This window comes from Dermacentor albipictus, chromosome 7 (assembly GCF_038994185.2).
Source record: "Dermacentor albipictus isolate Rhodes 1998 colony chromosome 7, USDA_Dalb.pri_finalv2, whole genome shotgun sequence".
NCBI classification, from domain to species: domain Eukaryota; kingdom Metazoa; phylum Arthropoda; class Arachnida; order Ixodida; family Ixodidae; genus Dermacentor; species Dermacentor albipictus.
The window spans coordinates 96,077,902-96,149,990 of record NC_091827.1 but is presented as its reverse complement, the minus strand read 5'-3'; the positions used below and the strand labels follow the sequence as shown (position 1 = coordinate 96,149,990).

The following is a 72,089-nucleotide window of genomic DNA, read 5'->3' as shown; positions in this document are numbered from 1 at the left end:
GTTCTCACAAGTTTCAGTGGTGTGTTCTGTGGCACTGCATTTAGCACAAGTTTGGCGGCCGCGGCAGCTCTGCGAGCTGTGGCCGAAGCGCTGACATTTGAAACAACGGAGTGGATTGGGCACGTAAGGCCTGACACGAAGCCTTATGTAGCCGGCCTCGATGGATTCGGGCAGGACACTTGAATTGAATGTGAGAATTAGGTGTTTGGTCGCAATTTCCTTACCATCCCGCCTCATCTTTATTCTTCTGACGTTGATCACATTTTGTTCGCTGAAGCCCTCCAGGAGTTCCGCTTCAGTCAGCTCTAGTAAATCATCATCTGACACAACACCACGGGTGGTGTTCATTGTACGGTGTGGGGTTACTGTTATGGGGGTCTCGTCAAATGAAACTAGTTGCGGTAGTTTCTCGTATTGTTTTACATCGCGGAGCTCCAAGAGGAGGTCGCCGCTTGCCATCCTCGACACCTTGTAACCTGGACCAAAAGCATCAGTCAGGGATTTTGAAACAAGGAATGGTGAAACGTTTCGGAGTACTTTGTTTGGCTTTTCAGAATGAATAACGTGAAAGCGGGGAAAATTCTGGGTTTGACGTCCAAAAAACTTGAAAACATCTTCGGTGCGCCCTCGTTTCTGAGGGCGATCAGCAAGGGAGGGGAAAGAAGTTTCCATGAAAAATTGTATATGTTCGGCAACAGCGCCGACCGCCCACCACGGAGCCCAACGAGGGGACGCGGCAGAGCTTGCATACAAGTCTGCACGACGCCAGTCGTACGCCGTCACTATAACCGAATATGGTGTACCCAAGGTTGGATAGCCACACAGGGTTAACCCTTGCCGCCAGGAGAAAGGAAGTAAAAAGAAGAGAGAAGGAGACAGGAAAGGTAAAAAAGTGAGAGATAAAGACGAAGATTTGAGGAGGGAGAGACAGGAAAAGGCGACTGCCGATGTCCTCCAGGTGGGTCAGTCTGGAGGTGCCGTCTATGTGAAGCAGAGGCCAAAGGGGTGTGTTGCCTCCGCCGGGGGGCCTTAAAGGTCCAAGCACCCAGCATCGGCTCAACCCCCAGGATCCCCCTTTCCCCAGACACGGCTAAGCCGCGCACGGCTACACGCGGGAGGGTCCAACCCTCGTGTGCTCGGGTACGTGGTGGCGCAACACACCAAACGCCTGCTTACGCAGACGCCCCTGCGGGGTACGCGCGGGAGGGTCCAACCCTCGTGTGCTCGGGTACGTGGTGTCGCAACACACCAAACGCCTGCTGACGCAGACGCCCCTGCGGGGTGAGCCCTATTATATCCCATTTAGTGCCCTCTAATTCCTCCAATAGCACTGCTAGACTCGCCTCACTAGATAACGTTCTAGCGTTAAACGTTGCCAGGTTCATATTGCTAGGTTCATTGCCAGGTGTTTCAGTTATTCACCGTGAATTGTTTTCGCGACTTCGAAAAGTTACGACCCCCTATGATGGACCTACATTACTCGCTGCTCAAGGGGCCGCCATTTGACCTACCGCTATGTGCACTGCTCGTATTTCCATTGATAGACTTCTTCATTACGTACAATTTGCAGTGCTAAGTTCGTGTGCCCAGCAGCTCATATTGGGATGGGATTTTCTTTCTACGGCCTCCGCCTCCATCTGCTGCGGGCAACACGTTCTCCACACGACCAACACGGTCTATTCACTTCATGCAGATGATGCTCCACTTCACTTGCTTGCTGCAGCAGATACCGCACTACCTCCTCGCCATCAAAGCATTGTTACTATTGCGTCTGATGTCATTGACTGCGGCGACGTGCTCGTATTACCATCTGCAAGCGGTCTCGCAAGAGGGATAGCCTTCGGTTTTGTCATGGCTCTGCACTTCTCTACGCTACAAACATGACAACCAAAAAGATTCTCATCCCTAAAGGCACTACATTGGCTTGCGCCACTGAATCGAAGTCTATCTCTGTTGTTTCCTTTAACAGTTTTTTACTGCAGATTTAGCTGCCACATGTATGCGACTAAAGTGGGAATGCACTGAAGGGTAATGTTTTAAATGATTTAAATGTAGATGAAAAATAAGTGGTTAATTACATGGGCATGGTAGCTTTCTGCCTAAAAAGCACACATAAATTTATATGTGCATGCTTGTCTTTTTGAGCTAATGTGCTAAACCACTTATAGAAACATAAAAGTTATTCTGGTTTAAACAGTGGTGGATTAACTGCAGAGTGCATCAAGCATTCATTTAACCCTCTTATTTACATCGCTGATCATTTTCCCACTGTACTGCCAAAAGCACCATTGCTGCAATGCTCTGTGCTGCCACCAGTAGTAGTGGTATCATATCATAGCTGTTTAGGTGGCATGCTCTGCATGCTTTACCGATTTTAATAGCTGCAATCAGCATATTTTATCTGGTTTAGTTATGCTATATGGACAAAGGCCGATTGCTGAGCCACCTTTTTTGCAGGAATACTTCTCAGTGTATGTGAGGAGACTTACTAAATCTGAATGCTGATACTGCCATATGATGCAATTCATAGCTTATTCTGATGCGTTCAGGAGATGACCTTTGCATTTGTGCGCTTATATTTGCAGGAACACTGAAGTACTTGTGCCATGCGGAGCCAGCCCCAGAAAGAACGCATGAAGGTGTTTTCAAGGCGATGCTTCAAGCTGTACACCAGAGAACTACAGTCGCCGGTATTAAGGGGCCATCTCCCTTGATGAAGCTAAAAAGTCTAGACCTTGTGTGGGGCTTGCCCCCAGACTATATGCATTGTGTTTTAGAAGGTGTAACAAAACAGCTGACTGAGTTCTGGCTTTCATCTGTAGGATCTGCCTACTACATTGGCAGAGAGCTGAAACTGCTGGATGGGAGGTTGTGTAGCATCAAGCCACCAATAACATTCGGTCGAACACCACGACCACTCTCGGAGCGTTCTTTTTGAAAGGCTGCTGAATGGCGTCATTGGCTTTTATTTTACAGTATTCCATGCCTTTCAGGTGTGCTTGCACAAAGTTTCCTGGCCCATTTTTCTCTGCTTTCGAAAGCGGTTTTTTTATTGCTTAAAGATATTGTTACTGCGAGCGGCATAAATGAGGCAGAAGAGCTGTTGCTGAGATTTGTTGCTCATATGTCAAGACTTTATGGAGAATCTTCAATGACATTTAATGTCCACCAACTGCTACACTTGCCGAAGTCAACACGCATGTTTGGTCCACTTTGGGCAACATCGACATTTCCCTTTGAAGATGGCAATGGCTTTGTATTGCCTCTTATTTCTGCGGCAAAGTTTGTGCCAATGCAGGTAGCTGAGAGGTGCATTATGCGAGAGATGTATCGTAACTTGGCAAGAACAGTGACTATGTCTGCTCGCATAGCATCCGCGAAAGCGAAGATGGAAATTCAATACAAGGCATGCTTTCAGACATGCGTTCTTGGTGTGCCCCAGCCATTTTCAGGGATGTCAGAAACTCTGCAGGAATTGTTTATTTCTAAATTTGAGAGAGTGCCTAAAGTTTCAAGGTACTTCCGAGCACAGGTTGGCACAGTAGTCGTACATGCTGCAGACTATTTAGTTCCGCGAAAAACCTCTTCATATTATGTCAGTATGAAGGATGGGAAGTACGTGTATGTCTTGGGAATTTATGCGGACACAAGCTCCATATACTTTCATTGTCAGCACATGCTCATTGGTGCTTGTGCTTTTGATGTACCTCACATTATGCACTGCCAACACCCACCACCCTCAGAAAATAACTGCCTGTACAGCAGTGATGACTTGCAGGCACAGTGTGTATTCTTCACTGTAGGCAGCTCATCCTACATCTGTGATGTTGGGAACTCTGTAGAGAAGTTTTGATTCCACCTGTAGATGTACAAGGCCTACAGGGAGTGACTACTGACGTTCTAAAGGAATCCTTTGTAGTGAAATGGCGAGTTTACGAAATGTGTACAGCTAGCTGAAAGTATTCATGCCTGCAGTAGTTAATCGTATGAACTCTCTTGGTGTGCATCAACACTAGCAATGTTTGAACTGAGAGAGCAGTGGGGACTTCATTCTGCATAATTTACGCCATAGTCTCTTGTATAGTTTCTGTGCCCGCTCGTATTTCAATCCAGGCTTGCAGCGCTCTCTCTGTCGAAGCACCTATGAGTCATGTCGAAGCACCTATGCAGAAAAATCGCAATGGCAGTGTATGCACTTCTGGAAGTCTTAAAATGTGACAAAACCTGTTTGCCTTACTAAAACAGTGCCTTGGGATAAAGGATATAGGAATAAAGCAGTGACTGCTGTCTGTGAAGTAAAGCACGGGCATATCCCTCGCAGTAAAAGTACACATTGGCCTCTCATAGCAAATTTGATGTTTTGCATTCAAGAGCCCCTCACTTTGCTGTAGAATTTAGGTGGCTTGCTTTTATACAAAGAACTTGCTACATTGGCCGAGAGCCGCAGTCGTGTGCCACATGCAAAAAGAAAGAATGAGAAATTTATCAGTTAATGTTCTTGTTTTGCACATTGTCAACAAGTCGCAAGGTTAATGTGCTTGGGTTTCAACATGTAATGGAGTCGCCGTCGACTGTGTACCGGATTTGAAAGCTTAGATTTCTAATTATTCTTGCTGTTAGATGCCATTTTGGTATCAATGCGGCAACATAAGCTTTGGTGTGTGATATTGACAAAAATGTTGCTGAAGTGCTGCGACAGCATTAAGTCTTAATTATTCAGGCCCCAGCGATCACGAGAAGTTGTTCAAGACGACTGTGACTAAGTTTTTACCCTCTATGCTAACCTTGCCCTGGAGGTCGTACACAAGAATGACATTGCCAGAATGTTTGCACAGAAGCTCCTGTCATGAATGGTCTAGAAGCTGTAGATGCAAATGACAGCAATACTTTTGTTTGTGTCGCACTTCATATTGACTTTTTGCTAGGCTAGCTTGTAATACTGCTTTCATGTGAAACTGTATCGAGCGTAATGCACACGGTCGTGGCTACAAGAAGAATGCTTTATTGATAAGAAGGGAACGTATTTATAGCTGCGCTGCTCTCTTCGTTTGCACAGTGTTGTTATCTTGGTTGGCCGTTGCATCCTCCTTTCTTCGAAGAATGGAAACACTGAAACCACGGAAAGCACTCAACATCGAAGAGTAGCAGACAACACTCCTAGGTTGTTTCAGTCTGCCGGAATCCGTGCGTGTAGGCCAGGCGATCTGGTGGTCTTCGCGGTCTGGTAGATCTCCTTAGTAAATCTGGGATGTTAGGTGGGCCGGGTGTGCCTGCTGGTGGTCGATCCGGTGCGGCCTGCGAAGGTTCAGGCGGCTGCTGCGAGGCTGCGCTCGAAGATGCGTCAGGGGTGTCGTCGCAGTCGTCCGCCTGGTAATGGATGGCTTGATGGAACGCTTCTGATGTTTTGCGATGGGGCTGTCTATTTCGACGGAAAACCCGGCCATCCTCTGTGAGAACGGTGTACGACCTTGGGGCCACGAGATCTTGGACTTGCGCCGTGATTTCCCATCTACCATTTCCGAGGATGCGGACGACGTCTCCCTTCTGTAGTGGAGTTAGTGTTCTTCCTGTGGTCCTTGCTTGGATATGTTTTTGGACGGGACCTGATGATGACGCTGAAAAATCTGGAAGTAGCGTTCTGAGCCTTCGTCCCATTAGCAGTTCCGATGGTGATCGGCCATCCTCGAGAGGACACACCCTGTAATTGAGAAGGCCCAAATAGAAGTCCTGTTTCTTGCTCTCAGTCTTGCCAAGCAGCCGCTTGACCACTTGTACGCCCTTCTCGGCGAGTCCATTGGACCTGGGAAAATAGGGACTGAAAATCGTATGCACAAAGTCATAACGAGCCGCAAAATCTTCAAACTCTTTTGACGTGAACTGCGGCCCGCCATCACTGCAAACTTCTAGTGGTAATCCATGCCTTGCAAAGATCTGACGTAGTTTGTGGATGACAGTCGTTGCAGAGGTATCCTTGAGATGCTCGACTTCTGGAAAATTAGAGTAGGCGTCATAGACAACTAAATAATGCTTTCCGGCGTGTTGAAAAAGATCTGTACCAACCCTCACCCATGGCATGTCTGGAACGGTGCGTTGGCACAGGGGCTCGTCAGGCTGTCGATACGCAAACTTCTTGCAAACTTCACACCTGTCAGTGAAGTGGGCAATATCTGTTGACATTCCTGGCCAATACATCAACTTGCGAGCCCTCGATTTGCATTTTCCTAAGCCGAGATGCCCTTGGTGCACTCGTCGCAGCATCTCTGTTCGCATGCTTGCAGGTACGACTACTTTAGTTCCCTTGAGGAGTACTCCGTTGACTACAGAAAGTTCTTGTGCAAAGGACTTTAGCTCACCTTCTACAGGTATTGACGACTACAGGCCGGAAATGACGTCTTGCGCTATTGCATCACTGGCCGTTGCTGCCTGCAGACGAGATAGGGTGGCTGGTCCAACAACGGCAGTCAGAACGCCCACGGCATGAACTTCAACATCCGTTGCGCCTTTTTCTGGTTGTTTCTGCGATGGGATTCGTGACAGGGTGTCGGCAACAACCAATTTGCTGCCTGGAACATACTGCAACTCAAACTCGTACTTCAGCAGTCGAAGAAATAGTCGCTCCAGACGGGGTGGCATGTCGCCTATTTCTTTCTTTGAAATAGCCAATAATGGGTTGTGGTCGGTTTCGATAACGAAATGTCTTCCAATAACATAATTATTAAACTTTTCACAGCCGAATGTTATGCCCAGGGCCTCTTTTTCTGTTTGGGCGTACTTTCGCTCAGTTTCTGTGAGTGCTCGCGATGCGTAGCCTACCGGGCGCCAGTATTTTCCATGTTGTTGGAAAAGCACTGCTCCGAGTGCAAATGCTGACGCATCCGTCGACAGTTTCGTGGAAAGCTCGGGATTAAAGATAGCCAGGACGGGTGCTTCCGTCAGCATCTTTTTGAGCAGCACCCACTCGCGCTCGTGAACATGCGTCCACTCGAAAAGTGTGTCGTTTCTAATCAGGCTGCGCAGGGCCTCAGTGTGGGCTGACAACAGTGGCAAGTATTTCCCGAAATAGTTCACGGTGCCAAGCAAGCGTTGAACGTCTTTCTTGGTCGCTGGCGGAGGGTGGTTTAAAAGGCACCTTATCAGGTCGGGATTCGGCTTAATACCTTCGGAACTAATCTTATCACTCATGAAGCTGATTTCAGTACGTCCAAAAATGCACTTTTCTGCATTCAAAGTTAGGCCCTCTGCCTGTGCCCTTTCCAGCGCTTTGTACAGGCGTCCATCGTGCTCCTTTCGCGTAGAACCCCACACTAGCACATCGTCAATGTACACACGTGTTCCCGGGAGGTCGTCGAATATCTGGCTCATTGTATGCTGGAAAACTTCGGGTGCAGATGCAATAGCGAATGGCAGTCTCAGATACCGATACCGACCAAACGGTGAACTGAATGTGCAGATTTCTGATGTTTTTTTGTCGAGGGGGATTTGATGGAACCCACTGTTTGCATCGAGTCTGCTGAAATACTTTGCATGCGCTAGATCACCTTCGATTTCTTCCCGGCATGGCAACTGGAAGTGCTCTCTCTTCACCGCCTTATTAATTGCCCGCGGGTCCATGCATACTCTTAAGTCTCCATTTTTCTTCCTCACGATAACCAAGGGACTTACCCAGTCTGACGGTTCTTCCACCTTCTCGATGATGTTCGCAGCATTCATCCGGTCAAGTTCTTTCTTAAGCGGCTTCTTGAGGGCGTAAGGCACACGCCGGGTTGGCTGAACCACAGGGACAGCGTCCTTCCGGAGCACCATTTTGTACTCGCGCCGCGTCCTGCCTATGCCCGTAATAGCCTTGGGAATGCCTGCTTTAGGTTTTCGTATGTCTCGCTGCTGTCCACCGAGTTCACTCTGTTGACCAGACCAAGTTGCTCACTTGCCCCGAGGCCCAGAATAGCTTGCTTCTTCTTTACTATGAAGAACTCAAGCAGTACACGCCGTTTGCCTAACTGCACGGCGAGGCAAACTTTTCCACTGTGCGGTATTTCGCCGCCCCCGTAATGGCGCAGGATGCTCCTCGTTGGGTACGGCTGCTGTCTAGTTCCGAGCCTTTTGAACAGCGAACGCGGCAACAAGTTAGCCTGTGCTCCCGTGTCGACTTTAAGCTGCATATCAGTTCCTTCAATGCTCGTTGTTACAATCCAGTCACAACTCTCGGGACCACACTTGCTTTCCGTCGTCCTGATCTCCAGAACGCCGAAGTCATTGTCACTCTCCGCTCCTTCGACCACGTCATCAACGGCTGCTCGCTTGCTCGTACAGCAGGCGGCAAAGTGATTAGGCTTCGTGCACTTGTTGCATGTTTTGTCGTACGCCGGACACTTCCTTGGCGCATGCAAGAAGTTGCAATACCGGCATTTTTGGCGTCCGTGTTTAGCTTGCGTTCGTAATACAGGTTCAATCTTGTTTTCCTCCGTCCACGCCCTATTTTGCGATTCGGCAAGTTCCTCAGCTTTGCAGCATTCCACCGCTGTGGCTAGGGTCAGGTCTTTCTTTCGAAGAAGCTTTTCTCGCAGGGAAGAGCTGCAAATGCCATAGACAATTTGATCCCGCAGCATGGAATTTCTTAAATCCCCGAAGTTGCACATTCTTGCTTTTAGTTGCAGATCCCGAAAGAACTGTTCAAATGGCCCTCCGTGTGCCTGACGACGCGAGCGAAACACATATCGCTGATAAGTTTCATTACACTTAGGCAAGCAGTAGTTTTCAAATGCTTTAACCAAAACGTCGTAGTCTTTAGCTTCCTCTGGTGATAGGTTCAGTGTATTAAACACGTCAATTGCTTCTTGACCCGCAACATGCAAAAAAATTGCAGCTTTCTGCTGCTTACTGCGTGGCTTCGTGGGCTCAGTTGCTATCAGGTACAGCTCGATGCGTTTCTTGAATGTCTGCCAGGACGCTGCAGCGTTGTCGCCCACTCGCAGTGGCTCAGGCGGGCGCAGGTCGGTCATGGTCCCGTGAGCGATCCCACTTCTGACACCATGTATCGAGCGTGGCTACAAGAAGAATGCTTTATTGATAAGAAGGGAACGTATTTATAGCTGCCCTGCTCTCTTCGTTTGCACAGTGTTGCTATCTTGGTTGGCCGTTGCAGAAACTAAAGCACAAGGAACCATCTTATGATAAATGAGGACAATCTCTTACGTTTGTTCCTGCACACATATTTTTTGCTGCAGATGCAATTTTTATTTGTGGCAATCTGTTTGTTCTTGCCCATTGTGGGCATTACAGGCACGTAGATTGAGTGAAGTGAACCTGTGCAAAAAAATAGAACGCAAACTATTAGGCGTCTGCTCTACTCTTAGCTTTTATTGCTGAGTGGTATAATCGAAGCATATATTTGTTTTGGACATGGTGAAAAGGTTAACATCGCGACATATGAAAATTGAAAATTGCCTTTATTTTTCCCTTGTAACAAAAATTGGGAGAGCACCACAGACTAAAAGCTGCAAAAGCGTTTTCAGCTTTTGTTAGGAATGTTTTCCGCTGATGCTGCATGCATGTTGGCCACTTATCTGTCAGGGGTTCTGTTTTCTGTCATTGTGGGTGAATTACAGTTTATTTTGACTGGCAGTGGCAAGCAGGCAGGCTGTCATGGCTATTGGCTAGCGCTATGTGCAATGCTCAGTTGCGCAGTTCCTTTAGCATGGCCAAAGTTTAGCCGCCCTTTCTAGTTCTAAGGAATCTTTTCAATTTCACCGTGCAGCCATGGATTGCTTGAAAACTGTGCCCAGTATACTACTGATGTTGGTGGCTTTAGAGGCAGGCATGTCCTCCTTTTGGCATCTGCACATCCATGTTCTTGTAGGAATCTAACTGCAATGGTTCTGTGCCAAGTCTTTTAGACTGCTGCTGAGAAGTTACGTGCATGTGCTCTGGTCATAAATTTTAGTTTTTCTACCTCATTGATAGCTTTGAATTGGGGCTTGTTGGTCTGGCCGCAAGCTTAAGTAAAGTGAGGGTATAATTAATTTTTCCCCCTTTCTCGATCACTGATGTGGCATTTTTATTTATTTTTATTTTGCATCTCGTCATCAACATGCTGCAAAACTGAACAGTAGTCATGTCTGCTGACATTGTTTGCGAAGCGTCTATAGTTGAACACTTTGCACAAACCGTTGGACTGTTTATTTTAGTATGTATTTTTCACTGTTATTGTGTGCGAGTAATGAGATGTGAAAGCTGTCGTTAGTGAAGTGGGTCTGTCATGGTATGCTTTGTCCAAACTGTTGTAATGCTGTTTTTTCCCAGTGCCTTGCACTGCTGTATTGCTACGTTTCTATGCGGCATTGCATGGTGTGTCCTGAGCTTTTGCAGACTAGCTAGTTTTCTATTGCTGTTTTTTGTTTATTGTATCATTTACTTCTAGTTGTCCTTTTATAAAATGAGAATCGATCAATATGTAATGTATATTAACCGATATTCCACAAGTTGTATTTCTTTTTTGCACCTGTATAAAGAAAGGCTCTTTTCATGCATTGAATTATCTAGATATGTACAGTGCTCATGGATTGAAACACGACACTGTGAGAGTGTGGCCGCCAGTACATGGAGCACTGCTCGTGGAAGCAAGGTGTTGCATTGTGGTATTGCATTGTTTTGAGCGTATGCTTACTGCTTCTGGCTGCCTATAATGGGACTGCGGTTCTCTGCAGTGCCAGAGGGGTGCTGCAAGCTTGGTGTGCTGGAGCGTGCTTGCGTGCCAACGGTTTCACGACATTATTTGCTCACGCACTCTTGTTATACGTGCCCTTCGTATGCGGCACACATGTTGTCCACGTAAGGCACATTTACGTTCATCTGAATAGAAGGAACGTCTGCACAAAGAAATAGCAAACTTTATTCCAGAATGTAACCTTCTAGAAAAAAAAGAAAATAACATTTGCTATTCCTTCGTGCAGACATTCATTTTTTTAAGATGAACATAAATGTGCCTTATGTGCACAGAATATCTGCCGTATTGGAAGGGCATGTGTAACAAGAGCATGCGAGCAGACAGTGTCACGAAATTGGCAGCACACTCTAGCGCGCCAGGCATGCAGCATCAGTGGGGCGCTGCGGGGAACCACAGTCTCATTCATTGGCAGCTGGAAGCAGTAAGCCTATGCACAAAACGCTCTCACCCTCGCGGTATACCACACTGCAACACCCCGCTCCCACGTGTCATTGCATATACCGGCGGCCACACGCTTGCAGTGTTGAGTTTCAACCTGTGAGCACCATACATCATGCTTGCCATGTAATAGGGCGTGCAGACCTCGTCAAGCCTTTCTTGCTTTTTGTCTGTGTCCTCGTCAGCCGACACACGATATGGACGCTGGCGCAATGGTGTTTGTTGGAGCGCGGGAGGAGCAGCCTGGGACGGTCCCGGTTCATCCATTGAAAGAGCTGGTCGTAGCGTCCGACTGCGGAGTTCCAGGATGTCGAAGAGAAACCCAGCAGCTCCGCCAAATACCACAGGGGTGTTTGCCTAGCAGCACTTCTAGGTTGTAGCGGTAGGCTTAAGCAGGTCGGTACTATGGCGAAACGGGGAAGCCAGCAATTCTCGTTGTCTTCACTTTCACAAGCACTATACCCACTGCTCAGTGCCTTCAGTACCATACATCTGTTTTTCCAGTGTGAGGGATCTTGGAATCGGAGCCGAGGTGCACCGGGCAGGTGTATGCTGAGGGCAAGGGTCCAGCAAGGGCTGATATTGAGAACCGTGTCGTCCATTGGTGCTCTGATGGCACTGGCGTAGTACAGCAAAAGCTGCTGTCTGCACGATCAGTCGCAGCTGATTCATGCTATTTCACAAGCTTAGGTGCAGGTACAATGCGAAGGACAGGTGGAGGTGGCTGGTGCGAGAAGCCGTCGGGAGTGGTGTCTTGTGGTAATCTCGGTGTATCTGCAGTATCCATGTCTCGTGAGGGATTCAGATAGCTGTCATTGCCCAATTTATCAAGAGCAGGTTTACTTGCTGCTGATGACATGAATATAGAGATACATAAATTTGGCGGCAGCAGTGATACCAAAAAAGCGGCAGTTGTGTAGGGCTTGCAGCTGCAGCATGGTGGCGTGGTGCCTTACTCGTGCTGAGGTAGAATTGACACTCAAGCTGAATGAATACATGGCAAGGCTACACCTGTGAAACTGTTGCAGTTCAGGCATCTGTGGGGATCAAGAGCACTGCTCTTCAGAAGACAGTCTACTTGCTACTGCTTGCTAGGAGAATTCCTATGTCAACAAAGTTTGGGCGATGGTGGTGGTTGCTCAAAGTGGTCCTTGCACTATCGTGTAGAGAAAGTGTGCCTAGTAGGGCGAGTAAGCCTCTGAAATGGTTGTGAGAGGTCACCAGATACGACAGGTTGGGATGAGAGCCCGTGGCAGTGTGTAAGGAAGAACTTGTGGTTGGCTCAGTTTCCTTTTGTGGGAACATCAGGTGTGCAGACTTATCTGAGCTGGTGTGACAACTCATGGGATGAAGAGAGGTTCGAGGTCTGGACTGGCATGTGATAACAACCAGCATGGGTGAACATGGGCAAGCATTGTGAAGATATTCAATGAGGCCACTGGTCATGGGGTGAAAGTGGTCATGACAGCGTGCTGGGAGGAAGACGAAGTGTAGTAGCCGATTATGCTGTGCCGCAGGTCCTTACAGATGTTTGGCACAGGAGGTGCCAGTCACAGTTCCACAATCTGGCCCTCTGAAAGCTCCCGTAATGCATGGTGGTAGTGCAGCAGTAAGTCAGTCACATTGTTAGTGAAATGGCTGTCCAGCTGGCTAAACCAGAGGGCTCGTTAGGTGATGCAGAACACCTGGAGGCCGTGGAGCTGTGGGAAGTCGGCTGGTACAGAAAGACTGCCGTCACGCTCACTGTGACTGAGTGGCTATACTTGTGCTTGCATGGTTGGCTCGGTTGCCTGAAGTCGCCATTCCATGAAGGTGGTTTAGGAGAGGTAGCATTCAGGTGCAACTGTTCATTGAATTGACCAGCCATGGCACCAATAGTTTGTGAGAGTGGTTGATAAACTCTGCTGCCTAGGCTGAATGTGCTAAGGTGTTCTATTCATGTGCAAATCTGCATGTGGCATTCTCCTTCCTCAGTAGGGCTGTAGCCCATTGCTGCACCACTGTGATCCAAACCCAAGCTTGTGCATTTATTTGGTTTCGTGAAGTGCCTAATAAAATGAATGCCCTTCAACATGCTCAGCAGCAACTTTTGTACATTGAGGCATCCATAATTATAGGCACAGGCACTTGAGAACCATGAGTGACACTTGTGATTTTGATGTAAAAAAGTGCTTACTTAGAGACAAGCATGGTGAGAAAATTTAACAATGATATGACTACATGCACATTATCTGACAAAGGCTAAGTGACATTTACCTACACATTGGTGCATTTTTTGTAGGCTTAACTGTTGGATCGCACAGTTATGCAAGTTTGTTTATTCACGTTACCCCTAAAGACCCTCCAGGAGAAGGTATTACATAGGGGGGAGGGCTACCCTTGCAAATACTCTTGTATCCTCATTTATGACAATGTACCACTGAGTGCTAGCTTACATGTTGTATTATCTGCGGTGTTTGTTTGCATAGTGCTTGGTCAGACTGATGTGCATTTTAAATAGGCTATGTTGCTCATTTTTTAGATATTCTTAAGAAAATTGCTTTGTCACCTCTAAGCAACTATTTTATCAATGTATCTTGTCACCTCATGGCCATTGTTTAGCCCATGCTTTGTTGATGTACATCTGTGTATAATTTTTATTCACCAATAAAAAGTACAATTGTCTGAACATATTGTCTTTTTTTAAATGACGCGTGTGAGACACGGACAAATGAGGAATGAAACAGTGCTGTGTCTTCATTTGTCTCTGTCTCTTGTGGTGTTCTTATTTTGAACATGTACTACCAACATGCCCAAGTCGACCCTTGATATTTTCTTTTAGCTCTCTGTAAGCCTGTAGGATAGTTGTAGACATGTAGAGACGAGAGGAACGGTACGACCTTCGGCTGGGCAGGCAACGAACGAAGTGCCTGGTGCTGTTTATTGACACAATATATACACAAATGCCCAGAACCACTATAGTGGTGCATTCTATTAGATGGGTAAGCCGCTTTAGTGTTGTCAGTGGTGCTCGTGGCACCCCGTGGATTAAATGCAATGATGCACTAGATCTTACTTTCCGTGATCGGATTTGTAAGTTCAGTCTCTTCGGTGGCACCACGCACTTTCCGGACCTTGTAACCTTTTCGGGAATGCCACCCAATACAGATGGAATATTTGATTTAAGCTGATTCTAACTTGGAGGTGCAAGTTGGAATTAGCTAGCCCAAGACAGGTATTTGGATATAGCAGGGAGAGGCCTTCTTCCTGCAGTGGACATCAAAATAGGCTGATGATGACAAGAATGAACATATATGCAAAGAATCCACTGTAAGAGTCCAGTGTACTTCCTGTAAAATATATCACGTAAAATGTTTAGCAAACTATACAGTTAGAGGATATTTCTTGTAGGCCATTGGGAATTAGCGGACTATTGGGATAAGCTTCATGTAAGATCAACAGATGATGATGATGTGTGGTGTTTTTTGGCGCAAGGGCCAGGTTTGGCCAAAGAGCGCCATGACAAGTGGTAGTGTTAACGATGTATTATGGAGGATGTGACTTGGCTGTAAAGTGGCCTAAAAATAGTCGCTATAAAGTGCGTAAAATCCATGTACTATAAAATTATGGCGATGACGAATGACTAATACTGTGAAGATTAAAATCCATCGTAAAAGGATGATGCAAAATAAAAATATATAGGATGGTAAAATTACTTGGAGCACTGCTGCCTCGCCAGAGCCCTTGAAACACAAGGGCCTAGAGGCATGTGCTACACTAAGGAGCTATCGCAGCGGCATCCTCTGACGAGAGGACCCGCTACGAACATGTAGGGCTAAAAACATGCAAGACAACATCTTTCAGAAAACTTAGGACTGCGCTGGTGTCAAATAAAGGTTCTGGGCCAAGTAACATAACAGGATGAAGGGGGATGCGCTGCCGGTATGCTAAGGGAAAATGTTTCTTTCTTTCATATTCGGCTTCCCGACACTCCAGGAGGACGTGGAGGACGGTCAGCCTCTCCCCGCATCTACCGCAGGTTGGGGGATCATTTTCAGTGAGTAAATAGTTATGCGTGCCAAATGTGTGTCCTATTCTGAGACGACAGAATAGGACATCTGTTCGGCGTGATTTTGTTACAGAGGGCCAGAATCCTAACTGTGGCTTTATGACGTGGAGCTTATTATTTGTTTGCGCGTCCCATAGGCGTTGCCAATGGTTCCGTAGTTTTCTCCGCAAGTAGGGCTTCAGATCTGTGACAGGAACTGCAGCGGTGGGATTAGCAGAATGCCATGCAACTGACGTGGCCATCTGATCCGCCAGAACATTACCTTCGATGGCCCTATGACCTGGCACCCAGCATATAATCACATGTTGGTTAGATACATATGCTTTGCATAAGACGGAATAGAGTTCATTTATAACAGGATTTTTGTGCTTACAGAACGATATCAAAGCCTTCACTACACTTAGGGAGTCCGTATATATGACTGATTTTTCGAGTTTTGATTTCTTTATATGCTTCACGGTCGACAATATTGCGTAGGCCTCAGCCGTGAAGATACTAGTCTCCGGATGCAGTACGCCGGATTCCGAGAAGGATGGACCGACGGCTGCATAAGACATCCCATCGTGTGACTTCGATGCGTCTGTGTAGAACTCCGTGCAGGAGTGTTTGTGCTGGAGTTCCCGGAAATGCATTTGGATTTCAATGTCTGAAGCGTGTTTTGTAACTTGCATAAAAGATATATCGCATTGTATGAGCTGCCACTCCCAAGGAGGTAGCAGCTTGGCTGGTTGCATTAGGCGGAGCTCGAGGAGTGGGACATGCATTTGATCACTAAGCTCCCTCACACGCAGCGAGAAAGGCTGTCTAATGGAGGGACGTTTATGAAAGAGTGTAGCATATGTCATGTCATTTATGGTATTAAAACACGGATGTTGAGGGTTAGAGTGGACTTTCAGAAAATATGATTGGCTTATGTATGTTCTCTGCAGATGAAGTGACCACTCATTTGATTCTGCATATAAACTTTCAATGGGACTTGTTCTGAAAGCTCCAGTGGCTAGTCGGATTCCTAGATGGTGGACCGGATCTAGCATCTTTAGCGCGCTCGGGGCTGCAGAATGATAGATCACGGCACCGTAGTCCAACCGTGATCGAATGAGGCTCTTGTAAAGATTCATTAAACATTTCCTGTCGCTGCCCCATGTTGTGTGGGATAACACTTTAAGTAAGTTCATTGTTTTTAAGCATTTAGCCTTGAGGTACTTTATGTGTGGAATAAACGTTAATTTCGAATCAAGAATGACGCCTAAAAACTTGTGTTCTTTGTTCACAGGAATTCGCTGGCCGTACATTTCGATACTGGGTTCTGCAGTGAGCTCTCTCTTTCTTGTGAAAAGCACACAAGAACTTTTGTTGGGGTTAACTTTAAATCCGTTTTCTTCTGCCCATTTGGACACTTTGTTCAAGCCCTGTTGAACTTGCCTCTCACATACAGTAAGGTTGCAGGATTTGAAACCCATCTGTATGTCGTCCACGTAAACAGAATAAAGAATGGCTGGCGGTAATGAAGCACGAAGGGTATTCATTTTCACGATGAAGAGCGTGCAGCTAAGTACACCTCCTTGAGGTACACCAGTTTCCTGTATGAAAGGTCGCGACAATACATTGCCGACTTTCACGCGGAATGTACGGTTGGACAAATAGCTTTCTATTAGGATGAGCATATTGCCACGGATGCCAATTCCCGACAAGTCTCTCAAGATACCATAGCGCCACGTAGTGTCGTACGCCTTCTCCATATCGAGGAATACGGATAGGAAATATTGTTTATGTAGAAAGGCGTCGCGAATGTTTCCCTCAATGCGCACAAGGTGATCGGTTGTGGACCTCCCTTCTCTGAAGCCACACTGAAAAGGATCGAGGATATTGTTAAGTTCAAGAAAATGGACAAGTCTGCGGTTAACCATTTTTTCAAAAACCTTACAAAGACAATTTGTAAGAGCTATCGGACGGTAGCTTGCCGCCAGGGAAGCGTCTTTACCCTGCTTAAGAACAGGGACCACAATCGCTTCTTTCCATGCGGATGGGAGGCATCCCGTAGCCCAAATAGCGTTGAAAAGCGTGAGTAGTGTAAGTTTGGTGTCAGTGTGTAAATTTCTGATCATTTCGTACATGACTCTATCAGGTCCCGGTGCAGAGCTTTTGCATGTGGTCAAAGCAGCTCTCAACTCTGCAATACTGAACGGCCGGTTATAAGGTTCATTCTGTCTGGATTTTTGTATTATTGGCTTACATTCTTCTATTCGTTTGTATTTCAAAAATGATTGCGAATAGTGGTTTGAACTCGACACGCTCTCAAAGTGTTCTCCTAGTGTGTCTGCCTGATCTTTCAGTGTTTCACCTTGTGTGTTCACCAAAGGAAGTGAATATGTTTGTCGCCCTTTTATCCTATTAACCCTGTTCCAGACTTTGGCCTCATCTGTATAGGAGTTGATACCAGATAAAAACTTCTGCCAACTCTCTCTTCTGGCTTGTCGGCGGGTTCGCCTGCCTTGGGATTTAACTTTTTTAAAATTGATAAGATTCTCCGCAGTGGGGGAGGCGCGTAGCATCCCCCACGCTTTGTTTTGTTTCTTACGAGCGGTCCTACAATCGTCGTTCCACCACGGGACACGCCGTTTGCATGCCAATCCATTTACTTGTGATATACATTTAGTTGCGGCATCTATTATGAAAGCTGTAAAATATTCCACGGCAGCATCAATTCCTAACGAGGACATGTCATCCCATGACATACTAGTTAAGTTTCGGAATTTCTCCCAGTCTGCTGTCTCAGACTTCCACCTAGGACCCTGTGGTGGATATTCGTCTTCTTTAAGTGTTCTTAATAGTACGGGGAAGTGGTCGCTTCCGTAAGGATCGTTCGTAACTTCCCATTCTAGTTCAGGCAGTATGGACGGAGAAACTATGCTCAGATCAATTGAAGAAAAGGTATTGTTTGCAAGACAGTAATATGTGGGTTTCTTCTTATTCAGAAGGCACGCACCAGAAGAGAAAAGGAACTGTTCAACAAGACGACCTCGCGCATCTATACGAGAGTCGCCCCACAGAGAGCTGTGCGCATTGAAATCGCCAAGAAGAACGTAAGGTTCTGGCAATTGGTCAATAAAGGATTGGAATTCATGCTTCGTTAATTTGTAATGTGGGGGTATGTAAAGAGAGCTAATGGTGATGAGTTTGTTTAGGAGTACAGCTCGAACCGCCACTGCTTCGAGAGGTGTTTGTAGCTGTAAAAGTTGACATGCAATGCTCTTATGGATAACAATGGCAACACCGCCCGATGATGCGACAGCACCATCGCGATCTTTGCGAAAAGTTATATACTGTCGGAGAAAGTTTGTGTGTTTGGGTTTTAAGTTTGTTTCTTGTAAACACAGCACTTTGGGATTGTGTTTGTGGATTAGTTCTTGAACATCATCAAGGTTTCTAAGGAGACCTCTGACGTTCCACTGAATTATCTGTGTATCCATATTGGAGGTCAATAAGTGCTGTGTGTACAGAAACAGAAGTAGTGATTATGAAAATTACAGAAATTAAATTACAGAGCCCTTTCGAGGCCCTGTAACGGGAGTTTTGTTCTTTCTGGAGCGTTCGAGGGAGCCTCGCCGCTCCTTAGGCGCTTCGTGCGCCTTGAGGATAGGTGTTGTGTCCATTGCCTCTAGTGAGGCTCCGGACACATGCTCTTGCGAGCGAGAAGTTTTCAGAGGGAGTCCCGCCTTGGAGGGCAAGACCCCTGCGCCCACCACCCCGGAGGTCGGTGGGGCTCCCTGAGGGATTTGGCTGCGCCGGCTGTTGCCAGCGCTGGAAGGGGCCGGGGAGGTTGGGGCAGCCTCGGCTGCGCCCACCTTCGGGGTCGATGGTCCCTTCTGCTCGGTTGGCGGAGCAGCGCTAGCTGCAACCACCGTGGGGGCAGATGGCGTAACTGCCGACTCACTGCGTGTGGGTCGGACAGCCGCCGGAGGCCGTTGTGACGCTGCCCCCTGACGCGCCACTTCAGCAAAGCTTTTCTTTGGCAGGTATGCTACCCGCCTGCGTGCCTCTTTGAACGATATATTTTCCTTAACTTTGATTGTAACTATTTCTTTTTCTTTTTTCCATGATGGACAGGACCGCGAGTACGCGGCGTGTTCCCCATCACAGTTCACGCAGTGTGGAGCATTGTCGCAATTTTCAGATAGGTGTTCTTGGGCACTACATTTCGCGCAAGTCTGGCGGCCTCGGCAGTTCTGTGAACTGTGGCCAAATCTTTGACACTTAAAGCATCGGAGAGGATTTGGGATGTACGGTCTCACTCGGATCTTTATGTAGCCAGCCTCAATGGTCTCAGGTAGCATACTTGATGCAAAAGTAAGTATTAAGTGCTTTGTGTCAATCTCCTTGCCATCGCGCCTGATCTTTATTCTCTTGACATTGGTCACATTCTGATCGCTCCAGCCCTCCAGTAGTTCAGCTTCACTCAGTTCCATGAGATCGGCATCGGAAACGACTCCGCGGGTGGTGTTCATTGTGCGGTGCGGTGTGACCGTCACTGGAAGATTCCCAAAGGATACTAGATTAGAGAGTTTCTCGTACTGTGTCTTATCACGCAGTTCTAAGAGGAGGTCACCACTTGCCAATTTAGAGACTTTATAACCTGGGCCAAAAGCTTCACTAAGTGTCTTTGCAACAAGAAAAGGTGAGATCATTCTCGCTGCCTTTTCTTTTTTCTCTGAATGTACTACATGAAATCTTGGAAAATTCTCATTATTTCGGCCAAAAAACTTGAAAACTTCTTCGGTGCGCCCTCGTTTGTGAGGGCGATCAGGAAGTGTTGGAAAAGAACTTGCCATAGATATGTTTGAAAATTCGGCAGCGCCGCCAGCCACCCACCATGGAGCCCAACAAGGGGACGCTGCAGGACCGTGAAAAGACGGCCTGCATGCGCCAGCTGTACGACACTACTATAACCAAATCTGTTATAACCAAGGTTGGCTATCCCACACAAGGTTAACCCTTGCCGCCGAGGAGAATGAAGTAAATGGAAGAGAGGAGAAGACAGGAAAGGTCAAAAAGTAAGAGATAAAGACGAAGATTCGAGAGGAAGAGATAGGAAAAGGCGACTGCCGATTTCCCCCGGGTGGGTCAGTCCGGGGTGCGTCTACGTGAAGCCGAGGCCAAAGGGGTGTGTTGCCGCCACCGAGAGGCCGTAAAGGTCCAAACACCCGGCATTGGCTCAACCCCCAGGATCCCCTTTTCCCCGGACACGGCTAAGCCGCGCACGGCTACACGCGGGAGGGTCCAACCCTCGTGTGCTCGGGTCCGTGGTGTCGCAACACACCAAACGCCTGCTGACGCAGACGCCCCTGCGGGGTAAGATCAACAGATCTTCAAGTGAGACCATATGTTTTATGAGCTGGTTCAAGACCAACAACTACAGACTGTGCTAGCAGAATGGGGATGTAAGGATAAATGTGCTAAACTTGCAGCAAGTAGTCTAAAAGAATCGGTTTGACAATTGGTGAAGCATCCTTCATCAAACGTGTGACAAGGGAGATGAAAAAAAAGAAAAAAATGATATTTTCCCTGAAGAAACAAAAGCAGCTTGAAGTGATCACAGAAATGAAAGATCAATCTAAACAAAAAAGAGAGGCAGTTGAATAAGCTGCCAGAAGCAAGTGTTTGTGAAATATTTTTGTTCAAAGACTATCAGGTACAAAAAAGTTCTTGCAGTTAACAAGGAGAAAGACTGATGCAAAATGAGGCTTGATGCAAATGAGGTGTGCAATGGAATGATTCTAATTTAGCAGAACCACAGTTGTATAGAGACACGAGTTTCCTGATAAACACATCCAGGGGGTCACTTATGCGTAATAGTTAACAGCCCTTGAGTAAGCATGTCTTGCTTTAGGCTGTCTATAATTTCACTGTCTCGATTTAGACACCAATTTATTATTTGGGAAATCTTGCCACATTTGGATTCCTTCAAAATGATGCATGCTGCTTTATATTTCCCTTAGCTCTCAACGAGAACTACACACTAATATCTATATATGCATCCGGCATGTGCTGTTTCTTTTTCCTTGACTAATGGGACTACCTGTATAAAATAATGTGAACAGGCCATTTATTTCTGCACGGACTCCATGGAACTTTTAAGTTTTGTTTATACATTGGGCCTCTCTGATACTTGAAGGTGTTTTTTCTTGAATATTTGTATCCAATACAATGATATAATATTGCTCTTTGTACACTATTAGTTAAAATGAAAAGCATGAAGCCAAAGGGAAAGCTCATACAGTATATTGCACATGCTGCAGCGACAGAGCTGAAGCCATCTAGTGTTTGAGGCATGCCTGCCTAATAGCAATCCTGTTTATATCTGCTGCTGAATTCAAACATGAAGCCTGTTTTTCATGCACTTATCACCTTCCCACAGTACTGTGGGGCAAAGCTGTTGCTACATTAAGCACCGATTGACATTGAAGCAACACTTGTAACAGCTATGTTAAATTTATTTAAAAAGCATGAATTGCTGAAATTATGCAGGCAATCCGATCAGGCATGTTGGTAAAGTGCCGTGGTATCAGGCAGCATGAAATTGATGAGTTGAGTTGAGTTGAGTTGAGTTTAGTGGCACATAAGCAGCTGAGGCTATCATGCGCCAAACACTAGGCAGAGATTCTTTTTTAAAAAGTTGGGACACCTCAGTGAGTCCTTGTCTGGGCAAGAGCCCGGAGAGTCCCAACATATTAACTAAAGACCTCGGCCTTCTTCTCAGGGATGAGAAGGTGAATGAGGTGTTCTATAATATGTAGTTAAGCATTCTGTGAAGTTTTAAAGTTTTATGAGAACTCCTGCTTCTTTTAAATAGCTAAACACACATGATACATCAACAAGCGCATCTTCTCCTAAAATCAAAGCTGGGTGAAAAGGGATGTGTTCTTTGTAAAATATGGTAAAAAACGTCTTTCTCAATGGTTCAAGTTTTCTGCATGAAAATAGGATATTTTACTGTTAGTTCATTTCCACATAGTTCACATTGGGGTTTGTCTTGCTTTGTTAGAATGAAGTTGTGTGTTAGGTGTGTGTGTCCTATGCGAAGACGGCACAGAATCACTTCTTTGAAACGTTCCTGGTGTGTGCAAGATTTCCATTCACCTAACACGGGTTTTAGCAGGTGTAATTTGTTGTTTACTTCTTTGTTCCAAGCGGACTGCCATTTTTCCTTAGTTTATATTGTATCAACTTCATGCAGTCGTTAGGAGGTATCTTTGCTTTTGTGATTTCTTTGTGCCGGGCTTGTGCCGCGCATGCATCTGCTCTCTCATTGCCACTAATTCCGACGTGGCTCGGAACCCAGCATAATTTAATGTTCAGTCCTTGTGTGGTGGCTTTTAATAAATTGTGTATAATGTCTCCTACTAATGGTGTGACTGCATTTCTGGCATGAAGAGCTTTGAGTGCGCTTAGGGAGTCTGTGTATATGATACTATTTGCGAGGTTCTCCTTTATTATTTTGTCTATGGCTATACAAATGGCGTAACATTCAGCAGTGAAAATGGATGTGCACTGCGGAAGTCTTACTGTTTCTTCCCAGTTTCCCTGTACAACTGTGCTTCCAACATGTTCATTCGTTTTCGAACCATCAGTATAAAAGTTTGTGAAGCAGCTGTATTTTTCTTCTAGTGCATGGAATTCCTGAATAATGTGTTGTGGCGGAGTTTGTGTTTTACGGAACTCTGTTAAAGTGAGATCGCAAGCTATGGGAAAGATGAACCATGGGGGTAGTGGATTTTGTCTGTGGGTAATGCCAGGTAATGTGTCCACTATGCCAAGATTCCGACACATCTCTTCAAATCGCCGGAGCAGTGCTCTTGTAGTTTGTGGTTTGCTGTTGAAAATTACCCGTGAAGGGCATTTCGTTACAAGGGGATAGCAAATGTGTTTTGGTAGAGATTGTACCTTAAGGATATATGCACAGGTTAGAGCGGCTCTTCTAGTTTCTAGTGGGGGTTCGTTTGTTTCTACGTAAAGGCTAGTTATAGGGGACGTTCGGTATGCACCGCATGAAATACGCAAGCCTGAGTTATGTACTGGGTCAAGTTTTTTTAGGTATGTCGGTCTTGCTGAACCATACACTATGCAGCCATAATCTAAGGAGGAACGTACTAAGCAACGGTAGATGTGTAGTAGGCATGTTCTATCAGACCCCCAATGTTTGTATGACAGTACTTTGAGTATATTTAGTGACTGGGAAGCTTTGTTTTTGAGAGTGGTTATGTGTGGTAGGAATGTGAGCTTTTTATCGAAAGTTAGACCTAGAAATTTTTGTTCATTCTTTACTGGAAGTACGGTTTCATTTAGGTGTAGGGTGGGGTCAACCTGTAGTCCTCTTTTGAGTGAGAAGAGGACAGCAACTGTTTTTTGGGGTGAAAATTTAAACCCATTTTTGTCTGCCCAGATCGCGAGTTTATTCAATGTAAGTTGTATCTGTCTCTCGCATGTTGGTAAGCTGGAGGATGTGCATGCTATTTGAAGGTCATCGACGTATACAGAATACATAATGGATTTAGGAATGATTTTTGCTATGGAGTTCATTTTTACTATGAAAAGTGTCGTACTTAAAATACAACCCTGCGGCACTCCATTCTCCTGGACGAATTTCTTCGAAAGGGTTGCACCCGGGCGCACATGAAATGAACGGTCGGACAAGAAATATTTCAGGCAGTTCAGCATCCTACCACGAATTCCAAGTTCTGCTAGGTCGCGGAGAATACCAAACCTCCAGGTGGTATCGTAAGCTTTATCGATATCGAAAAACACTGCTAAGCAGTGTTGCTTGTGTACGAATGCTTCTCGGATTGTATTTTCTAGGCGGACGAGGTGATCAGTTGTTGAACACGCTTTTTTAAATCCACACTGGTGGATGTCAAGGAGTTCACGTGATTCAAGAGTGAACATGAGCCTCATGTTCAGGATAGTTTCAAAAGATTTTGCGAGACAACTTGTGAGAGCTATAGGCCTGTAACTGCCAGGGCTGGTTGGTGGCTTTGCAGGCTTCAGAAACGGTACAATCACGGATTTTTTCCAAGCCTCCGGAATTTTTCCCGATACCCATATTTTGTTGAAGAATTGTAAAAGTGCGTTCACAGCAGCGTCTGAGAGGTGAGCCAGCATTTCATAGTGTATTTCATCAGGGCCGGGTGCCGTCTGTTTACCTGCGGACAGTACTTTTTGGATTTCGTGAAGTGTGATTAATGTATTATAGGGCTCATTTGTACAGCCACTTGTAGGAAGTTTTTGTTTTTCGGTTGTATGTTTGTGTTTCAGGAACGATTGAGTGTAGTGTGAGGAACTTGAAACGTTAGAAAAATGTTCCCCTAGTACGTCTGCTTGTTCCTCTATACTTGTTTGTGTGCCAGGAGCTGTTAAAAACGGGATCGCGAAAGGGGAGAAGCTGCCATTTAATTTATGAACTTGTTCCCACATTCTTTTGGATGTGGTAGAGCTGTTAATCGAAGATATGTAATTCTTCCAGGAAGTTTTCTCAGCATCTCGACGGATGCGACGTGCGTTGGCTTTCGCCTTTTTAAAATTTACAAGATTTTCATGGGTTGGGTATCTACGGAAGATGCCCCAGGCTTTGTTTTGTTTCTTTTTTGCTTCCTTACAATCTTGTGTGTACCAGGTTTTTTGATTATCTCGAACCACTCCCGAGGACTGAGGGATAGCTAGCCGCGCGGCATTAATAATACAGGTTGTTAACAGTTTGTTTTGATCATCGACATTTAAATTACTTGAGAAAACTTTTTCCAGGCTGGCCTGCTCTTGAAATAGTGCCCAGTTTGCCAAGTGTACCTTCCAGCGACGTGGTTTGCTAGGGATGATTTGTGGTGGGGATGATAGGTTAATTTTCACAGGAAGGTGATCACTTCCGTAAGGGTTGTCAACAACATCCCATTTAAAATCTGTAAAAAGTGATGGGGAACTAAAAGATAAATCTAAGCAGCTCATCTTGCCTGAGCTCGGGGAGCAATATGTGTGCTTTCCTGTATTGAGCAGGCAGACATTATTTGATAGAATAAAATCTTCTAAGATACGGCCTCTAGTGTCTGTTTGGTCACTCCCCCAAAAAGATGAGTGAGCATTAAAATCCCCGACTACTAAATATGGCTCTGGTAGTTGTTTAAAAAGTGCTTCTAAATCATGAAGTGTAACATTTAGATGTGGTTCCAGATACACAGTACATATTGTGATTGTTTTAAAATCAAGGACGGTGACTGCTGCAGCTTCATATTTCGTTTGAAGCCTTATTTCATGAGTAGCAGCGCCATTTTTTACGATTATCGCGACACCTCCTGAGAGCCTACTCGCTTGCTCTCTATCACAACGAAATACTTTGTAGTTCTTTAAAATGTTCTTATGTTGCGGTCCTAAGTTAGTCTCTTGTAGACATAAAGCCACAGGAGAAAATGAGTTTAGGATGTCTTTTATATCGCTGTAGTTTTTAATGAGTCCACGACAATTCCAATGTACTAGGAACGCCATGTTTAAATATTTTTTAGCGGTGTGGCTATAAAGAGTTAGGTTCCTCGTCTTTGAGGACCCGTTATTGGAGTTCTTTCTTTTTTCTTTTTTTCAAGGGAGTTGTGCCTCCGCAGTTGCGGGGGCGGATCGGAAGTTGTCTCCATGGCCTCTCCTGAGGCACTGGAGCTCCGCGACACCGCGGGTGTGCGTGTATCAGGCCTCTCCCGTTGGGGAGAAACCTTGCGGGCCGCCGACTTGAGGGCCGGCGGGCTCTGTTTGGTAGGTGGCAGGACAGCTTGTGCTGTCTCTGCCTGGGGCGTGGGTGGCTCTGCCGGAGGCTCGGTAACCGTGGCCTCAGCAGGTGCCGAAGGTTGGTGTGGCGCTACGCCCCGTCGCACCACATCAGCGAAGTTGTTTCTTCCATTGAAAGAGAATGTGTTTGTTAGTGTGATGCGCCTTCTTGCTTCTTTGAATGAAATGTTTTCTTTGGTTTTCAACGTGATGATTTCTTTTTCTTTTTTCCAGGACGGGCACGCCCTGGAGTACGCGGCATGTTCTCCTTCACAGTTTACGCAATGCGCTGCGCCGTCACAGTTTTCAGAAGCATGTTCTTTAGAAGCACATTTTGCACAAGTTCTGCGGCCCCGGCAACTCTGCGAGCCATGGCCGAACCTCTGACAATTGAAGCATCTGCGGGGGTTGGGAATGTAGTGCCTTACAGGTATTTTTTAAGTAGCCGACTTCTATTTGTTCAGGAAGTGTGTTGCTGTTGAACGTGAGGATCAGGTGTTTTGTGTTGATTTCTTTGTTGTCCTTCCGGATTTTGATCCGGTGGACGTCTATGACATCTTGGTCGGTGAGCCCTTCAAGCATTTCTTGTTCTGTCAAGTGAACGAAGTCGATTTCTGATATTACACCGCGGACAGTGTTGAGGGATCTGTGGGATGTAATGGAGACAGGGGTGTCCCCAATGGACGCGAGGTTTGACAGTTTTGTGTGTTGCACACTGTCACGAAGTTCAAGCAGCAAATCGCCACTAGACATTTTTGAAAGCTTGTAGCCAGGGCCGAGGGCTTCTGTCAAGGACTTGGATACTATGAATGGGGACAAGATTCTTGCTGGCTTTTCTTGTACTTCGCTATGTATTACATGATACTTTGGGAAGGTAACTTTCCTTTTCTGGAAAAATTCACTTGCTTCGGTCCGCCCTCTTTTATAAGAGGGGCGATCATTTTGGGGGAAAGGAGGAGCCATAGGAAAAAAATGTGTTGTTCAGCCACGGTGCCAGCCACCCACCATGGAGCCCAACGAGGGGACGCGACAGGAACATGCGAACAAGTCCAGCACACGCCAGCTGTACATCGAGACTATAACCTAATACGACATAACCAAGGTAGGTTAGCCCTACAAGGTTAACCCTTGCCACCTACGAAAAACTGAAGTGAATAGAAGATACAAGGAGACAGGACAGGTGTGAAAGAAGAGGGTAAAGAAAAAGCGTGTGGAGGAAGAAGACAGGAAAAGGTGACTGCCGATTTCCCCCGGGTGGGTCAGTCCGGGGGTGCCGTCTATGTGAAGCAGAGGCCAAAGGGGTGTGTTGCCTCCGCCGGGGGGCCTTAAAGGTCCTAACATCCAGCATCGGCTCAACCCCCAGGATCCCCTTTTCCCCAGACACGGCTAAGCCGCGCACGGCTACACGCGGGAGGGTCCAACCCTCATGTGCTCGGGTCCGTGGTGTCGCAACACACCAAACGCCTGCTTACGCAGACGCCCCTGCGGGGTGAAATTGATGAGTACACGGGGTAAATGTACATGCAAGCGAGCACCGACTTCAACCAATTTTAATGCACAATACTAAAATGCTGAGATCTTGTTCACCTAACTGATGATCTATATACAATTTCTGACATACAACAGTGCTACAACTACCAGCAAAAAGAGTTTGTCGCAGTCGTTGCTTAAACATTGAACACATTTAACATTACGCATTAATTGTTTTGGTGCACTTTTTTTGGTGGCATTGACATGGTCACTCACAAATAATACACTTGATAATAATGAAGCAGCCTGCACAGGTTGCTAAAATTTACCAGGAGATATCATTGTGGGCTGCATGCATAGATAACAGCCTTTATCATGGAAAAAATAAGTCAGCTAGCTGTTACAGCATTTGCCAGTGTATGTGGCATATGGCATATTCTTCACGCTCACATATGCATCTTGGGGGCTATATAGCATATTTTCACTGGCTGGCTGTGTGTTATATGTTAATCTTGCAGTTTACACATTTTGTGACAGTTGCATTGCATGGGTGTGCTCCATGTCTACCAATAATCAATTGATGCACTGACTCAAAGCTAGACTTAAACACACAATGTCTGCAGGAACATTGAGCCTTCTGCCTTAAGTTAGTTCGGTGCACCCACAGCAAGGATATGAGAACAGTATCCAATTGCTGTATATCCTAATGACAATTTGTTAGCTGTTAAATTAATTGCTGTGCTGATAAAAATTTTGTTAACTCGCTTCAGAATGAAAGGCGTGCAATGGAATTCTGTTCATGCAGCATTTAACGCGCATGGATGCAGAGCTATCGCATACGCTGTAGTAATGATCGGCGATAGCATATATAGCCCAGTTAAGTACATGCAGACATTAGATTTCCCGTTTGTAATCGAATTGGGCCGCACGCAACATACGGCAGTGCGTATACATTGGGAAAGCTCGTCGTTTTCCTAGCGGACGTATGTTTGGTGCATGAGGTATACATCACAAAACTGCACAATCGCTCGCGCTCAGGGACGTCGCGTTTCGACCACGATTCTACTTGTGAAATGCGCGCCGCAGCTGTCGCAGCGCTGCATTCAAATGGTGCGTTCATACACTCGATTCGCTGTGAGACCTCGACAGCTGTTTACGCCAGTTCTGGACAGTTTCTTCACTAAATGATGCCTTGCCGATATACCGTTCTTTGCCGTCACGGAAATGCTTTGATCCTTTACTGAAGACGTGTTTGTTTAGCTGCCAAAGCTATAGGAACGCGCCGCCGCGGCCTTATTGCACTGTATATATATTGCGCAGTGACGTTGTGGATGGATGGATGTGTGTTGTTTAGTGGCGCAAGGGCCAGGTGTGGCCAAAGAGCGCCATGACTGATAATGATGTGTTAAGCGCTGATTGGTGAGTTACGATGATGGGGTGTAACATGGCTGTAAAGTGGCCTAAAATTAGTCGCTATCGTAGAAGCATAAAACGATATATAGGTATGAAATTATGACAGTGATACGTGGAGTGGTCTCTGGGTATAGGAGGAGAGACAAGTGATCATGGGGCTAAATTCATGAATATGGAAATAGCACATATGCCTCCTTAAAGCCTTTGAGCCCAAAGGCTGGGAGGCAGGTGCTTTCTTTCAATGCAGCTACCGCAGCAGAAACCTCTGTTAAGAGGCTGTGCTACGGATTTCCTGGGGCTATAGTATGAAAACTATGTACAGCTTTTAAAAATTGAAACAGTGATTCATGTTTAAAGAGAGGTTCCATACCTATAATCATTTGGGGATGAAGGGGAATTTGTTGCCGGTGAGGTAATGGAAAGTGCTTTTTCCTATTTGCATCTAATTCTCTGCATTGCATCAGAATGTGAAGCACGGTAAGTGGCTCACCACACTTATCACAAATGGGTGGATCACCACCTGACAATAGGTATGCGTGTGTACTGTATGTGTGGCCTATTCTAAGTCTGCAAAGTATTACTTCCGTGTGGCGGTTCTTTGATACCGGCGGCCAGTTGCCAAGATATGGCTTGATAACATGCAGTTTATTTTCTGTTTCTCTATCCCACAGCCGCTGCCAGAAAGCCCTGAGCGTTTTCCTTATGGAGGGCCTAAGGTCCATTACAGGGACAGTCATGGAAATGTCTGCAGCGTTCGCGTGGACGGATGTGGCTAGCTGGTCAGCCAACATGTTTCCTGCAATCTCGCGGTGCCCCGGCACCCAGCATACTACGATATGCTGCCTGCACGCATAGGTGGTGCATAATGCTGAATAGAGAGATACAATTATAGGATTTTTATATTTCTTCACAGTTTTCAATGCGTTTACGACGCTCAAAGAGTCTGTATATATAACTGCCTTTGGTATATTTAATTCTTTAATGTGTTTAACGGCAGCCAATATGGCGTAGGCCTCTGCTGTAAAGATACTTGTGCTCGTGTGCAGAACACCGGTATCCGAAAAGGATGGACCGACTGCTGCGTAAGATACGTCAGAATTACACTTTGATGCGTCTGTAAAGAATTCAGGACATGAGTATTTGTGTTGTAATTCCAGGAAATACATTCGTATATGTGCGAGAGGCGCGCGCTTTGTAATAGTTATGAAGGATGTATCACACTCTATTGGTTGCCACTGCCACGGTGGGGGCCGTATAGCAGGGGACATAAGGTGGTATTGAAGCAGGGGAAAACTTGTTTCTTCAGCTATGTCTCTGACACGCAGTGAGAAAGGCTTCGCCACTGTGGGTCGGTTGCGAAAAAGTTGACAACTGGACAAATCATTTATGGTGTTATACGCGGGGTGCTGACTGTTTCCGTTTACTCTAAGAAAATACATGAAAGACGAGTATGTTCTCTGCAGTTGAAGTGACCATTCATCCGATTCAACGTACAGACTTTCCACTGGGCTTGTTCTAAAGGCACCTGTGGACAGGCGAATTCCTAAGTGGTGGACAGGGTCTAGCATCTTCAGAGCAGTTGGAGTAGCCGACTGGTAAACTATGGCTCCATAGTCTAGTCGTGTGCGTATGAGGCTTTTATACAAGTTCATGAGACATTTTCTATCACTGCCCCAGGTTGTGCGTGAGAGCACCTTTAAGATATTCATTGTTTTCATACATTTGATTTTAAGATACTTTATGTGCGGTACAAAGGTTAATTTCGCGTCTAAAATTATGCCTAAAAATTTATGTTCCTTGTTTACAGGTAGACGCTCACTATGCAAGAGAATTTCAGGATCAGCGTGCAGGCCTCTTTTTCTCGAGAAAACGACACATGTGCTTTTCTGTGGGTTCAGTCTGAACCCGTTCTCGTCAGCCCATTTGGAGACCTTGTTAAGGCCAAGCTGGACCTGTCGCTCACAGATTGCAAGAGAACTTGATTGGAATCCTATCTGCACATCGTCAACATATGTGGAATAGAAGATGTTACGTGGTATGTGTAGACGAAGAGAATTCATTTTTACTATAAAGAGCGTGCAGCTGAGCACACCGCCCTGCGGCACTCCTGTTTCCTGTATAAATTTCTGTGACAAGACATTGCCCACTCGAACACGGAATGTGCGATTAGACAGATAGCTTTCAATAACACTAAACATATTGCCATGTATACCTAACTGTGAGAGGTCTCTCAATATCCCAAACCGCCACGCAGTATCATAAGCTTTCTCCATATCTAAGAATACTGATAAAAAAAACTGCTTATGAACAAAAGCTTCACGAATACGTGCCTCGATACGTATGAGATGGTCACTTGTGGATCGACCCTCCCGAAACCCACACTGGTAAGGGTCGAGGAATTTATTTGATTCGAGGATATGTAGTAGGCGACAGTTAATCATTTTTTCGAATATTTTGCAGAGGCAACTTGTTAGCGCTATAGGTCGGTAACTTGATACAGAAGAAGGATCCTTCCCGTGTTTCAGAATTGGAATTACAATAGCCTCCTTCCAAACGGAGGGGATCTCGCCGGAAGACCATATAACGTTGTATAGGTAGAGGAGGGTTTTCTGTGTTTCAGGTGGTAGTTGTTTTAGCATCTCATATATTACGCGGTCTGAACCTGGGGCGGATGTATTACAACAGTTTAGTGCTGCCTGCAGTTCTGCTATACAGAATGGATCGTTGTACGCCGCACTTTTAGCAGACTTTCTTTGTAATTTTTGCTGTTCTATTTGTGTTTTGTACTTTAGGAAGGTTTCGGAGTAGTGTGAAGAGCTCGATATGTATTCAAAATGTGCACCGAGAGAGTTGGCTTGGTCTTCAAGGCTTTCTCCGTGGCTATTTACTAGAGGTAAGGAATACGTTTGCTGCCCATTAACTTTCTTCACTTTATTCCAGACTTTCTTCTCATCTGTATACGAGTTGATGCTAGATATAAATTTTGCCCAGCTCTCTCGTCTTGCTTGCCGGCGCGTTCTCCTTGCCTGGGATTTCACATGCTTAAAGTTTTCCAAGTTTTCTGCTGTTGGCGAATCGCGAAGCAGCGCCCACGCTTTGTTCTGCTTCCTCCGTGCTTGCCTACATGCATCGTTCCACCAGGGAACACGCCGCTTGGAACCCATACCGCTCGCTTGAGTAATACATTTGCAAGCGGCATCCAGTATAAAAGCTGTAAAATATGCAACAGCATCATCTATAGTTATACCAGGCATCTCAGTGTAAGTCATGTGTGTAAGAGCTCTGTACCGTTCCCAATCGGCTGTGTCAATCTTCCACCGAGGGACCTGCGGGGCAAGTTGATCTTGTTTCGGAGTAGTTAGGGTTATTGGGAAGTGGTCACTCCCATATGGGTTGTTAACCACATTCCATTTAAAATATGGTAAAAGCGTCGGCGATAAAATGCTAAGATCTATGGCAGAATATGACTTGTTGGCTAGGTTAAAATATGTGGGCTCCTTTGTATTCAAGAGACATGCTCCAGAAGAGAAAAGCATCTGTTCAATGACGCGACCTCGCGCATCACAGCGTGGATCGCCCCACAAACTGCTGTGTGCATTAAAATCACCGAGAATCATATAGGGTTCTGGGAGCTCATCTATTAATGATTCTAAGTCGCGTCTGTGAAGCTGATAATGAGGTGGTATGTACAAAGAGCAGATGGTAATGAGTTTATTTAAAAGTACGGCTCGAACGGCCACGGCCTCCAGGGCTGTTTGGAGCTTTAAATGCTGACACGCTACACTTCTGTCAGCAATAATGGCTACACCGCCAGATGATGCGACAGCATCCTCGCGGTCTTTGCGAAATGTAACATACTTTCGGAGAAAGTGTGTGTGTATAGATTTTAAGTGTGTTTCCTGTAAACACAGCACTTTTGGATTGTGTGTATGGATGAGTTCTTGCACATCATCAAGATTCCTAAGAAGACCTCTGACATTCCATTGAATGATTTGTGTATCCATATTTTAAATTTAATTGGTGCTGTGTTTACGGAAACGGAAGGGATGTCTTAGATTACAGAGCCCTTTCGAGGCCCTGTAACCGGGGTTTTGCTCTTTTTGAAGCGTTCGAGGGAACCTCGCCGCTCCTTAGGCGCTTGGGGCGCCTTGGGGATAGTTGTAGTGTCCATTGCCTCTTGTGAGGCGCCGGACACGTGCTCTTGCGAGCGAGAAATTACCAGGGAAGGTCCCGCCTTGGAGGGCAAGACCCCTGCGCCCACCAGCCCGCAGGTCGATGGGGTTCCCTGGGGGATTTGGCTGCGCCGGCCGTTGCCAGCGCTAGAAGGGGCGGGGGAGGGTGAAGCAGCCTCGGCTGCGCCCACCTTCGGGGTCGGTGGCCCCGTCTGCTGGGTAGACGGAGCAGCGGTAGCTGCAACCGCCGCGGGGGCAGATGGCGTAACTGCCGACTCACATCTTGTGGGTCGGGCAGCCGCCGGAGGCCGTTGTGACGCTGCCCCCTGACGCGCCACTTCGGCAAAGCTGGCCTTAGGAAGGTGTGCAACCCGCCTGCGTGCCTCTTTGAATGATATGTTTTCTTTTACTTTGATTGTTACTATTTCTTTTTCTTTTTTCCAAGACGGGCATGACCGCGAGTATGCGGCATGCTCGCCATCACAATTGACACAGTGGAAAGCATTATCACAAGCTTCAGAGGAGTGTTCGTGCGCACTGCATTTCGCACAAGTTTGGCGGCCTCGGCAGCTCTGCGAACTGTGGCCAAAACGCTGGCACTTGAAACATCGGAGGGGATTTGGTACGTATGGTCTTACACGGAGCTTGATGTACCCGGCCTCGATTGACTCGGGCAAGACACTTGAATTGAAGGTGAGTATTAAGTGTTTGGTCGCTAGTTCTTTACCATCTCGCCTTATCTTAATTCTTTTGACATTTATAACATTCTGTTCGCTGAAGCCCTCCAAGAGCTCAGCCTCAGTGAGCTCCAGCAAATCATCGTCCGAGACAACGCCGCGGGAGGTATTCATCGTGCGGTGCGGGGTTACTACTACTTGGGTCTCCCCAAATGATACTAACTGTGGCAGCTTCTCAAATTGCTTCTGGTCGCGGAGCTCCAAGAGGAGGTCACCGCTAGCCATCCTCGACACCTTATATCCTGGGCCAAAAACTTCTGTAAGGGACTTAGATACTAGGAACGGGGAGATTGTTCGTACTTGTTTAGCTGGTTTTTCTGCGTGGATCACATGAAAGCGAGGAAAATTGTGGACTTGACGTCCGAAAAACTGAAAGACCTCTTCGGTGCGCCCTCGTTTCTGAGGGCGATCAGGGAGTTTAGGGAAAGCATTTTCCATAGGTATAGTTGGGTTTTCGACCGCGATGCCGACCACCCACCATGGAGCCCAACAGGGGGACGTGACAGGAGCTCCTGCTATAGAAACCCTGCCAACGCCAGCCGTACATCGCTGCTATAACCAAATACAGCATAACCAAGGCTGGCTAGCTACACAAGGTTAACCCTTGCCGCCGGGAAACTAGGAAGTGAGGAGAAGTGATGAGAAGACAGGAAAGATGAAAAAGGCAAGAGAGAAAGACGAAGATTGGAGAAGAGGACAGGAAAAGGCGACTGCCGATTTCCCCCGGGTGGGTCAGTCCGGGGGTGCCGTCTACGTGAAGCCGAGGCCAAAGGGGTGTGTTGCCGCCGCCGAGGGGCCGTAAAGGTCCAAACACCCGGCATTGGCTCAACCCCCAGGATCCCCTTTTCCCCGGACACGGCTAAGCCGCGCACGGCTACACGCAGGAGGGTCCAACCCTCGTGTGCTCGGGTCCGTGGTGTCGCCACACACCAAACGCCTGCTGACGCAGACGCCCCTGCGGGGGCAGTGACGTTGTAAGAGCGGACGGTTCGGAAAGACGCGCACACGGAGAAAACAAGCGAGAAGCGCAGGCACAACGCATTGATGCATGGTGTATTGCTCGGCAGCCACAAAAATAGAGTACGAGATCTTAATCACCTGCTGAGCTTATGAGTTGATGACAAGTCACCGAAAAAAATTGTAGTGCAGCCTTCATTCCGCTTCTAACTGGCCCAAGTTTGTGATGTCGCTTATATATACTATATATACATAATATACTCACGCGGTAGCTGTGCTAAAATAGCGGCAATTAGTTTCTGCTCTCCTCGACACTCTTAAGGTAGCGCAACTCATGTTATTGTGTAACCGTAATTAACATGAGGTGAAGAAATATCCTTCACCGATGTACTGCGCAAAGCCACTCGGTTGCTAGTTGCCTCATGCATCTCCCGATTTCGGCACCACAAAGCTAAATAAAAGTAAAAGCACTAAACAAAGACTGATCGCCGTTTTGATTACTGCAGATTTTTCATGAGGTTTTACACGTTCAACTCGGTTAATCGGCTGCGTGGACGTTTTCGTTTCAGACGGTCATGATGCCCGTAGAAATCTATCTAACCTTTAAGCGCCCTACAGGTGTACGAAAGCTATATGTAAAGGATCTCCAATAAACGACAAGACTCTTAGTGGCATTGGAGGGTTGCCTGTAAGAGTTTTTACGTGACATTTAAGAGCCCTGTTCGTATTGGGAGGGTGCATATAGACACTCTTGACTGACCTTTAAGAACCCTATTGGTATTGGGAGAGTACCTATAGGAATCCCTGACTGACCTTTAAGAATCCTATTGCTATTGGGAGAGTGCCTGTAGGATGATGATGTGTGTTGTTTTGTGGCGCAAGGGCCAGGTTTGGCCAAAGAGCGCCATGACTGGTGGTAGTGTTAATGATGTATTATGGAAGATGTGACTTGGCTGTAAAGTGGCCTTAAAATAGTCGCTGTAAATGCGTAAAATCTATGTACTATAAAATTATGGCGATGAATAATGACTAAGACTGTGAAGATTAAAATCCATCGCAAAAGAATGATGCATTGTTTAAAATATGCGAGACGTTGAATTTCTTACAGCACTACAGCCTCGCCAGAGCCCTTGAACCACAAGGGCTTAGAGGCATGTGCTTATTCAAAATAATTATCGCAGCAGCACCCTCTGAAGAGAGGAAGTGCTACGAACGTGTGGGGCTAATAACATGAAACACAACATCTTCCAAAAAACCTAAGACGGCGTTGGTGTCAAAGAGTGGTTCTGGACCAAGTAACATAACAGGATGAAGGGGTATGTGGTGCCTGTATGCTAAGAGAAAGTGTTTTTTTCTTTCGGGTTCGGCTTCCCGACACTCCAGTAGGACGTGGAGGACGGTCAGCCTCTCCCCGCATCTACCACAGGTTGGTGGCTCGTTTCCCGTGAGTAAGAAGTTGTGTGTGCCAAAAGTGTGTCCTATTCTTAGACGGCAGAATAGGACATCTGTCCTGCGGGATTTTGTTACAGGAGGCCAGAAACCTAATTGTGGCTTTATGACATGCAGTTTATTATTTATTTCTTCGTCCCACATGCGTTGCCAGTGGCTTCGTAGTTTCCTTCTTAAGAAAGGCTTCAGGTCTGTGACAGGGGCCGAAGCAGTAGGATTAACTGCATGCAATGAGATTGATGTGGCCATCTGGTCTGCTAGAACGTTTCCCTCGATGCCCCTATGTCCAGGCACCCAGCATATGATCACATGTTGGTTAGATATATATGCTTTGCACAGTGCGGAGTAGAGTTCAACAAATACTGGATTTTTGTGATTACAGAAAGACATCAAGGCCTTCACAACACTGAGGGAGTCCGTATATATAACTGATTTCGGGAGTTGTGATTTGTTTATATGCTTTACGGCCGAGAGCAGTGCGTAGGCCTCAGCCGTAAAGATACTAGTTTCCGGGTGCAGTACGTCGGATTCCGAGAAGGATGGACCGACGGCTGCATAGGACACCCCGTCGTGTGACTTTGATGCGTCGGTGTAGAACTCCGTGCAGGAGTATTTGTGCTGGAGTTCCCGGAAATGCATCTTGATTTCAATCTCTGGAGCATGATTTGTCACTTCCACGAAAGATATATCACATTGTATGAGCTGCCACTCCCAAGGAGGTAGCAGCTTGGCTGGATGCATTAGGCGAAGCTCAAGGAGTGGAACGTGCATTTCTTCACTAAGCTCCCTCACTCGTAGCGAGAAAGGCTTTCTTACAGAGGGGCGATTATGGAAAAGGGTAGTGCAGGTCATATCGTTAACAGTGTTAAAACATGGATGTTGTTGATTGGATTGTATTTTAAGGAAATATGTAAGGTTGATATAAGTTCTCTGTAGATGGAGGGACCATTCATTTGATTCCGCGTATAAGCTTTGAATCGGGCTCGTTCTGAAAGCACCAGTGGCTAACCGGATACCTAGATGGTGAACAGGATCTAGCATCTTTAGCGCGCTCGGGGCGGCAGAGTGATAAATAACGGCGCCATAGTCTAGTCGCGATCGAATGAGGCTTTTATAGAGATTCATTAAGCACTTCCTGTCACTACCCCATGTAGTCTGAGATAGAAGTTTGATTATGTTCATTGTTTTCAGACATTTTTCTTTTAGATATTTAATGTGGTGGACGAAAGTGAGTCTGTAGTCAAGTATGACACCTAGGAATTTGTGCTCTTTGCTGATAGGTATTCGTTGTCCACACAGTTCTAAGGAAGGATCCGGAACCAGGCCTCTCTTTCTTGTAAAAAGAACGCAAGAGCTTTTGTTAGGATTGATCTTAAATCCATTCTTGTCTGCCCACACTGAGACTTTATTCAGGCCATGCTGTACCTGTCTCTCGCAGACTGCGAGGTTACAAGATTTGAAAGCTATTTGAATGTCGTCCACGTAGACAGAGTAAAAGATGGCGGGTGGTAATGAAGCACGAAGCGTGTTCATCTTCACTATAAAGAGCGTGCAGCTGAGCACGCCTCCTTGGGGTACACCCGTTTCTTGCGTAAAAGGGCGTGAAAGTACATTGCCGACTTTTACTCGGAAGGTACGATTTGACAGATAGCTTTCTATTATATTATGCATATTACCGTGGATGCCCATTTCTGACAAGTCTCTTAAGATTCCGTAACGCCACGTCGTATCGTACGCCTTCTCCATATCGAGGAATATGGATAAGAAGAATTGTTTGTGTACAAATGCGTCCCGGATATTTGCTTCTACACGTACAAGGTGGTCAGTTGTGGAGCGTCCTTCTCGGAAGCCGCACTGATAAGGGTCAAGAATTTTGCTCTGTTCAAGGAAAAAGATGAGTCGCCGATTTATCATTTTTTCGAACACCTTACAAATGCAACTTGTGAGGGCTATCGGGCGGTAACTTGCCACTGAGGAAGGGTCCTTGCCTAGTTTCAAAACAGGGATCACAATGGCTTCCTTCCATGCAGCTGGAAGGTACCCTGCATCCCAAATGGTGTTGAAAAGTGTGAGTAGTGTAACCTGCGTGTCATTGTGTAAGTGTTTGAGCATTTCATACATGATTCTATCAGATCCTGGTGCGGAGCTGTTGCATGCGCTCAAGGCAGCTCTCAATTCGGCAATACAGAAAGGACGGTTGTAAGGCTCATTCTCTCGACCTTTTCTTGTTAGTGGCTTACGTTCTTCTATTTGTTTATATTTTAGGAAGGATTGCGTATAATGATTTGAGCTTGATACACTCTCAAAGTGCTCTCCGAGTGAGTTGGCCTGATCTTGCAGTGTATCTCCCTGTGTGTTTATTAGGGGGAGTGAATGTGTTTGCCGCCCTCTAATCCTATTTACTCTGTTCCAGGCTTTGGCCTCATCCCTAAACGAGTTAATACTTGATAAAAACTTGTGCCAACTTTCTCGTCTGGCCTGTCGGCGGGTTCGCCTGCCTTCGGATTTTACTTTTTTAAAGTTGACTAGATTCTCTGCGGTGGGAGAAGCGCGTAGCAACCCCCACGCTTTGTTCTGTTTCTTACGAACAATCCTACATTCCTCGTTCCACCATGGGACACGCCGTCTGCATGCCAAACCGCTTCCTTCAGATATGCATTTAGATGCGGCATCTATTATAAACGCTGTAAAATACTCCACAGCGGCATCGATTTCTAGAGAAGACATATCAGCCCATGAGAGCCTAGATAGATTTCGAAATTTCTCCCAGTCGGCTGTATCTATCTTCCACCTAGGAACTTGTGGCGGAAATTCATTTTCTTTAGATGTTCTTAGCAGTACGGGGAAGTGATCGCTCCCGTAAGGATTGCTCGTAACTTCCCATTTGAGTTCAGGCAGTATAGACGCGGAAACTATACTAAGGTCTATTGACGAAAAGGATCTGTTTGCAAGAGAGTAATATGTGGGTTCTTTCTTATTTAGAAGGCACGCTCCAGAAGAAAAAAGGAACTGTTCAACGAGACGACCTCGCGCATCGATGCGAGAGTCTCCCCACAAGGTGCTATGTGCATTGAAATCGCCAAGAACAACATAAGGTTCTGGCAATTGATCTACATAGGATTGAAATTCATGTTTCGTTAATTTGTAATGTGGGGGGTATGTAAAGAGAGCTAATGGTGATGAGTTTGTTTAGGAGAACAGCTCGAACCGCCACTGCTTCGAGAGGCGTTTGTAGCTGTAAACGTTGACACGCAATGCTCTTATGGATAACAATGGCGACACCGCCCGATGATGCGACAGCATCATCGCGATCTTTGCGATAAGTTATGTACTGTCGGAGAAAGTTGGTGTGTTTGGGTTTTAAGTTTGTTTCTTGTAAACACAGCACTTTGGGATTGTGTTTGTGGATTAATTCTTGAACATCATCAAGGTTTCTAAGGAGACCTCTGACGTTCCACTGAATTATCTGTGTATCCATATTGGAGGTCAATAAGTGCTGTGTGTACAGAAACAGAAGTAGTGATTATGAAAATTACAGAGATTAAATTACAGAGCCCTTTCGAGGCCCTGTAACGGGAGTTTTGTTCTTTCTGGAGCGTTCGAGGGAGCCTCGCCGCTCCTTAGACGCTCCGTGCGCCTTGAGGATAGGTGTAGTGTCCATTGCCTCTAGTGAGGCTCCGGACACGTGCTCTTGCGAGCGAGAAGTTTTCAGAGGGAGTCCCGCCTTGGAGGGCAAGACCCCTGCGCCCACCACCCCGGAGGTCGGTGGGGCTCGCTGAGGGATTTGGCTGCGCCGGCTGTTGCCAGCGCTGGAAGGGGCCGGGGAGGTTGGGGCAGCCTCGGCTGCGCCCACCTTCGGGGTCGATGGTCCCTTCTGCTCGGTTGGCGGAGCAGCGCTAGCTGCAACCACCGTGGGGGCAGATGGCGTAACTGCCGACTCACTGCGTGTGGGTCGGACAGCCGCCGGAGGCCGTTGTGACGCTGCCCCCTGACGCGCCACTTCAGCAAAGCTTTTCTTTGGCAGGTATGCTAGCCGCCTGCGTGCCTCTTTGAACGATATATTTTCCTTAACTTTGATTGTAACTATTTCTTTTTCTTTTTTCCATGATGGACAGGACCGCGAGTACGCGGCGTGTTCCCCATCACAGTTCACGCAGTGTGGAGCATTGTCGCAATTTTCAGATAGGTGTTCTTGGGCACTACATTTCGCGCAAGTCTGGCGGCCTCGGCAGTTCTGTGAACTGTGGCCAAATCTTTGACACTTAAAGCATCGGAGAGGATTTGGGATGTACGGTCTGACTCGGATCTTTATGTAGCCAGCCTCAATGGTCTCAGGTAGCATACTTGATGCAAAAGTAAGAATTAAGTGCTTTGTCTCAATCTCCTTGCCATCGCGCCTGATCTTTATTCTCTTGACATTGGTCACATTCTGATCGCTCCAACCCTCCAGTAGTTCAGCTTCACTCAGTTCCATGAGATCGGCACCGGAAACGACTCCGCGGGTGGTGTTCATTGTGCGGTGCGGTGTGACCGTCACTGGAAGATTCCCAAAGGATACTAGATTAGAGAGTTTCTCGTACTGTGTCTTATCACGCAGTTCTAAGAGGAGGTCACCACTTGCCAATTCAGAGACTTTATAACCTGGGCCAAAAGCTTCACTAAGTGTCTTTGCAACAAGAAAAGGTGAGATCATTCTCGCTGCCTTTTCTTTTTTCTCTGAATGTACTACATGAAATCTTGGAAAATTCTCATTATTTCGGCCAAAAAACTTGAAAACTTCTTCGGTGCGCCCTCGTTTGTGAGGGCGATCAGGAAGTGTTGGAAAAGAACTTGCCATAGATATGTTTGAAAATTCGGCAGCGCCGCCAGCCACCCACCATGGAGCCCAACAAGGGGACGCTGCAGGACCGTGAAAAGACGGCCTGCATGCGCCAGCTGTACGACACTACTATAACCAAATCTGTTATAACCAAGGTTGGCTATCCCACACAAGGTTAACCCTTCCCGCCGAGGAGAATGAAGTAAATGGAAGAGAGGAGAAAACAGGAAAGGTCAAAAAGTAAGAGATAAAGACGAAGATTCGAGAGGAAGAGATAGGAAAAGGCGACTGCCGATTTCCCCCGGGTGGGTCAGTCCGGGGGTGCCGTCTACGTGAAGCCGAGGCCAAAGGGGTGTGTTGCCGCCGCCGAGGGGCCGTAAAGGTCCAAACACCCGGCATTGGCTCAACCCCCAGTATCCCCTTTTCTCCGGACACGGCTAAGCCGCGCACGGCTACACGCGGGAGGGTCCAACCCTCGTGTGCTCGGGTACGTGGTGTCGCAACACACCAAACGCCTGCTTACGCAGGCGCCCCTGCGGGGGGTGTCTGATTTTACCTTAGTGTAGTATGATAAACTTAGGAATGTTCTGCGTAGATGTAAGGACAATTCGTTGGACTCAACGTAGAGACTTTCAACAGGGCTCGTTCTAAAGGCGCCCGTTGCCAGTCGTATACCGAGGTTGTGGACTGGGTCAAGAATCTTTAGTGCAGTCTCTGTTGCGGAGTGGTACACCACGGCTCCGTAGTCGAGGCGTGATTGTACGAGACTTTTATACAGGCTCAGCAGACACTTCCTGTCACTGCCCCAGGTTGTTCGAGAGAGCAACTTGAGGAGGTTCATGGTCTTGAGGCATTTTTCTTTAAGATATTTTAGGTGCGGAACGAAGTTAAGCTTTGTGTCCAGGATGACACCTAAGAATTTGTGTTCAGGGCTAACAGTTAGTCTTTCTCCATTAAGGTTAATGTCTGGTTGTGGTAATAAACCTCTCCGATTTGAAAATAGGACACATGTGCTTTTTTGGGGGTTCAATTTAAAACCATTCTCGTCCGCCCACTTTGAGAGTCTATTTAAGCCGAGCTGAAGCAGCCTCTCGCAAATGCTAAGATTGCATGACCTGAACCCTATCTGTACATCGTCTACATAGACGGAGTAGAAGAGTGTGCGAGGTAATACGGTGTGGAGAGAGTTCATTTTAACAATAAATAGCGTACAGCTCAGTACTCCACCCTGCGGTACACCTGTCTCTTGTGTGAATGGTCGAGACTGCACGTTGCCAACTCTAACACGAAATGTCCTGTCAGAGAGATAGCTTTCAATTATTCTCAGCAGGTTGCCGCGAATACCCATTGCAGAAAGATCCCGAAGGATCCCGAAGCGCCACGTAGTATCGTACGCCTTCTGCATGTCAAGAAACACTGATAATACAAGCTGTTTGTGGACAAAGGCATCCCTGATGTACATTTCCATACGCACAAGCTGATCTGTCGTCGATCTGCCTTCTCTGAAGCCACATTGATATGGGTCTAATTTCTTGTTTATTTCTAGATAGTGGACCAGGCGGCTGTTTACCATCTTCTCAAAAACTTTGCATAAGCAGCTCGTCAGTGCTATAGGCCTATAATTATTTGCCAAGGAAGGGTCCTTACCCTGTTTCAAAATAGGAATTATGATGGCCTCTTTCCAAGCAGAGGGAATGCGGCCGGACGACCATATAGAATTGTAGAGACAAAGAAGGGTTTTTTGTGTTTCAGGCGGCAGGTGTTTAAGCATTTCGTATAGGATGCGGTCAGATCCGGGGGCAGATTGGTTGCAGCTGTTTAGGGCTGCCTGAAGCTCTGCCATGCAAAAGGGTCCATTGTATGCCTCGTATTTTGTGCTTTTCCGTTCTAATGGTTGTCCTTCTATTTGCCTTTTGTACCTTTGGAATGTTTCAGAGTAGTGCGACGAGCTGGACATTTGTTCGAAATGTGCGCCAAGAAAGTTCGCCTGATCTTCCATGCTGTCGCCTTGAGTATTCACTAAAGGCAGAGAGTAAGACTGTCGATCCTTTATTCTATTAACTCTGTTCCAAACCTTTGTTTCGTCCGTGTAAGAGTTAATGCCTGATATATACTTTCTCCAACTCTCTCTTCTAGCTTGTCGCCGCGTTCTTCGACCCTGGGATTTGGCCTGCTTGAAATTGACTAGATTTTCTGCCGTCGGAGAATCCCGAAGTAAACGCCATGCCTTGTTCTGCTTCTTACGCGCTATTCGACACTCATCATTCCACCACGGAAGACGGCGTTTTGTGGACAATCCACTTGTTACAGCGATACATTTGGTGGAGGTGTCAAGGAGAAATCCCGTAAAATATTCAATCGCAGCATCTATGCTTAAAGCACTCATGTCGTCCCAGGATAAAGAAGCAAGTTTTTTTAACTTTTCCCAGTCAGCTGAGTCAGTTCTCCAGCGAGGTAATTGTGGGGGACATTCATTAGACATTGGTGTGCATAGAGCTACAGGGAAATGGTCACTCCCGTAAGGGTTTTTAATAACTTTCTATTTAAAGTATTGTAGAAGAGTAGGAGATGCAATGCTAAGGTCTATTGAGGAGTATGTTTTGTTTGCCACATTATAATACGTGGGCTCCTTCTCATTCAAAAGACATGCACCTGAAGAAAAAAGGAACTGTTCAATCAAGCGACCTCTCGCGTCGCAGCGCGAGTCGCCCCACAGGTTGCTGTGTGCATTTAAGTCTCCAAGCACAAGATATGGTTCGGGTAACTAGTCCATTAATGTGTGGAATTCTTGTTTGTGAAGCTGAAAATGCGGCGGTATGTATAAAGAGCAAATGGTTATCAGTTTATTTAAAAGTACAGCACGAACGGCCACTGCCTCAAGGGGTGTTTGTAGCCGTAAGTGTTGACAGGCTATAGATTTGTCAGCTATGATAGCTACACCACCGGATGATGCGAGGGCATAATCGCGATCCTTCCGAAAAATAACATACTGACGTAGGAAGTGTTTATGATTAGATTTCAAATGAGTCTCTTGGACACACAGCACTTTTGGAGTTAGTTCTTTAAGGAGTTCTTGGATATCATCGAGGTTGCAAAGCAGGCCTCTGATATTCCATTGAATAATTAGTGTATCCATATTAAAATAAATGTTGTGCTATGTGTCAAAGAGAACTTGATTTAGCTTACAGCGCCCTTTTGAGGCCCTGTAATTGGAGTTTTGTCTTTCCTGGAGCGGTCGACAAAGTCGCGCCGCTCCTTAGGCGTCAACTGCGCCTTCTGACTCGGTGTTGTGTCCATGGCCTCTTGAGAGGCACTGGACAGCCGCTCTTGCGAGCGGTGTGTTTTACGTGAAAGCCTTGTCTCGGAAGACAAGGCCTTGGAGCCCACCATCCTGGTGGTTGGTGGGTTTTTCTTGGCCTCGGAGCTGGGCTGACTGGTGCCAGCACTAGCAGAGGCCTCCACTGTGGTCAAATTCGGGAGAGGTAGGGCAGCCTTCGCTGCTCCCACCGTGGGGGCGGGTGGCGTTGCCGCACGCTCGCTATGCATGGTGCTGGCGTCCGCCAAGTGCCGTTGTGGTGCTGCCCCCCGACGTACCACTTCGGCGAAAGATGCGGTCTTTGTAAATGTTGATGATATGCGTTGTCTTGCTTCTCTGAAAGTTATGTTTTCTTTGATCTTTATCGCAATTATTTCTTTTTCTTTTTTTCCAGACTTCGCATGTTCGAGAGTATGCAGGGTGGCCACCATTACAATTGCTACAACGGGGCTCAGCCTTACAGTCATCTGCAGAATGATCGTTGATGCCGCATTTCGCACATGCTAGCCGCCCTCGGCAGCTCTGGGAAGCGTGGCCAAACCTCTGGCATTTAAAACAACGTCGCGGGTTGGGGATGTACGGTCGTACTCTGATTTTGATATATCCAGTTTCTAATGTCTCCGGTAATGTGCTAGAGCCAAAGGTAACTATCAGGTGCTTAGTTGGCAGCTCTTTGTTGTCCCGTCTGATCTTTATTCTTTGTACGTTTATGACGTTTTTGTCCTTCCATCCTTCCAGGAGTTCTTCTTCGGTCAAGTCCATTAAGTCAATGTCAGAAATTACGCCTTTGGACGAATTCATGGTTCGGTGTGCTGTTACACTGACGGGGATGTCTCCAAGTTCTACAAGGTTCGTTAGCTTATCATGTTGTGTTTTGTCTTTCAATTCGAGTAATAAGTCGCCACTGGCCAGCTTGGTGATTTTATAACCGCCTCCAATGGTCTCTGTGAGATACTTCGTCACAACGAATGGTGAAATCGTTCTTGCCTTCTTGTCAGGTTTTTCACTGTGAACAACGTGAAATTTCGGGAATGTCTGAGTGGCTTTGAGAGAAAATTGAAATGTTGCATCGGTGCGCCCCCTTTTAGAAGGACGATCGGTTGAAAAAGGGTTGGAAGTTCCCATGAGATATGTTGAGTATTCAGCGACGACGCCAGTCACCCACCACCGAGCCCAACAAGGGGACAAGGCAAGGTATGTGGTGAAACAAGCCCTGCCATGCCAACTGTACGTCGTCGCTATAACCACATATGTTATAACCAAGGTAGGTCATAGCACACCAGGTTAACCCTCGCCGCCAGGAATGTAGGAAGTTATCAGAAGAAAAAGAAGACAGGAAAGACTAAAAGGGAAAGGGAAAGACGAAGGTGTGCGAAGAGAGAGACAGGAAAAGGCGACTGCCGATTTCCCCCAGGTAGGTCAGCCTGGAGGTGCCGTCTATGTGAAGCCGAGGCCGAAGAGGTGTGTTGCCTCCGCCGGGGGGCCTTAAAGGTCCAAACACCCAGCTTCAGCTCAACCCCCAGGATCCCCTTTTCCCCAGACACGGCTAAGCCGCGCACGGCTACACGCGGGAGGGTCCGACCCTCGTGTGCTCGGGTCCGTGGTGTCGCAACACACCAAACGCCCGCTGACGCAGACGCCCCTGCGGGGACTACACCAAGGATGGTGTTCATCGTGCGGTGCGGGGTAACTGTGACATCTCCAAATGATAGAAGGTTAGGCAGTTTCTCGTGTTGTTTTTTGTCGCGGAGCTCCAAAAGGAGATCACCGCTAGCCATCTTTGATGCTTTATATCCTGGTCCAAATGCCTGAGTTAGAGTTTTTGAAACAACAAAAGGTGAGATTGTTCGTGCTTGTTTTCCTTGTTTTTCAGAATGGATTACATGGAATCGCGGGAAAGTTTCTTTTTGGCGTCCAAAAAATTCAAAGATATCTTCGGTGCGCCCCCTTTTCAGGGAGCGATCAGATAGTGGAGCGAAAGAACTAGCCATAAGTGGGAGTGTATTTTTCGGCAGTAGCGCCAGCCACCCACCATGGAGCCCAACAAGGGGACGCTGCAGGGCCTGTAAAACAGGGCCTACAAGCGCCAGCTGTACGCTGCCGCTATAACCAAATATGATATAACCAAGGTTGGCTACTCACACAAGGTTAACCCTTGCTGCCAGGAAGGTCGGAAGTAATAAAGAAATGAGAAGGAGACAGGAAAGGTGGAAAGTAAGGAAAAGACGAAGGTTGTAGGGAGAGAGAGACAGGAAAAGGCAACTACCGATTTCCCCCGGGTGGGTCAGTCCGGGGGTGCCGTCTATGTGAAGCAGAGACCAAAGGGGTGTGTTGCCTCCGCCGGGGGGCCTTAAAGGTCCAAACACCCAGCATCAGCTCAACCCCCAGGATCCCCCTTTCCCCAGACACGGCTAAGCCGCGCACGGCTACACGCGGGAGGGTCCAACCCTCGTGTGCTCGGGTACGAGGTGTCGCAACACACCAAACGCCTGCTTGCGCAGACGCCCCTGCGGGGAGTGGTGAAAAAATTGTCGGGATGGACATGTGGTAGTGAATAGCATGCCTCCGACAAAGATGCGGCCAAGTCTTGTGCTATGACTGCACTACAAAGAAAGTACTTCCTCAAGGCCCTTGCCGCTGCGAGCAGTATGATCAGTCGCGAAATGACATCTGCAGCTCCTGCACTGCTTATATGTGAAGTAGAAACAGGATTTGCGGACTGATTCAGTATAAAAGTGTGTTGGTGTGAACATTTCTTTTTTTTCTTTTCATACCCTTAACAATTCAACATTTGTTAATTCAGAATTTAGTTCCAGTCCTGTGAAATTTGAATGAATGAGGTTCTACTGTATTACACCCCTTCTTTCACCGCATGTGTAATTTGAGCTCACTGGGGTACTGCAACAACTGTTTTCAGCCTCAAGGGTAAGATTGCTAGCTCTGGGACAAAGGAGCTCCTTAAGCGTGCAATAAGTTTTACTGTGGTTTTCTACTCTTCCCATCTGCTTCCCTAGACTTTTTCTCAAGTCTAAATAAAAACTAGTATATCCCGTACAAAAGGTGCTTGTCGCTGACTGTGGGATTAAATGTGGTGAATCCTCCGAGGTAGAATTGTTGTCCCTGGGCCATTATCAGTGAAGCTTCATCGACTAGGGCTTCCTACAGTCAGGGCGTAAACTTTGAACCTTTTGCATATATCTTGGTTTTATCTTTGAGTGCCATCACTGTTTGGCAACCTACTTTTCCTTAATAACTGTTACCTTTTTTATTTATTATTTCAAGAACAGAGACTTTTTCCGAGAGCACATAAGCTCTTTTGTATTTGAGTAATTAATCTCTTGCAATTTTTATCTTTCGTAGGTTCACATTGGAAATGGCCTACTTATCTGTGCCAACAAGTGGACGTGGGTCAATCAAGCAAAGACAGACAGCATGTTTGCCAGGGAGGTTGCCCGGTGCCTGTGGCAGCCACATGAATTGGTCGGCAGGAGTGTCACGGGCAAAGTTTGCATGCGCAAACTGAAGGAAGGTGGCGAGGCAAAGCCAGCATTAACACCAGAGAAACTTGGTGCACTTCGAAGTAAGTAGACCCTGTCCTGCTAGCTCATGTTTTCATAACGATTGCGAAGTGTTTTGAAGTTAAAGAAGCAATGCCTATCACATGGTGCTATTTCTGCACGAATATAATGGGCTGTAAGATGGGGTTGTATAGAGGTGATCTTATATGGGCCGACATAGTTTACATCTACACATCAGGAGCATGGATAGCTGTATGTGCATATTTAGTGATGCGCTCTCGCTAACAAAAACTATCACTTAGTTTCTATGGTGGTATTATAGGTGCATTAATCTTTCCTATTAATAGTTCTGCACTGGCATCTATGCAGTGTTTTCCATCTGCATATTCCGCGATGCGGTAGCGAAAAGCTGTGTAATTTGTGTAGTCACTTGCATGAGCTGGTATATACTTGATAATTTAATGTAAAATATGTGTGGAAATGTATTAGACTATTTCTGTGGTCTTTTATTGCAATTCTGCAGCCATTTATATTGTTTGTAAAACACAAACATTTCACAGAGATGGGAACAAGACAATGCGAGGATGAGCGCTTGCTTTCAACTGCTGTGGTTAATGTTGAAATATCAATTTATGTCGGTAAAAAACTCAAGCCTCCGTGTTCTATTTTTGCGGTTTCTCTGTGAGATGTTCACGCTTTACACTCAATATCGTGCCAGAACTAGCCATATCAGTTACGCAGTGGAGCCACCTACTGCGCATGTCAGTTCCAATGGCTTGTGGAATTTAACAGGGCATGCTTTGTTTGCATTTTTTGTGCAGAGTCATACGAGCACTTTGTGGCGAAACATCCGAGCGCTGTAGACACAGAGGCCAGGAGGCTCAAGGACTTCAACAAGCACCTGGCCACCATGCTGCGTGATGCTAAATAAAGATGGTTTGTGCTGCGTGCCCTAAAAAGTGTCCTCTTCGGAGCTGGCTCATTGCCCGACTCACGTGCGATTGAAATCCACTCGCTGCAATGTTGGCAGACGATGTTACTGTGTGCCACTTCATCAGAAATATTGCATGAACAAAAGAACTCGTTCAACGCAAATGAGAACACTTGTACAATGTAGCTAAATAAGAATAGCGTCTTTTGCATAGCTGAAGAGAACATTTTCATGTAGCATACACAAACGAGAACGATATCGTTGAGCGTAGCCATGCGAGAACGATATCGTTGAGCGTAGCCATGCGAGAACTATATCGTCAAGCATAGGTATGCGAGAATAATCTCGTTTAACATACCCACACGAGAACGATCTCGCTTACTGTAGCCATACGAGAATCTCGTTCAGTGACGATGTCCACTCGTACACATGTGACATACGATGTCGTTGAGTCTACGAAGCAATAATAGCGTAGAGAAGTTCTCGTTCAATTATCATACATATTTTTTTCAATAGGGAACGTGCGGCACGCCGTCGAAAGTGCCATCTCGTTTCTCTAGAGCAAACTGCTTCGTGAAAAGGGCCAATACTATAACTGTTGTGTATGTATTGTACAATATTATTTTATGTCTGTACTCATATGCCACTGCCTTCTGGTGCCATGCAGAAACGTCAGAGGAAATGGATTTATTCCTCAGCAAGAGGCCTAGGAAGGCCATGAACTCCAATGAATCAAAAGGAAAGAAGAGGACAAAAGGGAAGGTATGATTACCCAACACTTTCTTCTTTTTTGGCATTTATGTATTGGACTACACTGTGACACATACTGCCTGGTCTGCTCGATGAAAGCACATAAGTTATGCCAATTGGGTCCGTGCACCAAACACATTTGGCCATCATTATGTGCCAACTTTCATTGCACACCTAATGCAATGTGCAATTTACTGTATAGAAAAGCATGGTTGAGAGAGAACTGTAGAAGCAAATATACAATAACTTCATTTTAGCATAGCTCTTTTCTTTGCTTATATCTTACAGAGTCCCTTAGTGAACTTGCTGCTCCAATGTGCTGGGGAGAGTATGAATGCTAGCTTTGAAATGTCTTCCAACATTTATCTTCAAATTGAAAAGCGCAATGTGATATTATAAATTAGTCAGGCACAACTAAAAGGCATTTTACCTGCTTTCAATCTTAATAAAAATACGTGAGCTGTAATTGTAATATTGCGAAGTGTTTATGGCCTGTTAATGATCTCTCTATCCAAATGGTGGTCTGGAATCACACTGTCACAAGTGGAAGTTTAGACATCATTGTAAATTTATACATGTTGAGTTTCAAAGGCTTACTTTATGTATGTGATATATTATTTCTGTGAAAGGCAATAAGCTTTGCGCTTTTAGTGTTTGCCGCAACAATCATTGCTTTTTTTTAATAATACTGCAGCCCGCACCATCAACAAAGCAGCTTCGTCTGGGAACACAAAACACTGTTCAGGCGGAGTTTGCAGCTCACATTGAAGGAGTTGCCACACCTAACTGCACATGTTGCAGTGACGGCTGTGCAGTGCATGGCCAACTAGACGAAGCGAGATAAGAAAATGCTCTTCTGAGAGAGGAGCTACTAGCTCAGAAATCGAGCTTCCTCAAAAAAATAGAGGAGCTCGAGAAAAAGTAAAATGACACTCTGCATCTGAATATAGAGCTTCAGAAAGCATTGACGTCGAAGATTTTTACAAGTGGTGAGTGACCTTTGCATGTTCTTATGATAGTGTTTTACATAAAATTCCACACAGCGGGGGGGGGGGCACCCCCCCCCTTTGAAGTTAGGCAGCATACCCCCCTCAATCACCGCCCACGCCACCACTCCTCACACACATTCCTAAAGCGCTGACAAATCAATCTATTCGGCGGTCAACATTTTGCTGCCTTTTACAGCAAAAGCTGTATACGACTAACATTTCATAGCTTTTTCGGTGCCCATCAACAGGAAAAGTCATCATGTGGGCCGATCCTGGTGATGTGCAAGAAGGGTCCAAGCTCAGTGGCACATACCCCTGTGGGCTCGGGAACCTGAACCACCCTTCAAAATCTTCGGGATGGGCCCACGTATGGGGAGTACTTAAAGCCTGCTTCACCTCCGCAATGGGTCGGCCCGGCATAACACTACCATCGAGATTGGCCCACATATAGGGAGTGCTTAATGCCTGCTTCACCTTTGCCGCTGGTAGACCCAGCATTGCACTACCTTCGAGCCGACCCGCAGCCGAGGTGAAGCACTTTGCTTTTTCTTTGATAGCTTTGACTGTCGTCTGCTCTCGCTGCGATTCCATTTTCAGAGTGGAATGGTCATCGGTTTTTTCACTCCTTTTGGATGGCGGTAGTTATCGGCATCTCCTGGGGTGTGAAGGCTGGTTTTCTCATCAATTCGGTGCCCGCGCGATTAACACGTGATGAGTTCAGTTGTCACCATATGTTCAACGATCATGCACATCGCTGTTGCTTAGTTAGTTCAACCTTCTTTGTTTAGACTGATCCAGGGACCAGGAAAGGGATTCGGTTCGCAGTCAGCTGGTGTGTACACTCGTGGAACGAGTAGTGGCCGGAGAAAATGCCAGTTGCGTTTAACTTTTCCATTTGCTTCATTATTTCCTCAACTAATGGCTCGCCGCGACACTGGCAGATCCTTGGAACCATATACCCGTGATATGGGTTAGATAAGGTGGAAAATAAATTAATGCGAAAGAGCATCCATCATAAGGCCATGGAGTAACAGTTAAACCCATACGCAATATGACTCGCTTGTTAGCTCGTATGGCTTTTCCCTAATTGTATAGCACTTTTCGTGCAATATTGGCAGCTGGAAACAAGCATCACAAGGAGCTTTTTCTTTTTTTTTGGCTCCAGATATCTATCACCTTCGTTTATCCATACACCAAAGTGTTTGTATTTGTTTACATGAGCTGTAACCTTACTCGAGGACGCTGTGAACAGCGCCGCTCGCGGCAGCAAATGAAGATGTTGCCAGGCAGGGCGTTCGCGTAAGTGATTCAGTTTCAGTTTATTGTTCATTCAAGATACATAGTTGTTAGCAGTATACAAGTGAGGGCCCCCAAGTCAAACAACTGCAGCGGGACCCTCGGTTGAGTAATTAAGCGATGTACTAATGGAGAGAGCCAAGGCAACAGCCAAACAGGAAGGAGAAGCAAAAATTAACAAATTATACCGTTGTTCGTGAAAATATTTATGGATCAACATCTTTTTATTTAAAAAGGAAGTAGATAAAACGCTGCCGAAAGCGGAGAATAATTCTGTGTGTTTTGTGTGACACTTTACCATTATAAGTCGAGCTACCTGACGTAGCCACTTCTCTGCTGTGCTAATGTGGGCATTTTTCTAACCTTCCGCGGTGTGCACAGTACGTCTAGAACCGCAATGTCCTGCGCTCCATGCGGTTGCACGGGACTGGTGACTACGCATCGTTAAGCAACTTCCCAAATAACAATACGAGTCGGTTTCGGCACTTAAATTGGTACAGCAGTAAATGAGGGTTCCAAAAGAACTGCGATTGTTCTGCAATATATATATATATATATATATATATATATATATATATATATATATATATATATATATATATATATATATATTTCTCTATAATTCTTCCAGAGCTAATTCAAAAACCGTCAATACAAATCTTTATTTTACACTTCTTGTTTAGTTGTTCTTGGCAGTGTTCTTCCGGCGCTTCTGTCTTGCGCGGGTTTATTTGATGAGGTTCCTTGTTTGCCAAGTAAAGGAGCGGTGTATCTTACAGGCGTACCTGTGAGGTACACCTTATTTCAATTCTATTTTGCGGGTTACGCATCTTTATGGCGAATGGTGGGCATTATTCACATTTGTACTGGTAAAGGTACCTCCGCCCTCATTTGCATAGAAAAACTGCCTTCAGTGGTAGTTCTCTTAGCACACCATGGTATTCCTTGATGAAACCACCTGTGTTGACCTGTGTGCAAATGGCCAGGTTAAGGTCTGTTTGATTCACCTGCACCACAGGAAACAGTTGACGAGGTGCTACACCATGTCATAGTGGGAAGTAAAAGACTGAAAAAGCATGCATGAAGGCAGTACGGTGTGTACTTGCTGTTCACTCTGCTGGTTCTTGCGGAGCAGCTTTAAGTGCTTTACAAGGTGGTTGCAGCGCAATATCTGCTCAGTTTCATTGGAAGACGTGACTCGTACCATCACTTTGTCATTGCAACAGTGTTGCTCGAAAAAGAGCAGCGGAAGTTGTATTCACTCCATCATTGGAATTCATCACCAGTAATGTTGAAAATTGGGTTTGTTGTTTCTGTGCTTTGGTTATGCCCTTGTTCCAAGTCTCGCATGTACATTTAGGATAGTGCCTGTATATCTGCTGTAGCACCAACTCATAGGCAAAGTGAGAAACGAAATGGCAGGCATCAAGCCAGGACAAAATCACTTGGGCAGCAGTGTTTTCATGCACCTATAACCAGTGAAGAAGGGGTAAGGCGTGCAGACACAGACACTAGAGAACTGGACAGCATGAATTCCAACTATCAACTGAAGGAGGCACTGAGGTGAAATAAGAAAAAAGACACAAGACTCATCTGCACATGCCCTGGAATGGTAGCAACACGTGTCAGTTGGGTACACGTACTGACATTCATGCACGTGCGGGTACAGTCGGGTACACGTGCCAACATTGCAGGCCGGCACGTGTTCTCGATTGACGCGTGGTGCTACCACTTCAGGGCATGCGCAGATGAGTTTTGTGTCTTCTTTCTTATTTCACCTCAGTGCTTCCTTCATTTGATAGTCAGTGTTCGGGTTGTCCACTTCTCTAGTGTCCGTGTCTGCACGCTTTACCCCTTTCTTGCATCATGAATCCTTACCAACTAGCTCAGCTTTCTGTCATTCTATCACCAGTGCTCATTTTGCACTGACTCTACTTCACACAATGGCATTGCTTATATTGAATTATGTGTAGTAGCCTAACTTTGAACTTTCATGCAAGTTATCGGATTTGTTTCTAAACAACCAAGCAGACTGAGAGTCTGAACTTGAAATGAATTTGAACCAACTCTACTGCCATCAGTTTCCCCTGAAAGCAGTACAAGTAAATCTGGCCATGTGTTCAAGACCTACTGGATAAAAGTTATTGTACAAAGAGGTGAATAGTAAAGAAACGCCAGTATCGTCACCTCTTTTTCCTGCAATCTGTCTCTATGCTTACATATGTACAGCTTACCTATACTCAATAACGTGCCTGATGAGTTAGACTTATAGTGTTGTAATAATAATTTCAGAGAGCAAGATCAGTTATGCCCGGTGTGTGGACGTGGCAGTAGATGCAGAAGCTCCTGCACAATCACGGAGCTCTGGTGTTGAAGCAAAAGGCAAGCTACATATGTGGTTCATTTTCCAAGTTTAGTTTTTGTTGTCTTCATTTCACTATACCATCGTACCATTTTTTTTTACTTCACCAGAAAAAAACCAGGCACCTGCATTTGATCTATACAGTTAAATTTTGACCGATAGATATATTGGCAAAAGTGATTCATGTGTTCAGTCCTGGGATTAAACATTGCAAACATTTCACATAAAATTAAAATTGTGCATTGCAGCTGTTCATGTCTGGGATATAGCCACTTGAAATACATGTCAGACCAGTCATCTTAGAGAATTTATATGCGGTTAGCTACTGTAAGTTCTCTATACAGGACTCAAGGTACTTTGTGGCTGGGCCAGTGTAGTCGCAAGCAATTTCTGTTCTTTCTCTATTTTATAATTAGGAACTCGGGGCCCCATAATGATCTTGTAGTGTTCTATACGCTAAGGTCTACAACATGTCCAGAATTGGATCTTGCTTTCTCTTTGACAACCAAAAAACAATTAATTTGTCATGTCATTTGCTAGGTTATACATTTACATATCTATGTGCTTGATATCATGTTGAAGGTAGCAGAAACGTTGTTGGCACATTATCATTGCAGACTTGGGCTTGCACTCCCGCAGCAGGCCACATTGTGAAGCCGACAAGCTGTCGCACCACATGGGTGAGAAAACATTTAGTGCACATATGCAGTTTTAAATTAGCTAGCACACTCAGATAAATCTTACTTTTATGGCTGTATGGGTGCTAGTATACGTTGCCCACATTGTAATAACTTATTGTTTGTATGGTCTTCAGGAACCACTGCAGCTGCGGCTTCAGCTGCTTCTGTCCAGGAATGTGGGTCACAGCAGCTTGGTAAGAGATTTCCTATATGCCACTGTTGCGTAGTTCTTTTTATGGACCACTGGTCATTTGCTTTTTGAGAGCTTCCATCAGGAGCCGCTTGCACAGATATGTTTATCGGCATTTATATTGATTGAGTAGTAATAAGGTACTTCAGGACTGTAAATTGGGGCCGCAATGTGTCCAGCAGTGTACAAGGAATGTGTGCAGTTGGAAATTCAACACAATACCCACGGTGGTGGCTTATTGGCTATAGCATTGTGCTACTGAGCATGTGCTTGCAAGTTTGATTCCTGGCCATGGCATCTTCATTTCGAAGGGGGCGAAACGCGAGCACACATTTATTTAAATTTAGGTGCGGCCAAATTATTCCAGTCCTCCACTATGGCATCTCTCACATCCGCAGTGTTGCTTTGGGACGTTGAACCCCATGAGAGCAGCATTCCCGGCAAGTTGGTAATCCATTGCTTAAATGATATTGCGCGACATAAAAAACGACACGGACGTGAACGAAGACGACACACCAAGCGCAAACTTTCAACTAAGTTTGTTGTGCCACTGCGTCATTTTATACATGGCATGCACGTAGATCGCGCATGCGCTTACGAGGAAATGAAGTGCGAAATCATGTAACATGGTCAAGTGTCGTGTGATGCCGCGTCCAAGTAACGTAATTCTTTTTCTGTGAGAGCCAGAGACGGGAAGCTGACACACGCATCACCCAATTTTGCGATCATCTGCGCTTCAGATATCTCACGGATGAGCTGCGTGCTGCCACGGGAAACAATCGTACATTGATCCTCAAGAGGTTTGCACCCATGATCGCGACAGTGGATCGCCAAGAAACCGCCAGAGCCGTTTTTAACATTGTTGCTGTGCTCACGGAGCCGATCATAGAGGCAACGCCCACCGGGTGGTGTACAACGTTCCGCTTTCATGTGGCAAGAAATATATAGGACAAACTGGGCGTTGCCTCAATGATCGGCTCCGTGAGCACAGCAACAATGTTAAAAACGGCTCTGGCGGTTTCTTGGCGATCCACTGTCGCGATCATGGGTGCAAACCTCTTGAGGATCAATGTACGATTGTTTCCCGTGGCAGCACGCAGCTCATCCGTGAGATATCTGAAGCGCAGATGATCGCAAAATTGGGTGATGCGTGTGTCAGCTTCCCCTCTCTGGCTCTCACAGAAAAAGAATTACGTTACTTGGACGCGGCATCACACGACACGTAACCATGTTACATGATTTCGCACTTCATTTCCTTGTAAGCGCATGCGCGATCTACGTGCATGCCATGTATAAAATGACGCAGTGGCACAATAAACTTAGTTGAAAGTTTGCGCTTGGTGTGTCGTCTTCTTTCACGTCCGTGTCATTTTTTTATGTCACGCAATATCATTTAAGCAATGAACCCCATGAATCAATCCATCGAAAGGTCATGTTAAATGCTCAACTGTGTGCTTGTGCCAGGGGTTGTCGGATACAGTGTCGTGCCACCTCGGGCCAGAAGTACCACATTACCGATAAACAAATTTTCCTGTTGGTAAATGGCTCGCAAGGGGCACCAGGTTTAGACATTGTAAACAAATGTGGTCCCGTTATGGTTGTGTCTGGAAAATAGTACATAGGCTGAAACAGCTGAAAATTCAAGCAAAATGATGCGCTACACCAAATTAGCAGAGACAGCACAGCATCTTGTTTAATAGGGTTCGTCCGCAGTGCACAAGTTGGCAGAACACGATGGGTTTCATTTGAAATACAGCCAAGCAAATCTGAAAATATTCCGTGCAGAAAAAAGAAAAGAAAAAGGTAGTGGAGCTCATGACATAAACATACCATGGGCACTTGGCTCCAGTATGGGACAAGGCTGGGCAAGAATGTTGTGAATGCTGTTCAGAGCAATCTCTCTCATTGCCTTAGAGAGGGTTACTTGTTTGAAGTCCAGAACAAATTAATCAGCCATATCATTGCAAGGTGCTGCACTGACATGTTTACTTTGAAATATATGAAATTAATGTACAAACACTTACTGGTGTGTTATTATTGCCGAACCTAGCGACAGGCCATCTGGTGCTGGTGACGCGGAAGCTTTTCAGCCCTCGGGTAAGATAGTACTTCATGTACAGGGCCAGTTTTTTCATGTTTGCCATCCTCCTATATGACTGTTGTTCAGTCTTAATATTCCTTGAAATTAAAAAATTGTCCTCCACCTTACGCAGCACAAGGCTACGAATTTCTCTGTAGCTTCATGCTACTGTTGAGTGCATGACATTTTTTTTCACTTTCACTTTCACCGTGAGTAGTGTTTACTCAGGGTGCGAAATAGTCGTCGAGCTTCCTACGTGCTGCGGTGTAGAGAGGGGTTGCGTTACTGGAGCCACCGGTGCTTGAAATGGTAGACGCAGCTGCGGCTGCGGGAGGATCGGGTAGTGCACAGTACATGTCATACACTTCTTCCCCCACGTAGTAGTAGTATGGCCATCTTCCGGGCATCGGCTGTGATACCGCAGGCTACGATGAAGTTTTCGAAGCGTTTCACCCACTTCAACCACTCGGTGCCGATGTTGTTGGCGTCAGTGGCACGCGAAATTTTAGTACATTTAGAAATGTATTAATGTACATTTAGTAATGTATTATTATTAGCAAGTACACTAAAATATTGTGTATTTCCTGTACGCTGTACTTGATGCAAATAAAAATAATGTCAGGTATTCAGAAAGACTTATTTTCTGCCAAATAACACAAGGCTGTGTATGTGCGGGCCTAATATGTAAGCTTAGCCATGCACTCCAACAAGCCAATAGGCCGGTAAACCAACAGGCCCATAAGCCAACAGACCCATAAGCCAACAGACCCATAAGCCAACAGGCCAATAAAGCCAACAGACCCATAAGCCAACAAGCCAACATGCCAGATTTCCGCATAGCCAACAGACATGGCCTTGTTGGAATTGTTGACTGGGAAGGTGCTCATGTTGCTTGACAACTGCAGTGCGCATCACGTCAACGCACACTTGAGCGCTGTAGAGGTTTTGTTCCTGCCCCCAAACACTACCGCCAAGCTGCAGCCCATGGACCAGGGGGTTATAGCCAACCTTAAGGCTCACTACCGGCACGGAGTGATCGAGCGCCTCCCGATTGATGTTCACACTGCCGACAACGTGGCCGGCATGAAGGTGCCTTTGGTAAAGGCGATTTTCTTCGCAAGCGAAGCCTGGAGGGATGTGAAGCACCTGACCATCACCCACTGCTTCGAGAAAGCCGGCTTCTCCCGAAGCAGCAGTGCGGAGGCGGCGCCTGCTGAGGACGAAGCTACCGCAATTGATGTCGCTGCAACCACTGATGCTGCTGCCGCGACGGCCTGCTTGGAGCAGCTTTGGGATTCCGCTAGTGACTTGAACCTTGTGCCTGCGGGTCTAAGCCACATGGACTTCATTTTCGCTAACGAAGACCTTGTTGCCACCGAGGACTTCACGACTGAAGAAGTTGCTGGGAGTGTCATGGAAGAGACCTTGGCGGACAGCACCTCCGACAGCGAATGCGACGATGCTAGTTGTGCCCCCAAGCCGGTCACCCCCGCAGCGGCCATCGCAGCTGTTGACATGCTACAGATGTACCTCGGGAGTCCGGAGTTCGACCAGATCTTTGGTTTGCAGTTGGATGGTATGGAAGCCGCAATCCTGAAGTCCGCACTCGCGAAACATGTTCAGGGGACGCTGGACCACTTCTTTCAGCGGCAATAAATCGGTATGCCCATGTTTGCATTTTTTTCATAGTCCACATATTACGAAATAGCGGATATAGCGAAGTGATTTCCGATTCCCGCCTTCGTTATAACCTGGCTAGACTGTATATATATCAAATAACCTATCAGCCTCGATCCGCACGTGTAGATCAACCGCATATATCAGTGGTCAAAAGCAGCACATTATTGCATTACATGTCATTGCCCGTTTGGTATGATTCGTGTTGTTGAGCTGTGTATATATATCCTATTCCGAAATATTTTTCAGCCATCTAACCATAAAACAGCTGAAGAATTGGTCACAGGCTGCATGCACAGTGTCACCCGCTCACAATTTTTTCCCCGGATCTGCAAACGTATTTGACAAATTCTCACACATACCAAGCAACTAGTCGGAATGGATACTGGCTAGTTCACTTAATTAGCTTACTTATATTCCTGACCTGTGTAATGGCTTGCAGTTATGCTGCTGAAAATGCTATCATTTCTGTGTAAATCCTGTTTTTAAATGCTTGACGAATGTAATGTATGCTGAAATGCCATATATATAAAATGAGAGCATGCTTTTAATTTGAGGATTCTTATAGCTAAAGGGTGTACCGTGTTTTGCACACTACTGCAGGCTACTGGCCCAGCATCAGCATTATAAATTTGGTATTGTTTTTCTTTTTTCAGAATCTGAGGATGACCTAAAAAGAAAGATGAAAAGTGGGTGTGTTAGAGTCAGGAGAATCCTCAGCAGCAGCGATAGTGAGGAAAGCGACAAGGACGTCGCAATGCAGGTAAGCAAATTTTTTCGTATAGTGGTGATATTTCTTTTGTGCTTGCGAATGAAGAGTGACGTCATATCTGTGTGATATGCTATTTGCTTCTCTTTACAGACACAACAAAAAAAACGGGAAGGGCCCAGCAATAAATTTTTGGAGATACTTGCTGCAAGAAAGAAAAAGCTCACAGAAAAAGCAAGCACAGAGCAAAAAACTTAACTTTCAGCAGCTCAAGAAGTGGCCCGCCTCAGCTCAACCGTTAAGCAACAAGAAGAACTTAAAGAGCTCCGAGCTCTAAATAGAGAGCTGTAGCGAAAGCTGCTGGATTCGTTGGACTGCAAGCAAGGCAGCAAGCAACACACCAAAGAAACCCCGCAGGGGCGTCTGCGCAAGCAGGCGTTTGGTGTGTTGCGACACCACGGACCCGAGCACATGGGGGTTGGACCCTCCCGCGTGTAGCCGAGCGCGGCTTAGCCGTGTCTGGGGAAAAGGGGATCCTGGGGGTTGAGCCGATGCTGGGTGTTTGGACCTTTAAGGCCCCCCGGCGGAGGCAACACACCCCTTTGGCCTCTGCTTCACATAGACGGCACCCCCGGACTGACCCACCCGGGGGAAATCGGCAGTCGCCTTTTCCTGTCCTCCTCTCCAATCTTCGTCTTTCTCTCCCGTCTTTTTCATCTTTCCTGTCTTCTCATCGCTTCTCCTCACTTCCTAGTTTCCCGGCGGCAAGGGTTAACCTTGTGTAGCTAGCCAGCCTTGGTTATGCTGTATTTGGTTATAGCAGCGATGTACGGCTGGCGTTGGCAGGGTTTCTATAGCAGAAGCTCCTGTCACGTCCCCCTGTTGGGCTCCATGGTGGGTGGTCGGCATCGCGGCCGAAAACCCAACATTACTTATGGAACATGCTTTTCCTAAACTACCTGATCGCCCTCATAAACGAGGGCGCACCGAAGAAGTTTTTCAGTTTTTCGGACGTCAAGTCCACAATTTTCCCCGTTTTCATGTAATCCACGCAGAAAAACCGGCTAAACAAGTACGAACAATATCCCCGTTCCTAGTATCTAAGTCCCTTACCGAAGTTTTTGGCCCAGGATATAAGGTGTCAAGGATGGCTAGCGGTGACCTCCTCTTGGAGCTCCGCGACCAGAAGCAATTTGAGAAGCTGCCACAGCTAGTATCATTTGGGGAGACCCAAGTAGTAGTAACCCCGCACCGCACGATGAATACCTCCCGCGGCGTTGTCTCGGACGATGATTTGCTGGAGCTCACTGAGGCTGAGCTCTTGGAGGGCTTCAGCGAACAGAACGTTACAAACGTCAAAAGAATTAAGATAAGGCGAGATGGTAAAGAACTAGCGACCAAACACTTAATACTCACCTTCAATTCAAGTGTCTTGCCCGAGTCAATCGAGGCCGGGTACATCAAGCTCCGTGTAAGACCATACGTGCCAAATCCCCTCCGATGTTTCAAGTGCCAGCGTTTTGGCCACAGTTCGCAGAGCTGCCGAGGCCGCCAAACTTGTGCGAAATGCAGTACGCACGAACACTCCTCTGAAGCTTGTGAGAATGCTTTCCACTGTGTCAATTGTGATGGCGAGCATGCCGCATACTCGCGGTCATGCCCGTCTTGGAAAAAAGAAAAAGAAATAGTAACAATTAAAGTCAAGGAAAATATCACTTTCAAAGAGGCACGCAGGCGGGTTGCACACCTTCCTAAGGCCAGCTTTGCCGAAGTGGCGCGTCAGGGGGCAGCGTCACAACGGCCTCCGGCGACTGTCCGACCCACACGCAGTGAGTCGGCAGTTACGCCATCTGCCCCCACGGTGGTTGCAGCTAGCGCTGCTCCGCCAACCGAGGAAAAGGGGCCATCGACCCCGAAGGTGGGCGCAGCTGAGGCTGCCTCAACCTCCCAGGTCCCTTCCAGCGCTGGCAACGGCCGGCGCAGCCAAATCCCCCAGGGAACCCCATCGACCTCCGGGCTGGTGGGCGCAGGGGTCTTGCCCTCCAAGGCGAGACTCTCCCTGGTGACTTCTCGCTCGCAAGAGCAGGTGTCCGGCGCCTCACAAGAGGCAATGGACACTACACCTATCCTCCAGGGGCGCCAAGCGCCTAAGGAGCGGCGAGGTTCACTCGAACGCTCCAGAAAGGGCAAAACTCCCGTTACAGGGCCTCGAAAGGGCTCTATAGTCTAAGGCATAACTTCTATTTCCGTACACACAGCACCAAATTAACTTCATTATGGACACGCTAATTATCCAGTGGAACGTCAGAGGTCTCCTCAGAAACCTTGATGATGTTCAAGAACTTCTCTACGAACTCACTCCAAAAGTGATGTGTGTACAGGAAACCCATCTTAAATCTAAACACACTAACTTTCTTCGTCATTATGTTATTTTTCGTAAAGATCGTGATGATGCCATCGCATCATCTGGTGGTGTAGCCATTATACTCGACAAAGGTATAGCGTGCCAACATCTACAACTACACACGCCCCTAGAGGCAGTGGCCGTTCGAGCCATACTTCTAAACAAACTTATTACCATCTGCTCTCTGTACATACCCCCGCATTATCAGCTCCATAAACATGAGTTCCATACATTAATAGATCAATTACCTCAACCCTATTTGGTTCTAGGAGATTTAAATGCACACAGCAATTTATGGGGTGACTCTCATTGCGATGTGCGAGGTCGACTGATTGAACAGTTTCTTTTCTCTTCTGGTGCATGTCTTTTGAATAGTAAGGCACCTACATATTATAATACTGCACATAAAACCTATTCCTCTATAGACCTCAGTATTGCATCTCCCACCCTTTTACCTGATCTTAAATGGAGTGTTATTAGAAATCCATACGGGAGCGACCATTTCCCGATAGTTCTGTCTACACCGAAGATGAATGAATGTTTCCCACAGTTTCCTCGGTGGAAAACTGATTCAGCTGACTGGGAACAATTCCAAAAAATTACTCTGATATCGTGGGCTGACATCAGTGCTCTAAGCCTGGAAGTTGCGGTTGAATACTTCACTATTTTTCTGATAGATGCCGCAACCAAATGTATCCCAGAAACAAAGGGGTCATCTAACAAGCGTCGTGTTCCGTGGTGGAACGAGGAGTGTCGTAACGCGCGTAAAAAGCAGAACAAAGCATGGGGGTTGCTCCGCGATTCTCCGACGGCAGAAAACCTTGTTAATTTCAAGCATGTGAAATCTCAGGGAAGGAGAACGCGCCGACAAGCAAGAAGAGAGAGTTGGCAGAAATATATATCAGGAATTAACTCTTACACGGATGAGACAAAGGTCTGGAATAGAGTGCACAGAATAAAAGGTCGACAACCCTACTCGCTACCTTTAGTAAATACACAGGGAAATAGCATGGAAGACCAGGCGAACTTTCTAGGCGCACATTTTGAACGCATATCCAGTTCGTCGCACTACTCTGACACATTTCAAACACAAAAAACACGAATAGAACGGCAGCAATTAGTACGAAAAAGTGCAAAATCTGAGGTATACAATAGACCATTTAGCATAGCAGAGCTTCAAGCAGCACTAAACGGCTGCAACAAATCTGCCCCAGGCTCTGACCGTATAATATATGAAATGCTAAAACACCTGCCATCTGAAACACAAAGAACACTTCTTTTCCTTTACAATGGTATATGGTCTTCCGGCCAGATTCCCTCTGTCTGGAAAGAGGCCATTATAATTCCCATTCTGAAACAGGGTAAGGACCCCTCCTTGGCAAACAGTTATAGGCCGATAGCGTTGACAAGCTGCCTGTGCAAACTCTTTGAAAAGATGGTGAATAAACGCTTGCTCCACTATCTGGAAACCAACAAAATATTAGACCCATACCAATGCGGTTTCAGGGAAGGTAGGTCGACGACAGACCAGCTTGTCCGCATGGAAATGTACATCCGTGAAGCCTTTATCCACAAACAGCTTGTCGTATCTGTATTCCTTGATATGGAAAAGGCGTATGACACTACGTGGCGCTTTGGGATCCTTCGGGATCTTTCTGGAATGGGTATACGTGGCAACCTGCTGACCATTATTGAAAGCTACCTGTCTGACAGAACGTTTCGTGTCAGAGTTGGCAATGTGGAGTCACGATCATTCGTACAGGAGACAGGTGTACCGCAGGGTGGAGTGCTGAGCTGTACTCTCTTTATTGTGAAAATGAACTCCTTACACACCGTCATACCTCGCACACTCTTTTACTCGGTCTATGTAGACGATGTACAGATAGCTTTTAGATCGTGCAATCTTAGCATCTGCGAGAGGCAGCTACAGCTCGGCCTAAACAAACTCTCAAAGTGGTCAGAAGAAAATGGTTTTAAATTTAACCCTCAGAAAAGCACATGTGTTCTTTTCTCAAACAAGAGAGGCATATCACCAGGACCCACTATTCACCTTAATGGACAACGACTGTCGGTCAGCCTTGAACACAAATTTTTAGGCATCATCTTAGACACAAAACTTAATTTTATTCCGCACTTGAAATATCTCAAAGCGAAGTGCCTGAAGACAATGAACCTGCTGAAGCTACTTTCTCGAACAAACTGGGGCAGTGACAGGAGGTGTTTGCTTAGCCTATATAGGAGCCTTGTACGATCACGCCTCGACTATGGAGCCGTGGTGTACCAATCCGCATCGGATAGTGCTCTCAGAACTCTCGACCCAGTCCACAATCTAGGCATACGGCTGGCAACAGGCGCATTTAGGACAAGTCCTGTGGAAAGTCTGTATGTGGAGGCGAACGAATGGTCGTTACATCTGCGCAGAACGTATCTAACCTTCTCCTACTTTTTAAAATGTAAATCGAATAACGAACATCCGTGTTATTTAACTATACATGACTTATCTTCTGCAAGACTTTACCATAACCGCCTATCTGTTCGACCTCCTCTATCTGTGCGCTTAGAACAACTGGCTCATGAAACTGCTATTCAACATCGAGAAATAGTCCTAATGACTCCCACTAACATTGCACCACCTTGGGAATGGCAGAATATCCAATGTGATATGTCTTTCGTCGCATTAACAAAACATGCGCCTGAGGTACAGATACGTTCACATTTCCTCGAACTCCAGGCAAAGTACTCTTGCGCGGAGTTTTATACAGACGCTTCAAAGTCTACTTATGGTGTAGCCTATGCAGCTCTCGGACCGTCATTCTCAACGTCCGGTGCACTAAATCCAAACACCAGCATTTTCACAGCAGAGGCATACGCGATTCTCTCTGCTGTGAAACATATAAAACAAACAGGTATAATAAAGGCTGTCATATTCACAGATTCATTAAGCGTTGTTAGTGGGATATCAAATCTACGAAAACACAATAACCCTATCCTTAATCAGGTCTACAACCTACTATGCTCAGCCTACATGTCGAACCAAACAATTGTTCTTTGTTGGGTGCCTGGCCATAGAGGCCTAGAGGGCAACGTAGCTGCTGACGAAAGGGCTACATCTGTAGCTTTTTGTGATGAAGACCTCAATATACCTGTACCTTACACAGATCTTAAGCCTTTCTTACAATATAAACTACGGAAATATTGGCAAAGGCAATGGGACACTCAGGTATCCAACAAACTACACCTAATTAAACCAAAGATAGGCAACTGGATCTCTGAGAAAAAAACAAGACACCAGGAAGTACTGCTCTGTAGATTAAGAATTGGGCATACCTATAGCACCCATTCGTATATTCTTACTGGAACTGACCCTCCAACATGCACTAGGTGTGGCAGTAGACTTACAGTCCTTCATGTTCTCGTTCAGTGCCCATTATTAGAAATGGAGAGAAAAAAGTTCTTCCCTTTCTTGTACCATCATAATGTACCTTTACACCCAGTCTTCTTTTTAGGCAATGAACCTCTATTTAATTTTAAACTAGTTCTCAAGTTCTTAGAAGAAACAAATACCATAGACATTATTTGGCCAGGCTATTTGTAGCACAGCCTCTGCCTAGAGGCTGTAGCTGCAATGAAATCACTCACAGAGCACATGCCTCGCAGCCCTTGCACTGAAGGGCTCTGTAGAGGCACTGGTGCTGCTATAAATTAACATGTTTTAGTGTCTTATCGTTCTCAACGTACTTTTACAACCAAAGGACTCACTTTTCATTGACATTATTTTAATAAGTACATATTTTACACCATTTACTGCTTTTACTCGATCACCGACATATTCACCGATACTCATTGCCATCCATCACCAAATGTCATGGCGCTCTTTGGCCATTTCTGGCCCTTGCGCCAAGAAACAATATCCATCAATCACACCAAAGAAAAGCAAAGAGCTTTTCTTTGGTGTGTGTGAAGAACACAGAAGGAGCAGTGATTAGGTTTTGCAGGCAGTATACTCGATTAATAAAAAATAACCATTGTTTTGATGCTTTTTCATATTTCACATCATGCAGCCAATTCACAGGAACCACAGTTAGCATTGCCAGCAGTACACGCACCTCAGCTGCCTGATACAGTATGCAACTTGTCATTTATGAGTTCGGGAGGAAGGGTTTATTCCTGTCCTTCCCTTCAACAAGTGTGTAGCTGGCATATTTAGTTTTTGTTCGGTTTTTTTTATTTGTGATTTGCATTCTTTTACAAACTGACATTGGTAGCAGGCTTGAAATAGCAAGCTCTGCTTGGAGGTGGATACAAACCAACACAAAAGACTCTATGTTTGTTAAAGATCTTTTGACAGCGGTGTGCAGTCCAGTAGAGCTGCTTGGGCGGTCTCTGCAAGGTAACTGCAAGTGAAGAAACTTCCTATGGCTATTTTTTAAATCTGTTCTCTAATTATCTTTGCATTCTTCTTTGTTCTTGCACATTGCAGGAAAGCATTGTCCACGCTTTCCTGACCGCCCGAGAAAAGAGCCGCTGTCGCCATGGAAAGCGTCGGTTATGCGGTGAGTGAAGAATGGATAAGTCAGCATGTCTAATACTTCAAATTGTTATTAACTGGGTTCGGCTAATGAAACTTTACATTTCCTGCTTATTGTGTGTGTATTTTTACTTTTGTTCCACAGAATGCTACAAGGAGCGGCTTCAAAAAAAAGGACTGGTGACCACAATGATGCCTGGGGCATTGAAACAAATGAATCACTTCGTTGTAGAAAAGATAAGCGACATTCAGAGGATGGCCAAAAGGTTTGAACGCTGGCTAATAGCATGGTCACATTTCAGGCCAGAGGGATAAAGTTGTAGAAAAATTATTTTGCCTGTGCATGCAGTGTCTGCAGTACTACATATATGCATGCCAGTACTCGGATCATATTTAATTGCCCACAAATATTATCTGCAATTACCTCCTTGGTATTTAGAGACCAGCTAGCTTTTAGGAAATTGTCAGCACATTTGTCATTAGAGAGCTTTTGCCATATTCTCCATGCTCTACAATTTATAGTGCCTGCATATTCATTTTGCCTTTTATTCTTACACTGTTTCGATCAGAGCAACCAAGGAGCTGCCACAAGACAGACCATGAGAATCGATCAGCAGCTGAGCCTATCTGCAGCAGGATTTATTTAATTGTTTAGTAAGATTTCACTACTTCATTTGCTTTGTGTATTCCATAAATTTTGTGTTTTGTTTATAGCCAATTGGTATTGACTGTATTGTCCATTGGTGCAATTGGTCATTCCAACCAATTTGTTCAACACAGTTGGTGCCCATTGAGTACAATTGGTAACTCGCAGAAAAGCCAATTGGTCACATTCCAGTTGCTGCAATTGGTCTAACTGTGTACTAATTTACGATTGGAAATTTTCCAATTGGTACCAATTGTTTTTTGTTTTTTTTTTACTGGGATATTTTGCTAGTGATCTGCCTAGCATTGCCACAGGCCACAAACCTGTTGCTTATATAGTTGACTTTCTTCCTTTCTATTTAATATTCTTATTGCCAAAATAGGCATTTCCTTTAAATATTCTTGTGCTTTGTCTGTAAGCGTGAGTGCAAAGACAATAAATGTGAAAGAAGCTTGGCGTTAGTGCAACAAAGTAGCGCAAATGATGCAGCTTGCATTCACCGAGTTCCACTTTAGCGACATCATATCAAAAGGAACCTTATTAAAAGTACTGTACACAGCACCATGTGCACTATGTCAAGTCAAATTTTGCTATTTTACACACAACATAGATGAACATGTAGCAGCAGTTTTTTTATTACTTTTCAGCTCCAAAGCATTATTGAAGCTCTGTTAGAGCAATGAGGCACCATGGTAGAGGGCTTTGCATTAATTTTGACTGCCTGGGTTTTCTAATGTGCATTAAATTTACATACACAGGTCTTTTGCATTTCTGCCCAAGGCTACAGCTTGCTCCATTGTTAATACGAAAGTGAAAATCCTCAAACTCGACACAGTTCCCATAAAATCTATACACAAAAAGAATGATGGGCCTAGCTCTCACAATTACACACTTGCAATACACACCTGAGGTCACTCACACATGCAATGGTTCCTTACATGATAAATGCTAGTAAAATGACTAATGCTGTGCTGGATTGCCTTTGGATCCAGCACAGCATTAGGATTGTGCTGGATTGCCTGTGCTGGACGCTTTTGAATTAAAGGCGGCGACCGGTGCGCGAGCACGAACGCAGCGCCCATCGCTGCAGGAACGGCGGCCGAGGAGATTCCTTTCTGTACGAAGGAGTCACTTCACACTTACATTCTTCTACTTTAATTTGCATATAGCACTGGACCAACCCTAAGCTGTCCATTTTTGAACCTTGTGTACTACGTCTGTGTAATTTAATATACGTGAGCCAATTTACGGCAGTGCACAACATTTAAAAAAAAAAGGGGGGGGGGCGAAGGTGCCGGGGGCAACGTCCAGTTTATGCTCTTGCTTTCACATAAATTACAGTGTCCATTTCTTGTGCAGGCGACGAAGAATTCCCCTCATCAGAACAAACGTCAATGCAACACCTTGTAGGCCACGCATGTAAGCTAAGTAAACATTTATGCATTCGTACTTAAGCGAGTATGGAGCTCTGGAGCATGGCATTTTCTCATTTAGGCTTCTGTGTTATTTGCGCAAGGACGTTTGAACTTTTGTGTATGGATTCTCACAGCTGATCAAATACTACGTTTGAAGCTGTTAACAGTAACGGTACATGCAGATGCAACACAAAATAATTTGCAAATGGAGAAACCATTTAGTCAGGCCGTTCAGACTTGCGCATGCAAGCAAAGTGTTTTGTTGCGAAGGTTGCACTGAAGACTGCTTTTTTTTAACTAGTTTGTTTCCTTTCTGCGTGCTTTCATTTTGCAGCTCCCGAGGAGCCTTCATGCTTGGAATGTCGAGTTCTACAAGACAATGTAGCCACAGCTCAGTGCCACCTGCAAGCGGACCTGCAGAATAACCAAGCTTCTGCATGCAAGTATCGCACAGTTTTGTTTCTAAGGCTTGCAAATCCTGTGTTCCTGCATGTCCTGATTTTGGCCGAAGTGGTGTGGATAGACGTAGTCTTTAATGTACTTGTTTAAAACACAATCTTTTCAGCTGGAAATGTTTCGAATAGTTAAAAATTATATTGTTGGTGTGGAAAAAACACGGGGAATGCGGGAGATGGAAATTCAAGACAATGAACAAAACAAGTTGAAAGCAGGAGCCATTTCGACAAGTGGACTTGTCTTCTTCAAGGCAACATGTCACTTTTAAAAAGGCAAGTCCACATGTCGACACAATGGCTCCGGCTTTCATCTTGTTCTCGCTTTGCTTATTGTTGGTGTAGGTGCGATATGTGCAGTACAATCTGACCATTATGGGTGTGAAAATTAGGAATGCGGTTTCTTTTGCACTGAAAGCTAATTGTATAACAAAGACTTCAGTCTGACAGGCAGATTCAAGGTCATTATTTATTTATTAGCATAATAAATATCCTCATGTAAAGGTGTTGAAACAAGTAACATCATTATACATTGTGTTGACACCAGTGCTTTCCCTTCATATGGCCATCACACATTCAATTTATCATGCAGGCATGATAGACAAAAAGGCGACAGCTGACCTGCTGTCAGCACACATCACTGGAGGAAGAAAACCACTGCCTTCAGCATGACCTGGATATTGCACACAGTCGCCTGGCAAAGGCAGCCCCTGGAGACAGGGATGTGCTCCGCAGCAATCCATACATGATTGTTTTTTACACAGGGCTGCCAAATTATGCAGTTTTGGAGGCTGTTTACATCCTAGTTGAGCCTCATGTAAGGCATACATTACGAAACCGCCTGAGCAAATTTCAGGAAATGGTCGTTTTCCTATCAGGTTACGGCTTAACGTCCCATTACAAGATCTTATGCACAAAGTGAAACACGAAACAGGACAATTTCGAATTGTGTAAGTCGGGCCTCCACCTCAGCACCAGTTAACGTTTTGCTGGGGCTACACTGGATGCTCTGGTCTCATGCAGTTGCTCGTGCAGTCTCAAGCAGTCAAATGCCCATACATGCTTAGGAATGCAACTGCATTCAGTGATGAAAACACTTGCCTAATGGAATTTAATGGGACCATACAGCTTCAGAGAAGCCATGTCTATTATTACCAGGTGCAGACAGAGATGGCTGTGTGCCAAGTGAAGTGCTGTGACTGGTTTGGGCACCAAGCCTTCTTCGCATTGAAAGCATAAAGTGGGATGAACAGTGCTGTGCAAACATCTCAATTTCAAGAAGGTTCTTTGCGAGTGTAGTGCTCCTCGAACTTTACGCAAGTGTTTCAGCAGGCAGAAAAGTGTTGGCACAACTGCATTAGGCCAACAGGTATATTGTTTTTGTAATGGGCCCGAAATGGGCAAAATGGTCACCTGTGAGAATGACGCCTGCAAGTATATATGGTTCCATTTTTCTCATGTTGGACTGACACGAGTGCCCAAAAACAAAGTAGTGGTACTGCCCACAATGCAGAGAGAAAGAGAAGAAGTGTGCCAAGTTTGAATACTTTGGATCAATTGTTGTAGTCATAGAGACTTCCAAGTATTTTATATGTCGCTACACTGCGGCCACTGGGCAGATTTTTGCAAGGCTAACCGTACCAGTAGATCAAAACTTCATTCTGCAAACTTTATGAACTTGCAGCTTAAACAAGCAAATGTGTGGGTTGACAGCCTTTCACTTCCTGCCATCAAAGAGCTGGCCATTGATTCTGCAACTGCAAGTAGTGTCAAAGAGTGCAAGTATGTACCAAGGAACAATGATGTTTGCTCTTAACTTCAAAAAGGTTGTTATTAACTTTAAAGCTTGTAAATACTGTTCAAAAGTTATTTGTAGAATACCAGAGTGTTGCAACCATGCCAATGTCAACTGCTGCCACCCAATTTTTCAGTTGACAAGTCTGTGCGATAAAGTTTGAAGTTATGCACCAGCTTGCATGCCTACCTGTCCGAGTGCAACTTGTTGAAATCGAAGTTTTCACGTATGAACTGCACATGGCAGTGTTTGAGGATGAAGTCGTTTATTACAAATACAAAAAAAGCAAACTCAAAAGGAAAACATCTCAGCCACGGCAACTGCTGAAATTAATCCGCAAGAACCCAATTTGCGGCTGATGAAAAATAAACATCGATAAAGGACATGGAACACCATATACACCACCAGAAATTGAGCATGAGGGGACGTGCTTGCTCCATGCTCTGAACAAATGCCAATTGAATGGCTAGTGAGACGAGGCAGAAACGAATTATTTTTGACGAATCTGCACCACGCTAGCTTTTGTCCATCACCCCACTCTTGACCTTTTGCCTAAATCACAAGCTATGATGGGCACTCGTCAACACCTACAAGCGCATGCTCTGTGCTTGACTCCTTCAACGCTGCGACAATAGAAGGGCACAAATTTGACAGCGCACAGCAGACAGTCACTATTTTGTCCAGTGGAGTGACGTTATCACCTTGTCGGCATGTGACATAGTCAATTGGCACAACACACTTAAGCAGCAAGGATTTGTTTCTAATAAGTCCAATTACCCTCTCCACGTGAATCCTCACATTTGCGAGCCTCCTTGTACTTTCTACTTCTGGCGCCGATAGCTGCTTTTTGCCTTTAGTGTATGCTGGCTGATGTAGGCGAGCACATAAAACCACGCTGTCAGCAATGTTAAAACCTCAATCAGCAAGGACAATGTCGCCAGAAAGCAAGTTGTCCAGTAGCCTTCACAGAGATGTGCCTGTCGCTTACATGAGCACCGCAGCCTTCAGAGATAAATGTGACAACACCCTGTGGTGCAATTTCTATCAAATACTTTGCATTGTTGCTTCCCCAGTATGTCGACCAAGTTTCACTCCTTGGAAAATATGACGGCCTTTCGATCTTAACCTCAAAGCAGTCAATAATGACTGCCACATCGCTGCCAAATGAATCAAAGAAAGCTTGTGGCATGGTACGCTGGAGAGCACTTCGTTCCGGCCAAGTAATTTGGGACTCCGAATGGCAGTACACAACATGAAGCCATTTGTTGAAAATCCTGCACACAGTTGATTCAGACACACTGAATCTGAATGCGCGCACAGCATTTTGA

General features: G+C 45.8%; 1 protein-coding gene across 1 annotated transcript; it reads left to right on the top strand.

The window, feature by feature from the left end:
* Positions 1-25,877: 25,877 nt before the first annotated feature.
* Positions 25,878-48,788, top strand: LOC139047872 (BEN domain-containing protein 5-like). The gene is made up of 3 exons (XM_070522023.1): positions 25,878-25,994; positions 47,700-47,919; positions 48,679-48,788. Exons 1-3 carry the CDS (start codon positions 25,878-25,880, stop codon positions 48,786-48,788), a joined length of 447 nt encoding a protein of 148 aa, XP_070378124.1.
* Positions 48,789-72,089: the final 23,301 nt, after the last annotated feature.

Coding starts and splice junctions, on each gene's coding strand:
- LOC139047872 (XM_070522023.1), top strand. CDS start 25,878: ATGGCCTCTCCTGAGGCACTGGAGCTCCGCGACACCGCGGGTGTGCGT. Junction 25,995..47,699: donor GGGCCGGCGGGCTCTGTTTG/GTAGGTGGCAGG, acceptor TATCTTTCGTAG/GTTCACATTGGAAATGGCCT. Junction 47,920..48,678: donor GAAACTTGGTGCACTTCGAA/GTAAGTAGACCC, acceptor TTTTTTGTGCAG/AGTCATACGAGCACTTTGTG.